The sequence below is a fragment of the Pan troglodytes genome, chromosome 14 (assembly GCF_028858775.2).
Source record: "Pan troglodytes isolate AG18354 chromosome 14, NHGRI_mPanTro3-v2.0_pri, whole genome shotgun sequence".
Classification (NCBI taxonomy): Eukaryota; Metazoa; Chordata; class Mammalia; order Primates; family Hominidae; genus Pan; species Pan troglodytes.
Genome location: NC_072412.2, coordinates 59,304,109 through 59,376,197, shown reverse-complemented (window position 1 = coordinate 59,376,197; position 72,089 = coordinate 59,304,109). Strand labels below are relative to the sequence as shown.

The window sequence follows — 72,089 nt, the reverse complement described above, 5'->3', positions numbered from 1 at the left end:
TTTTCTGAGTATAGATTATTTTTGATATCTTTCAACTTTTGATTGAATATTAACCATTGTAAATAGCATGTTATATCAATGCTGTATTCTGTTGCATACTTCTGAGGGGTTTTAAAAAATTATTATTCTAGTCAACAGTGATTCAAACTGCAAACATTATCTTGTCCACTGTATGCAGCTGCTGATATTTTTACTCCATTTTCATGGTTTTTCACTGCTACTGTATTAACCTGAGCCCCTCTTGGTCTCCCATGTATCTGCAAAACTTGATGTCAACCGAGGATATGAGCAGAGATGGGACACCTTCTCTTTGTGGGTTTCTAACACCTCCCCCAAAAAGTCTAGCTATTTTTCTGGTTTCCATCTCTGGATTTTGACACTTCCGGTTATCAGGCTTCACCTGTCTCCCACTCAGACTGTGCACTGTTGGGGAATATAATCATTTAAGAAAAACACCAAATCCACAGATATGGTTTTGTGTGACTCCGTCTTTCATAAGTCAAATGTTTTCTGGTCCTTCCTGCTTTTTCAGTGTGTCTTTTAGGAGGTCTCCTGCTCACATGTAGTTTAGCTATCAGTCATGGATTTGGGCAATATATGCATTAAATTTGCACCTTATTTTTTTTCAGCTCTCATGCTACCATAATTTCACTTTCAATATCCAGCAGCTTCTCCAGCCCTGATCTCTGAAACTTTAGCTAGTAAGGATGCAGCTTTTGTCAGTGCATGGTAGGTATAGCCATGGAGCTTGGCCAGCATCTTCACCCTCATGTCAGAAAACTGTAATCTTATCCCTTCCTTATTTGAGATTAAACTTTCCTCTGGCTCTGTACGCTTTTTTTTTTTTTAATATTTTCTAGTCTTAAAGCAACATTTTCCCTTAATCCAGTTAATCTAGTTTTTACAAATACTCTCTGCACTGAGTTTCTGTAACTACATCACTCCTCTGCTATTTAAGAAAGTTCCTTTCTAGTCAAGGTTTTCAGGATCATGTATTTTCTAAAATCCTCATAGAGCAAGAGAAGGCTAGGACATATGCAGCTGCAAAGGGCTACATGGCAATTGATGTCAATATGAAAATCACGTAATATTACCAACTTATAATCAGATATCTTATCTCCCAAATTTCTCTTGGAAAAATGGACCTAAACTGCATAATAAACCTAGTCCTGCCTTATAACCAAAGAGGCTTTGTATTTTTTTCACAGAAGATGGTTGGTTGAGGCAGGCATTTCATTGCACAGTGCCATGCGATTCCTCAAATCTTCCTGTTCTTCCAAATACTGCTATTCCAATTATTGAATGCCTCATTTTTTTCTAAAAGAGAAACATTTCAAATTAGATTAGACATAGAAGCTGACCGTGAGAATAAAAGGGCTACCCTGTGGAATTTATATATAAATACTGTTGCCTATATTTGCTTCCAGCCTGGTAACATGAAAGTGAAGTTGAAAAGGAAGGAGTAGGGCAAAAGGCAGGACAGATTTACTCTCCAGAAATTGAATCAAGAAACCAGAAAGTGAAGAACCAAACCCTGTTGTTTCTATCTAATCTCTTTCTCTCTTGCTCATCCTAAGGTATTTCATGTATTTTCTCAATTCTCTTCTTTTCCAAGTCAGATCCACCTTAGGCTCCAAATAAGGCCATCTTAGACTAAATTTTCTATGAAATAGATTCTCTCCGTGATCTCCTCCAAATTAGGGTGAAGTATATGGAAAACAGGGAATTCTCTTCCAGTGCTCTGGAAAGAGAAGATATTTGTTCTACCAGATAAATAGACTGTCTATTCATAGCAAAATACAAAAAATGTCAAAAAGATTGATAAATAGCTAATTGAGTAATGACCTCAAAAATAAGAAATGTATTTTAAAATAAAACATTGATATTTTCTTATTGAGATCACTCTCATTTACAAGAATCTTCTCAACATTGAGAAATTTGAAAGCAGAATTTTTATTCTAATTTAATTGTAAATTTATTCTGAAATATAGGATCATTTCACTTTATTGCTTTCAATTTACTTTAGTAGTCTTTCATTTATAGTTGCATATACCATGCTTTATCTATTGTGTAGGACATTGTAAAACAAAGACATATTATATAAATGTGGGAAGTCATTATCATGCACTTACTATGCAAGACTGTACAATGCCCATAGCAGTAAAGAAAAGGAAATTCTCTGTATAGAGATTTTTTTTTTTTTTTGCGTGTTGCTGATACATTTCTCAAATCACAATTATTTCCATGGTAACAGACTATGATATCAAAAAGACAGCCCGCTGTCAGTTCTAAGATATAGCAGAAAAATAATTTGTCTCTGAATGCAAAACCCTCTTAGTCCATCACAAATATTGTCAATAATTAGCAATAACAGCAAGGGGAATTCAATTACAGGCAAAGCAAATTGCTTTTTATTTAAATGTTCTGTTTTTAATGCATCCCAGTGTGAAAGTCCCTCTTTAAATTAGTGAAAGCATGTGTAATCTCAATACCTCCATTGGGGGTTGTAGGAATATATGTAGTCTCACTGTTTGGTTGAGTGTTTAGAAGCGTAGGATAAAATTATACTGCTGTAGGTACTTTGGAATGACAGATATCAATAGCAATTTAGATAATGAAGTGTATTCCAGCTTTATTTCAATTTTCTCCAGCTGTAAAATTCTTGTATGCTAGCTTAATATATTCATGTTTATGTACATTTAAATACAACCATTACTGTTTTATAGTAATTATAAAACAGGTTGGGTCATCTTTATTTCATTTTTTGATGCTTTTCAATCTTATGGAAAGGTTGAACTAATGTTCTCCTAGAAAAGAGCAAAGAGGGATCATCTCATTTTGGTTCCTGTCAGTTGGGTTTAATTTTTGCAGTAGTTGTCATTTTTGTAGAAATAGTAGATAAGAAATGTGAAAAATTTATGAATAAGAACCATGGCATCTGGAGTAAGAACCCAAGATGTCCACCCTTCAGTGACCTCATTACAGAGATGAGAATAAAATAATTTAATTTGGACATCCTGGGTAAACATGCCTTGAGGTCAAAGTTTATCAACTAGTAAGAACTCCTCATTATATACCCCTTTGCTTCTCTTCTCTAAAGAGAAGTCATATTCCTAAAATCATCTATTCTGCCCACTGATTTGTAACTTGGCAAAGAAACATAGGCCATGCAAATTAGATCACTAGCAGAGCTGAGAAATTCAACATATGGGAAGCTACAAACTATAAGCAACTTTCTCTTCTGAAGTATAAACTCCACTATTTTCATTCCATTCATTTCAGAGTAACATATTTCCAGTTGATTTAGTCTACGTGAATACTAAAAATTGGCTTAGAGCCACAATACAGGCAATTTTCAGTGATGTTATGTAGGGAAAGCATTTAGATGATTTTCATATATTTACCTTTATTTTTGCTTTTTTATATGTTGTGTTTACCTCAAAAATTATAATATGATTTCTTCAAGGCTAGATACTGTTGCTAAAATTAATGTTATCTAATTTAGAGTGTATTACATACAGCAAAAGATGAATATAATAGATTAAAGATGGTTAAAAATACTTTGATACTTCTTCCATTGAGAAGTGGAATCTAATATTCCTTTTTTGCCCCCTTGAATCTGGGCTTGAATTTGTGACTTACTTAATTCATGACATAAGTGATGTTCTGGGACTTGGGAAAGTAACTCATAAGAAATACCATTCAACCCAGCAATTACAATACTGGGTATATACCCAAAGGAATATAAATCATTTTGTTTTAAAGACACATGCATGCGTATGTCCATTGTGGCACAATTCACAATAACAAAGACATGGAATCAATCTAAATGCCCATCAATGATAGACTAGCTAAAGAAAATGTGGTACATGTGCACCATGGAATACTATGCAGCCATAAGAAAGAATGAGATCATGTCCTTTGCAGGGATATGGATGAAGCTGGAGGCCATTGTCCTTAGCAGAGTAACACAGGAACAGAAAACCAAATACCATGTGTTCTCACTTATAAGTGGTAGCTAAGTGATAAGAACACATGGACACATAAAGGGGAACAACACACACTGGGGTCTATCAGAAGGTGGAGGATGGGAGGAGGGAGAGAATCAGGAAAAATAACTAATGGATATTAAGATTAGTACCTGGGTGATGAATTAATCTGTAAAAAAAAAAAAAAAAACCCATTACACAAGTTTACCTATGTAATAAACCTGAACCTGTACTTCTGAACTTAAAATAAAAGTTAAAAAAAAGAAGCCTTGCAGCTTCTGCCTATGTCTCTTAAAACACCATCTCTGGGAACTCTGAACTTCCAGGTTAGAAGTTAGACTTAATCTGAAATTAGTATGAGGATGGCCATTTGTAAGATCAACAGTTGACCATTCCAGCTAAGACCAGCCTTAAAACTATTTCTGCTAGGGTGTCAGATATGTGAGTGAAGCCACATTGGACTCTGCAGAAGGGTCTACACACCAGAGGAATACGATTAAGGAACCCTGGTTGGTGCCACATGGAATAATAAAATCTGCCACTTGACCCCTGACCAAATTACTAAACCACAAAATCTCTATGTATAATGAAATAGTTGATGTTCCAAGGCTCTGAATTTTGGAGTGGCTGGGTTGTACAGCAATAGATAAACTAAGATGAAAAAACAATGTGTGAATATTTTTTGAGACGGCAAAATGTTCTACTGACCAGCTAGAAATCTATATATCTGTTCCTTTTTTGCTATTGTATATAAAGGTAAATTTTATCTTTCTAATAATTTCCCACTTTTTTCCCTTTTCAATACTGTAGCTATCATTGACATTCTATAGTCTTTTTAAAAGTCATATTCAGATAAAGTTAGCAATATTTTTTCTTGAACAAATGAAAGTGTTTTGAAAGCACACAAAGGTACCCTACTTATATCTTTGAAAGTCTTATCAAATACTAGAATTACATATCATATTATAAATTTGTTTAAAGAATTTATGGAAATGAATCTTTTTATAGTTGTATAGCAGGCTCAGTTTTGTTGAGACCACACATTATTATAAATTATCAGAAACATAAAAATGTGCTATAATTTACAATTGAAATCAAGGAAAGAAAAGTTTGAAATCATTAAACAATTATCAATCGAATAAAAACAAAATGTCTAACTGCAAGCTGGCAGCCTCTACTTAAGGAAATGGAAATGCTTGAGGAGTACTTTAGTTACCCCATAGCGTCTGACACATCATATGTATTTGCTGAATTAATGAATTAGAGGATAAAGGATTTCTAGACACAAGGGAAAATACTTTTAATGAACCATAATAAAAAAATTTTAAGAGGCATGGGGATTACATTTGGTATCAAGAGAGTTGGAAAATAAGAGAATATACACAGAAAACAAACACAAGCAGAAGAAATTTAACATACTCTATTGCCTTGCCAATAGATAAACAGCTCTTCCCAGGGAAGAGATGTAGATACTATCTGAAGAAGCAGCATCCTATATACCATGTAATAAAAAATAAGATGAGCATAGGCACAAAGGCACGAGAAATTCTTTTGAGATCCTGATAGAATAAAATTGCAGTGGTGCATGTAGATATGTCTCTAAGGCAGCCAGGGAGCAACAGAAACAACACAAAACTTGAAGTCAAACAGATTCACATTCAAATCCTAGTCTTACCACTTGCTATATGCATGACTTTCACCAAGTTATTTAACTTTTCTGATATTCCATTCTACTAATTTTATATCTCCAAATGAAGATAACATCTCTTTTATTAACTAATTACCTAGTATCTGCCTGAGATAATATTAGATAGGTACCCAAGAAGTGTTAGTTCCTTTCTTTTTCTTTTAAAGGGTATGGAAACCACTTCTAACCATATATCATGTTAATGTAAATGCAAACTTTGTTTTTTTGTTTGTTTGTTTACAGTGGAGAGGTTAAATTGAAAATTGTATCTAACTTTTTAACTGACACCCAATTATCTTTTTATGTTTATTCATGTATAAAAAAAGAAAAATAACAGCCCATCTCTGGTATACATTCCTGTCTTAAGGGTTTAGTGGGAGTACGTTTTATCTCTGTTTTCAATAAAAGACTATGACTTTGGGAAATAATAGAAAATAGGCTAAGTAATTATATCAATCAATCTATCTTTCAAATGAATAAAATATTCCAGGAAAACAGCTTTTATTAAACAATAGAAATAAGAAAGAAGATTTTGAGATAGTGGAATATATAGATACAGTGTAAATTAAGACATAACTGAGATCAACAGATATGATTTAGAAAGAAGGATAATTGAAGTATTGCTCAGTAATTCTTAGGCTGAAAACAATGAAATGCAAATAATATTTATGGCTTTAGATATCTCAGTACCATTGAGTAGAAACAATTGTAGCTAATATTGATTGAACATCTACAAATATGCAGTTACTACTTAAATGTTGTACTTGCTGTTTTTAAATTATCTGATTCTAAAAGCAACAATAGAAAGGAATACTATTGTTATCTCAGTTTTCCATATGAGCAAGCTATATTACTCAGAGTAACAGTGAAATGTTGTAAAACTAATGAAAGGTTTAGATACAAACGAACTTGAAAATTTAACATGAGAAAGTAAAAACGTCCTATGCATGTTATCTGTTTTTCATGAAATAGAATATTATACAAATATGTGCCAGTAGATAATTCAAAACAATCAGATTACAAGGTACCAGTGGAAAAGAAAGCTGTTTTCTGATCAAGCCTATGCTTCAAGTTTTTAATGAACTTATTCGATTGCCCATCCCATTTCAACAATTATACTTTTAAGTACTGTTGGAGTCACACACCAATTATAGACTGCTAGATGCTGGCTATGGTAATTACTAATGTATTCCACCAACCCCGTAGTTGACATTCATGAGTTGTCTGTTTAGAATCAAACTCCCCCAACTTCATCCAGAGCGCTCAGGTTTTCCTTTGCAAAATTACCCACCAACTATTCTCAGTTGTGTAACAGTTAGGTAAGAGTAACCAAATATTTGTCATAGATTAGTTTAGCAACTGATACATGACACAATTCTAGATAACTTGAATGAAGCAGCTATTTGCTGGCAGATTCTGAGAAAGGTAACAATCTGGAAGTATAGTTATTGTTGGTGCTACCATGAAGGAGATAACTTGAGAATCTAGATCACAGAGTAACCAACACAACTGCAAAGAAGTGCAGGAGGAGTATACAAAACGTTGCAACTCTCTTGAATTTTGCAAATCTCTAGATCATGCCTGAAATCAGATTTAACTGTATTTTTCTGTTATGTGAGTCATTAAAGTCACTTTTAAATTTAAGCTAGACTTCATAAGATACAATCACATAGAAGAGGATTTCTTAATGCCAGCACTATTTACATTGGCTCAGGTCAATCTTTGTTGTGGGGATGGGTGCTGTCCTGTGCATTATAGGATGTTTAGCAGAATCCCTAGCCTTTGCCCTCTACATGCTTGTAGATGCCTCCAGTGACTACAATTAAAACTGCTTCCAGACATTGCCAAGTGTTTCCTGTAGTACAACATCACTCTCTATTGAGAACCACTACCACAGAGTGCTAATAGACATCACGTGTGCCTTCTCACCAAACATTCTCTCTTTAACTACAATGATTTTCATTCACGGATCCACATATTCTTTGTTTGATGCCTAAACTAAGCCACATGACTTTACTCTTTGACCATAGATTTGTTAGGAGACTGATAAAGTGATGAAATTTGGGCTGATAAATTTTATGAAAAGTTTGTGTTTACATCTAGAGAAACAACAGTTCCTTTATCTTCTGAAAATGGGTAATTCAATTAGATTTGTGGGATTATGCATTCCAGGGAATCACAGGCAACCACCTTATGACAATGTTGAAAAGACAGCCCTTAGACCAAAGTTTACACAAATCAGAACTGGAAGACAAGCAAATAATATATTCTTAGCAATTCTATTATACAGTTGAATCAAACCAACTCTGAAGCCTTCCAGTTTCACGAGTGAATATATCCCCTTAATTGATAAGCTTGTTTGAATTATGTTATCTGTTACTTACAATATACGCATACTATCTATCTGATTCAAAGAATTTTCTTTGACCTGTAATATGGAAAACCTTCCAGGCAAATGAACAGAGATTAACCTCTGATGTCTGACAGAAGTTTCTGTAAAGATGGTAATGTTCTATATCTCTGTTACCCAACATGGTACTCATAGCCACATGTGACTACTGAGCACTTGAAAGTTGGTTAGGGTTACCGAGTTTAAATTTAAATTAATTCTCTCAAGGGGAAACTAGGTAGGAGAATAGGGAACTGGGGTGAGCAGGGGTTAAAGCATGAGCAGGAGAACAGCAGGTGCAGCCAGTTCGCAGAAGCAAGAGAACAGCAGGTGAAGCCAGTTCGCATAAGCAAAAGAACAGCAGGTGCAGCCAGGTCGTATAGGCAGGAGAGCAGCAAGTGCAGCAAATAGGCCTCGTCCTCGCTCCCAAGATAACAAGCCACTTCAGCCTCTGATTGACTGCGGGCCGGGTCTCCACTTCAGCCTCTGATTGGTCACAGGTCAGTCCTTCATGGGGTGTGGCCAATTGGAGGCCTCGGGGTGGGGGGGCGGGGGGGGCAGGCGGGAACCGAAGGGTGTTGCCGGGTTCTTTATAGCTTAATAAAAACCCTGATTAAGGAGGCTTTTGAGCCGCTTGCTCGAACTCACTCCTGCTCTGTGAATTGTGTTCGGTGGATCTGTGCTTTCTTACTCAGTTCTTCTGTTGCTTTGTCTTTCATTGATTTTTTTTATTGTTACTTTGTGCGTTTTGTTCTTTCTTCAAATTCTAGAACAAATTAGAAAAGATAACCATGCAGTTGGAGCTTTGGTTGGCAGCAATTCTCAGCATCTAGAGATGGTTAGTGGAGATGGGGCTCTTAGCAAAATCAACAAGTAACAACATGAAACCTGATATTGAATTGTGAGATGGATGAGGCAAAGAAACAGCGAAATTAGGTAACTATCAACATTCCAGAGAGGATCAAAGCTGGCAAGTTGCTCTGAAAGCCAACTAAAGTAGATATGAAATTTTAATTTGGACAAATCCATAGCACAGCCTACTCAGTCTTATATTTGGCAGCAAGAGCCGTGAGCATACGGCTGGAAGATCTTACTTAGGTCAGGGGCTTACCACAGGCCCAGTCAACTATGGCCAGGGTGAGGAATCACATAAGTACATGTTCATAACAGCATTTGTCTGCATGTCCTCAGTGGGCGTTCAAGGCACTAATACTATTTTTTTTTTAATTTGTATTTCTCCTCAGCTACACAAGATGTGTGGTGTTACCCTAGCTTTACTAGTGAATAAACTCAGCAACAAAACTCTTAAGTGTCCTTGCTACTGCATCAAGGCAGCCTTTATAGACTACAGATAAGTTTCTAGGAATTATTTCACAACCTCAAAACTCCTCCGCTTTCTCTCTTCCCCTCCTTTGTCTCTTCAGGAAACAATTCTAGAAATGCTTAGCTCAATCTCAAAATGCCATGCTTACTACATTAACTGTGGCCCTCTGTGGGGCAAGTTCCCTGAGAGAAATGCAGCTTGTATCTGTGCAGGTACCCAAGAGCCAAATCACTCTTTTTTTCCAAAATCTGAAGTACTTTCCTGAAATTAAAATGCCAGCTGCCCCTGAAATCCACAAGCAACACCTTGCCTGTGTGTCCTTAGAGTGAAAGTTTGGTTATGTACTTGAATTGCAAAATAGCAAAAAAACTGTGGAATAGAGGCTTTCTTATCTTTCCAAAGTCAAAACTGCTTCAAAAGCTCAAACCAAAGGGATCAGTGGGTGGGTGCTGCTTGGTGTGTTTTCAGCTATCTGCAAGAGCCTCAGTATCATGGCGTTTTACCTGCAAATCTGAACAGTAAACCCAACGGGAAGAAAACCAGGTGGGGGGAATTACCAACAGGTGCACCATGGTATAAACGATAAAACTCAATGCTTTTAGAAAAGAGTTGCAAAACCAAAGAGGTGTCAGAATCCTGTAAGCTCCATATACCAGGCCCTGCAGTGCTTTTCCCTGGTACTTTTCTGCCCCTAGCATAACTCACATAAAATCTGAAAAGTCAAAAATCTGCAGTTTTTAAAACAAACTGCTAACTGAATGAATGGCAGTATTTGTGGGCTCATATTAAGCGTTCCTCCTTCTTCAGAGAAAGAGGAGGAGTTAAAGCAAACGTGAAATGAGGCTTGCCACAAACTGGATTTATAATCTACCATGCCTTTGGTGCCTTACTAAATGGGTGCTACAATAAACTTCAACAAAATGGCCAAAAGAAATATTAATATTGCTGCTGAGAGAAGTATTTTACTTTGCCCACCATTGTTTGAACATTTGGAGAGATCATGAGCAAATATTTAGGTTAGGGAGACATCTGCCAAGGTAAAGGTTTTCCAGTGAAAAGGGCATTTGAAACTTCTGTCTGGAATGTAATACTTCGCCAAATGAAAGCATCAAAAGGGAGAATAAAACATATAAAAAGATATATAATTGGTTTTGGGAGGATGAGGAGTAAAACTGAAGGAGAGGAAAATAAGTGTTTAAGCATGCAGATGTAAATAAAATTTTTAAAAATCAGGCCTTTGTAACATTATTCATCTTACCAAATATAAGTATATAAAATGAATGAATTTAATAGGGAGAGACAAGAGGATATATGAGCTGCCCAGAGAGGTAAATTCCAAGTTTCAGCTAAGTTCTTTCCAGACTATTCTCTTTGGAAGTATTTTCTGCCAAAAGTATGCTTCTAGGCTCACCTCAGGTGATGCACTAACATTCTGAAAGCTTTTACCTAAACCAATAAGTGAAATTCCCTGATTAGCTACAAGCCCTGTAGACTTGGTAACTTTGCCCATTAATTAACAAAGGGACAAGTGAAAGGAAAGAAGACACAGCAGAGAAGTGTAGGGCAGGAAGTCTTGCCATTTCTATTAAGCCCTAGGATAACAACAACAACAATGAAAATGATGTATATTTGCTCTTTTCTTGGCAATTTGTTAAAATAGCTAGGATTTGGTTTTAAATAACATAAACTAGCTGATAAGTGATCTCTGTATGTATGAACTTCCTTGTGTGTGTGTAAATGCACACATGAGCACATATGTAGTTTCACATATATATCCTCAGAATAACAAGTATAAACATGATGCATTTGTAAGTTCTGTTTAAGGAAATTTTATGCGTACTTCACTTCAGAAATTGTGATGCTGGGACTTTTAAAACATTGCAAATATATTTCCAAATAAAAATCAGGTACACATGTGTTACGACAAAGAGGCACTATGACTTTCCCTTCCTCTCAGAAATTAAAGTGGTGACTGCATTTTAAAGATACAGAGGGTATGTGGCAATAAAATGTTTATTAACTCAACTAGAAATATCAGACACAGGTAATTTTTCCTTTATAAACAACTGATCTATTTGGATAGGAAAATGTCACATTGAAACACAAAAGCACCTGGAGTGGGGATAGAGAGAAGATTGGTTGCAGGAATTGCAGATGAATTTCAAAGTAACAAATCAGCCCCTGACAAGAACAGCACTGAAGAGTTTGATAACATAAATATGTAGAGGTTATGCTCCAGCCTGGAGAAGCTGTAGAAACCAACACTATCTAAATCTAATGTGATTTCAATATAAACCATATATTTGCCTTCTGTATATCTCTATGGAATTACGGAATTTAAAACGGCAAATTCCATCTACACTAACCTGATCATTTTTTCCCCAGACACTTGCAAATGATACTTCTTCAGAATTGTTAAACTCACTTCCCTAGGGATAAGAAATTAAAATATGCTTACTTCTGATTCTAATATAAATATCAAAATTTACATAATCTTTAAGGAATGATATCTAGGTAAATATTCAGTGAATATATGCAAATTTAAGAATAATTCATTATATATTTGTTTATTAAAATTGGACTCAAATCAAGATATGTATAATAGTAGCATGAAAAATAACATTTTTTTGATAGAGCATTTTCAATCTATTAATGAATAATCTCCAAGGTGGATTACTCTATAAACTCATGTTAATTATGTAGGTGACTTAGGAGATTTCACAGAATTGTGAAAGGATATCAGTTTTTAAGATGTTTCCTATTAGAAGACCAAGCTATATGATAAACATGTGAAACTTACTATAAAGACAAAGTTGTTAAAGAATAAACCTAAATGGGCTGGGGTAATGACAAGATACTTCATGAAAGTAATAGAATTTGAGCATACCTGAAAACATAGGAGTTCTATATCAAGTACTTAAGTGTTTCAATGGTAGGATATCAAAAATATTGAATACAGAGAGATAATGAACTTCTGAGCATTAATCTTTAAGATACAAATCTAGAAATCACAATAAGATTAAATGATTCTCACTAAACCAAAATGTGTTTGAATTCATCAATATATCTAAAGGTTTCATTTTATTTAGCAGGGGCATATATTTCTAAGGAATTGTGTAACAATATCAGAGGAAAAGGGCTGTTCCCATACCTTTTGCTTCCCAGGGAGAGAAGCGAAGGTGTTCAGAGGCTATTAAACCCATGATACATTCAACCTACCTTAGTCCAATTCCCTCATCTCTATGTAGATTTGCAGCTTCATGTTTCTTTCCTTCCAAGAGAATGGGATGAATACTAAAAATCAGTTTATTACAGAAGTTATGTTGCCTCTGAAGACAGTTATCTGTACTAATAACCTGGCACTACCACTTACTACCTGTGTGACTTGTATAAGTTACTTTTACCTCCTTGTGACTGTTTCCAGTTCTGTAAAATGGGCCTAATACTAATGGCTACCTCATAGAATTTTTGGGGAGAATTAAGCAGATACAACACAATTAGAGAAATGCCAGGCATTTAGATAGTGCTCAAAACTATAAATTACTATAATAAGCAATTTACATGGCCCCTGTGACAGTGGTTCCCATAAAAAAATGAGATTCTTTTATAGCATATGTAGCTTCAAGCCACACACATGGCAGAGAATGACTGCCCTGAAATGCTACATTTTAGCATATGTGACTGAGTTCCTACTGCCAATAAATGGGAATTTTGTTGCCATTTCTGTGCCATATATATTTCATTAATAAGATTTTATTTCCTGAAGACTTCATCCTTGGGCTTGAGTAAAATTTATACATCAAGACCATTATATGAGGACATATTCTGTCAGACTTCCTCTAAACCAACATTTTGCAAAGTTGCAGTTCCATGAAATACTAGTTTTATGACATGGACAAAAACAAAAGATTCCCTTGTCCAAAAAGTTTGGGAAATGCTACATATTACTCCTCTAAACTTTCACAGAAATTCAATTTCTATTCCTAGCCACTAGAATAGGACTAGCTCTTCATTTATTCCTTTCTGCAAGGATGCCACTTCAAAAACTGGACTTACTGCTGGGTCTGGTGGCATCTTTAGTCTCAGCTACTCCTGAGGCTGAGGCAAGAGGATAGCTTGAGCCCAGGAGTTCCCGAGCAACATAAAGGGATCCTGTTTCTAAAAAATTAAACAAATAGAAGTACAAACTAGACATGTTACTTTATGGTTTATTTCCTTCTAAGTATAGTCAGTGATGAATTATAAAATGAATTGGCTGCTGGGTGCGGTGGCTCACGCCTGTAATCCCAGCACTTTGGGAGGCCAAGGTGGGCGGATCACGAGGTCAGGAAATCGAAGCCATCCTGGTTAACACGGTGAAACACCGTCTCTACTGAAAATACAAAAAATTAGCTGGGCGTGGTGGTGGGCACCTGTAGTCCCAGCTACTCGGGAGGCTGAGGCTGAAGAATGGCATGAACCCGGGAGGTGGAGCTTACAGTGAGCCGAGATCGCACGACTGCACTCCAGCCAGGGTGACAGAGCAAGACTCCGTCTCAAAAAAAAAAAAAAAAAGTGGCCGGGTGTGGTGGTTCACATCTGTAATTCCAGCGCTTGGAAGGCTCAGTCAGGAGAATCGCTTGAGCCTTGGAGGTCAAGGCTGCAGTGAGCCATGATCATACCACTGCACTCCAGCCTGGATGACAATGTGAGACCCTGTCTCAACAACAACAACAAAAAAGAATAATAATTTAAAAAAATCAAAGTTTGGGAAAATCAATGTGTTTTCTTCTTTATGATACCTTAATTCAGGACTTTCATAATTGTTGCTGTTGACTATTGCCTTCTAAGTAGTTTGTTTCTATTTTAACCTTTCATCTAATTCATGTTCCACACTATAGTAAGTCACCTCTCAGTTTAAAATTGCCTATTTAAGAAATGGTAAATAATTTCCAACTTACATGTTATGGGCTGAATGTGTCACCCCTAAATTCATATGTTGAAATCTTAAACCCTAGTGTTTCTATACTTGGGGATAGAGCCACTAAGGAAATAATTAAGGTTAAATGAGGTAATAAAGGCAGGACCCTGATTCTACAGGATCAGTGTCTTTAAAAGAGGCAACAGAGTGCTCATTCTCTCTGTTCCCCTTCTCTCACCCAAACCCTGCACAGAAGCACCAAGGAAATGTCATATGAGGCCACAATAAGAAGGCAGCTGTCTGCAAGTCAGGAAGAGAGCCCTCACGGGAAATAAAATCCCCCGGCATCTTAGCCTCCAGACTGTGAGAAAATGTTTCTCTTTAAGTCATCCAACCTATGGGATTTTGCTATTGCAGCATGACCTGGCTAATATATATGCCAATGAAGATTGATTTTGTTTGTGGATGCCTAATACAGAGTAAGATCTCACTTAACATCATTAATTGGCTCTGTGAAATTGTGACTTTAAGCAAAACAGCATATAATGGAATCAGTTTTTTTTTCTTATTCCCATTGTAACCAAACAGTGAACTAAACAATTATTCAAGGACCTGCAGTATACTGTTTCACTTAAAGTTTCAGTTTCCAAGAACCTATTGATGGCATTAAGTAAGGACTTACTGTACTGCATTATAAAAGCCTATTAGGACATAGTGCAATGAACTATGAGCAAAATTTGGGAATGGTCATGTGTGTATCATGTGGCTGGCTTAGGGCTTCCAGTATATATTTAAAATTCCTTAGTATAGTTATTCATGGCCTGGCCCTTCATGGCTTGACCCCAACATACTGTGGACTGAGGAACAGCCCAAAGGAAACAGTCTCAAAGAGTGGATCAGTTTCTTTATTTAAAAAAAAAAAATTATTCCAAGCCTAGAGGTACTGACTACTGGCTGGCAGCCTTCTAGAGTTTTCCCCAATGTCTTTCAACCTGAGCCTTCTCTCCTTTCAAATTTCTGAATGCCCCTCCCCTATCTTCCTCTTTCTCACTTTCAGCTGATGACCTTGCTGCGTGTATGCCATCCTGCAGCTATAGCCGTTTTCTCACCTGACCAAATTGTGACAAAATCCGTATTCCTAAACAAAACCTGTCCTGCAGAAAATTCAAAACTACTCTACTTCAACAGACAGAATTTATTTCTTTTAGTGAATCAGTTACATAGGTGTTGGAGGGACTGAGGAGCCAAAAGTAAATACACAGGTAAAGATGATAGGAGGCAACGTCTCTAGAGTTGAAGAACAAAAGAAAGAGGTTGAGGTTATTAGAACCTGGAAGAAAAGCCTTGGGAAGCTGAAAACTGGCTCACTGAGGAGGGGACACTTCCCAGCTGTTTAGTTCCAAGAAAAGTTTCTACCTCTGAGGGTTGCAGTGGGGCTGGTTCTCAGGGTATGGCAAGAAGCTAGAAATGGGAACCAGGGGATGCTGGAATGACATTGAAGGAAGTAACAAGCAAACACAAAGAAGAAAATTTCTTATTTCTTCTTTTCTACTTCTAGGCTCCCTCTGAAGCCTTCACCTTGTAGAAACTGGCAGGAAACCAGCAGGCAGATGAGAAGTATAGTTTGCTGTGTGCTTATCCTCCATCACAGAGCAGAACAGAGAAGAATAGGTTTGAAATTGAGAGACAAAATATTTATAACTAGAATATTCTGCTACCTTCTTTCTCTCTTGCACTTTAAGTTTCCTTCCCCTATGATATATTTCCATCAGCATTCAAACATTTTCCTGAATCTTCCATGAAACCCTCACTGGACATCACATTCCTCTCTATAGCTACTGTCCTACATCAAAATTCTCGAAAGAGATATTTAGAAAGTCTATTTTCACTCAAGTAACTACCATGATTAACCACTTACAATATTAAACTACTTCCATTTGGCCTTTACCCCCATTTGTTAGCATAATTCCATAAATATTAAATCATACCAGTTTTTGCAATATGAAGGATCCTGCTTTAGGCTCATCTTACTCAACCTTAGAGTGCATTCAACCCAGGTAGCTACTCTGTCCTGGAAATATTCTCCTTTGTGGATTTCCATGAATTTCGGTTCTCTTAACTGGCCACTCTTTCAGGCTCTGATATTTGCAGCTCTTATTCCACTCTTCTTCTAAATGTTAATGTGTCACAGGTTTCAATGCTGGTTCATGACATTTCTGTAGCTTCACTGACTCTGTAAAGAATCTAATGTAGATGTAAGTTTTGAATAGCATGTATTTATATGCTGATAAAGTCCAAATTTACATATCCAAATACTTTTTCGTTTTTAAACTTCAGGTATCCAATATTCAGATATTCCTCTTCATTGTTATAAAAGCATCTCAAACATAATATGGCCAAGATGATACTGTTGATTATTTTTTTAAAACCTCTTTCTACTTTAGTCTCCTCCAAGTCAGGACCTAGAATTGATTCCTACCTTTTGCTTACATTAAAATCTAAGAAATAATCCTTGATAATTCTATGTCTTTCTCATCCACATCTAATTCATCAGCATCTTTTTACTTCCAAATATACCTGAAATTCATGCACTTTTTGCTATATTCACTTTTAGCATTAATGATCCAAGCCACCATCACCATATAGACTACTGTTACAGCTTCTACACTAGTTATCCTGCTTCTAAGTTTTCTCATTCTAATTCAATTTCTCCATAGTTGCCAGAATGATCTTAAAAAAAAAAATCAAATCTTTTGACTTCTCTTTGGAAATGATTTATTTCCTTACTGCACTTAGGATAAGTTCCAAATAATATACTATGATCTAAAGAGCCCTACCTATTTATCTCACATCACCTTGCACAAGTCTCCCATATACAAATCGCTATATCCAACAACACTGATTTTTTTTGTTTCTTAAATTTTTGAGCATTTATTTGCTACAATTAGGCTAAGCAGACTCCAGATCCTCCTGAGTATAGAGTCTAATAGAACATGCAAAAATTATATATATATATATATATATATATATACATATACAATTATAGATTTTAATATTGTGGGAAATAAACATGAGAATTCAGGATAGAAATTAGCATCATGGTTGATAGAGTTAAACTGAAACCCCAAAAATGAGTGTAATTAGCCACATAAAGGATGAGGAGGAAAAAAAATGTCCAAGAACACCGTGTGGATAGCTGGAGTTTAGTAAATGAAAGAGAAATAGGCTAGGGATATGGTTGGAGGAATAGCCTGACCAATTGGGTTATTAGGGGTTTCTTAACCTGGGCTATTGGGTCAGAAAGTCTTTGTTGTGGGTGGCTGACCCTGGGCACTGCAGGGTGCTTAGCAGAATTTCTAGCCACTATATGCAAGCAGCACATGCCCCTAGTTTTGACAACTAAAACTGTCTCCATGTATTGCCAAATTTGCCTTGAGGAACAAAATCACCCTCAGCTGAGAACCACTGGACTGGAGTAAGAAGTTAGAATTATATTTTAAACATGAATCATGGAATCTGTGTTCTATAGTTCATCTAATAATTCATTCACTTATTAGTATATAGTTACTGAGCACCTAATATGGGTCAGACACTATGGCAAGTACTTGGGATTAAAAAAAAATGAACAAGACAAATTCTTCCCATTTTGGACCATGTAATTGAGCGCAGAAGAAAGCTTCTAAATAAATAATATGACTAACTACATTTGTGAAAAGTACTATGAAGAAAAAGTACATTTTTCAGTTGGTACAGTACAATTGAAAATAAAGGCAGGAAGATTTGGTCAATAAGCATCCCTTTACATATCAAAATCTTCATTGTCTAATGTTCAGCTCCATCTTCAGTTGAGTTTGTTGGTATATTGTCCTTAATTTTGAGATGATTTAACATCTTACAAGATGGCATGTGTGTACTTTATGTTAAATTATCCACAGTGACTGTGCACATTTTATGAAAAAAGAATGAGGCATACAGAGTTTGATAGTGATGTCCCAGTGAGATGAACATTCAATTTTCATAAATGAAAGCAGATATTATATATTGATATGTGTGATGTGACAAAGCGATGAAATAAAAAATGATTTTAACCTATAAGCAGAACAGTAAACATATGTGACTTTTAATGGAAACAATATACCCAATGGAGTGAAGGAGACAAAATTTTCTGAGTCATATGGAATTAATGGATATTCACAAAGGCCATTTTAAGGGAGGCTCATAGGTCAGTGGAAATATATAATCATGACAGATCATTATCACCTTCATCATTCTAGACACTTCGCATATGCTTAATTGCACAAGCTGCTAGGCTGAATGTAGTACAAAGCAAGCTAAAAATTGTTGCCTGTCTTCCATATAAGGCAGATTAGAACAAGCAAGTATAGTGTTAGTGCTTTCATAAGCCCAGCTTAACTGAGTTTGATTTTTGTCTTTAAGACAAAACTAATTTTGAACCTTTTCTACAAGACCATCTAAGAGGCCATAATAAAAATAAATGAAAATTTATAAGTTTATTGTGCATACAGGCTGGTCTCTGGGCATGGTTAGCAGGATTTCTCACACTTACTAAGTAAACATGTGTTTGGCTTCAGGGCTAAAAGCAAGCATTTCTAGTTTTAAATATTGTACAGAAAAGCCACCATTTCATTTAGGAAGCTACCTTTTGGCTCTCAGGGTATATCCAAATAAATGGTTGTTTACTGACTACTGACATAGACATATCTCATTAAAAATGTTGCCAAATGAGAATGACTGCCAGAAACAAGGATCACTAGATAGTGTATGTGGTTTTGGTTATTACCACCCATTTCAATCCACGTGCTGCTGTGGATAAATAACTGTTTTAGAATTAATTCAATTTGATTGACAATATCAGAACAACCTAGCTGTGTTAAACAAAAACAAAACTAACAAAATAATTTGCTTTATAATTCACAAAAAAGTTATAAGGTATTAAATTGTCCGTTATGGATTAAATTGTGTTCTACTGAACTTCACATGTTGACTCCTTAATCTGTAATGTGTATTTGAAGATACAGCCTTTAAAAGGGCAATTGAGGTTAAATAAAGCCATAAGGGCACAGCCCTAATTCAACAGGACTGGTGTCAAAAGGAGAGTAGATGACAGGGATATGCAACGTAGGGAAGACCATGTAAAGACACAGCAAGAAGGTGGCCATCTGCAAGCCAAGAAAAGAGGCCTCAGGAGAAATCAACCAGCCAGCATCTTGATCATGGACTTCTAGGCACTGGAATTGTGAAAAAATATATTTCTGTTTAAGTCACCCAGTCTGTGGTATTTTGTTATGGGAGCCCTAGCAAACTAATTATTGTTCCACATTGGCAATATTTCTCTAAGTTTGTTATTGTTATTCTTAGTTAATATATGGAAATAAAGATAATGAAGGTAAATTATTTGCTCTAAATTACAGAACTAGAGGATAAACTAGTACTCATTACAGATCGTCTATGCCATAAACAATAAAACATCCTGACTGACCAAAGACAAGTTGTTCTGTCCATAACCCAAAACATTACAATTCAGTGACAAAAGAATGCTGGCACTTATAGAAAACATAAACTTTAACATATTGTTATTCAAAAAGAGGATAGGAAATACAGGTGAACTAGGAAAAAAAATCCTAAATGAAATTTCTTTAGAGTATTGCTTCTTTTAGATCTCTTCATAGGAATAGTTTTATTTATATTTAGTGGTTATGTTACACAGTTTTAAAATTTCTTAGTTACATCACAAAAATTTATTTCTTATATTTTCAAGTACTTTTAAAATCTGAAACACTGAAGAATTTAGAAGGTCCTTATTTATATATGTCTACATATGTGCATTTTACATGTCTCCTGATAAACCGGCATTTATACAATGTGTTGAGAGGCTGAACTTGTTACAAGGAAATAAAAAATATGACGCTGGAATTTTTATATACACTCGTGATTGGAGATATCTCTATGGTAGTTAATAACTAAGACTATCTCAAGGTGTGTTTTATTTCCTGAGTTCTTTTTCTCAATGAGAATTTTTTTTTCTCTCATAATAGATGGGGTCATTTTTATAACAGAAAAGTACAAGAAAGATCATGCAGGTTTGACCTTGATGTTTCAAATTTGTTAGCATTTGTAGACACCGGTTACTAGGTGTTCAAAGTGATAGAAAAATTGAATGTTGAGATTTAAACACTTTCACGTTCCACATTGTACTTCTTCAAAGCTATAACTTAGCAAAATCTTTGTCACATAGTCAATGATGCTACCATTTTAAAACATTTAATTCAAATTGAATCTATAGTTGTCAACTTTGAGAAAAAGCAAGTTGTAATATGCATTACTCTAGAATTTTTTTTATCTCTTGCCATTGTCTAAGAAAGCAAATTATTCAAAAGATCTTCAGTGTGTATGAAACACCTTTGTTGACTGCAAGGTGTGTTAAACGTTCTTTACCTGGTCCCGTTAACTGTGAGAGATTGTTTTAAGACATAGATCCTGTATAGATAGTGCTAGAGAAATTCAAAACAGTTTCTCTACACTGCAAGATAATCCAAACTTAGTGATGTGGTTGGAATTACAAGATTAAATTCTTTCCCTTTATACCTTACTGGAAGGTGCAAGCTTATCTCTGAGGATAAATGAAAGCAATAGCTATATGTTTGTATATTTGAATACCTTGGTTCTTCTGGATTTTTTCAATGGACTTGGTATAGACAAGTTATATCTTTGAGATTTGAGTTTCTAACAGTCTCTTTATGCTTGAATGAAGGCATACAATCCATCACATGAAATACCTGATCTACACAGTAGCTCCTCCTTTTGATCAGGTCCAGCTTCCTATACTCAGTGATTAATTTTTATTATATTCATCTATACAAGCCAAAAATAGATTTTATGATGAAGGGTGCCAACTATTAACCAGAACTCATTTCGTTTTATTCCTGGGCTCTCGCCTAGGCTATATTCGTTAACTCCTTTGCAATAGTGTGTAGTCACATGAGCCGCATTCTAATCAATGGGATGTGAGTGGACATATGTGCCACTTCAAGGTCTACAGTTTTTCTACATCCACTAATTGAGGCACTTCCTCCTTGCAAGTTTCCATAGGAAGGACTGCAGAAGCAACCTTAGCACCACTGTTGAACAAGACAGAACTTCCTTCAGTGGGGAGTCCTGAATGAATGTATGGAAAAGATGCAGCCTCCTGCCCAGGACAAACACATAAACAAGAAATCAACTTTACTCCATTTCAGCCAATATATATTTTGGGAGTACTTCTGATATTGCACTAACTTAGGGGTTATTTGCAGGAAATTTTATGACTTGGCCAAAAGGAAATTTTTATTTGGTGGTTATGAGATCATTGATTTTGGGTGTATTTCTACTATGAAATCTTCGCTAATAAACATTAACTGGTGGTTTCATGAGTTGGACAAAAACACCAGAACAATAAAAATGAACATTCTACATGCTATTTCGAGTTGTAATTTCCAAAATGTTTGTTCTTTCTTCATTATAAATAATATACAAATTCATAATTACATGCATATACTACTATGATTAGCTAATATCTCAATGTTTAATATGCACATTAGGCAAGGGTCATACAATAGTGCATATAAATTCATGTTTTCAAAAGCATTCTTGATCATTTTAAATTTCAAAATTTAGGCCAGTTATCAGCTCTGAGAAAATTATTTCATTTATCTTGAAATACGACTTACAAAGAAATAATACTAAAACTAAAGTATTTCTGCCATTTTCTCATTGGTTTCTTATGCTTGTATGATTAATATCATTTCAATTGGAAATTTTCTTTGCAGGAACATTTATAACATGAATTTATTAAAATGAAATATAATTTATAAATCCACTCAAATGGTCACATGTAAATTTCAATGGGTAGCAATACAATGAGTGAATAAATAAGTGTAATGATGTCAATCACTCTTCATTGTAAAACCTCTCCACTTCCAACAAGATCCCTCAGGTACTATGTGGGACAGTTGACTGGTTGTCTAAGAACTTTTGAGGATACTAGGATTAACATTAAATAGTGTTAAAGTTTTATTTCATATTTATATGAAAAGTGAATATAAATAGATATTTTAATATTTCCTTTCTGGGAAAGTTTAGATGTCATTAAAAAAATTCAAAGGTTTCAAGACACTTTTAGTCCAGGTTTATAGTTTCTTTAGCAACATGGTACCTCAAAAAACAAACCATGTTAGGCGCAGTTGCTCACGCCTGCAATCTCAGCACTTTGGGAGGCAGAAGTGGGAAGATTTCCTAAGGCCAGGAGTTTGATTGAGACCAGCTTGGACAACATAGTATGAGACCCCATCTCTACAATGTTTTCTTAGTCAGGCATGGTAGCACACACTTGTAAGTCCCAGCTACTCTGGAGACTGAGGCAGAAGGATCACTTGAGCCTAGTAGGTTGAGGCTGCAGTAAGCCTGGATCACACTACTGCACTCCAACCTGGGCAACAGAGTGTGACTCTCTCTAAAAAGAAATAAAAACAAACAAACAAAAAAAGCCCACATTCTTATCTATTTAATTCCTATCAGTTCCACGTACTAGAAACCACCCAAAATTCTTTGCCAGACATAGTTCTAAATTCTATTTTATTTCTTTGTTCTTAACCACTCCCCTCCCCATCATGCCTTCTACTTTCTCAACTCAATGTCAGAGACCTTGAAATCATCTAGAACAATTGGCATTGATAGGATGATAACATCTTTTATCTGATCTTTGCTGCAAGGTTGGATCTTGGTTCAACTGAGAAATCTTAGTGGGTGTTTGTCTCTCAAAGCTGCTTCTAATCTTATCTCTCACTCTTTTAACTTCGGAGCAACAGCTTTGCCACCCCTGTCAGGCCTTTGATATCTGAAATCCCCTGGGTACTCTCACCCCTATTTCTTCCTGAAACTACCCAATTCTTGCTTGCACTTATCTCTTTAAGTGCACTGGCAAAAAGGAGCCAATCATAGCCAACATAACCTAACACTTTGGTTTTTCTAATTATTTCTAATCATTTCCAGGGCTACAGACTTGGAGGTATTTAGTTTACCTTGCAAGTATCTCATGAGAGTTTTACCAAATATTTTATAACTGCATAACATGAACCATAAGCTTCTCAGTCTCTGATATCAGTCTCTGTGCCACCTGTCTCCTAATTGCTAAACCAATTCTATGTATTTAGCAGAACTCCACTTCAATGCATTAGAGTAATACTAACTACTGTAATAGATAAAGCCCAAATCTGAGTGGATAAATTCAATGTTTGTTTTCTACTCATTTTTTTTTCTTACTTATCTTAATTTAAATAGGTAGTAGGGCAAGTTTGAGGAAGTGAAATTATCAGCTCCACACAGTCATCAAGAAATCCATGGCCGGGTGTGGTGGCTCCCACCTGTAATCCCAGCACTTTCGGAGGCCAAGGCGGGCAGATCACGAGGTTAAGAGATAGAGAGAATCCTGGCCAACATGGTGAAACCCTGTTTCTACTAAAAATACAAAAATTAGCCCACGTGCCTGTAGTCCTAGCTACTCCAAGGGTGGGGAGGGGTGGGGGAGGCTGAGGCAGGAGAATCACTTGAACTCGGGAGGCGGAGGTTGCAGTGAGCCAGGATTGCACCACTGCACTCCAGCCTGGTGACGGAGTGAGACTCCATCTCAAAAGAAAAAAAAATCAATAAATGGAAAAAAAATCCACGTTCCTTGTATCTGGCAGTTCTAACTTGGCATCCTCTCCATTCAATTGGCACCTGAAGAAGAAAGTGATTAATTGCATATATATGGACCATACAAAACCTTGGTATGTTACTTTTCTTCCTGTGTCATGGTAACATTTCTCAGTGTCCCTTGCAGTTAATCTGCATGTCCAGAAAAACTGAGGAAAATTTTGGAAAATAATTATTCAGCTTCTTCAATGCATATATGATTGAGATAGCCTCCAAACTTGTTCCCTGCTTTTACTTTTTCCTTCTTGTAATTCTATTCTAAAAACAAGAAGCCAGGCATAATGCCTTGCACTTGCTATCCCAGCAATTCTGGTGGCTGAGGCAGGAGGAATGCTTGAAGTCAAGAGTTTGAGGATTAGGGTGAGTGACAGAGTGAGAACCTGTCTCTTAAAAACAATGCTAACAGTTTTCTTTAAAGATAAGTCAGATTGTCTCATGCTGCTGCTCAAAACCCCAAAATAATACTCCATTTTATTTGGGGCAAAGGCAAGGTCATCACAACGGCCTGCAGTGCCTTACATGTTCTGACCCCATTACATCACTCTGCTCATCTCTACAAAACTCCCGTCTCACCCAATCTGCTCTAGCCACACTGGCTTTGTAAATGTTGCTCAAACAGGACAGCACAGCCTGGCCTTAGGATACTTGTACTGTCTATTCACTCTACCTTGAGCACTCCTCTTCCAAACATCTGCATGGCTAAATTCATTATTTCCTTTAATATGTTGCTCAACTCTCGCCATTCCAATGAGACCTACCTTCTCCAGCTCCCCACAGCTAATAATCGCTGAACTTTGGAATCCTATATGCTTCCTGTGGTCTTCTGAATAGTTCCTGTTCTCCCCACTGCAAGACAATCAATAGGATTGTACTTTCTCATTGGCCCTCTTGTTTGGTTGAAACTACAAGAGGAGTCCTTGCCAATAACCTGTGAATGAAAGTAAAGTGTGGCCCTTCCTGACCAGAATCATTAACTACCTGACTGGGGCCTTCTGCGCTCTTCTTTCACTCTGTCATGGCAAGGCAATGGCATGCTTGAAACCATGGCAGTACTAGAGTTTCTGACTTCTAAATAGCTTATGTGCTAAATTTACTATTTGTTGTCTATTGTTGATGGCAAAAATATAGGTTTACAGGACAGGGATCTTTGTGTTTTACTAATTACTATATTTAAAGCTCTTAAAATAATGTCTGGCATATAATAGATTTCCCTAAACACTTACCAAATTGATAAATGAATAAAGTGAGCCTGCAATTCTACTTGAAGAAATCAGTGAAAAAGGATGCAAGAATGTGTAAAAAAAGGCTTTAAGGAATAGTTGGTGAGTATGGCAAAAGAGAAGCATGGAAATTCAGCATATGGACAAATCCGCCACAATATATGTCATCAGGAAAAGGCAATGAGATACCACTATGTATCTGTTAGAATAGCCAAACTTTGGAACACTGACTACACCAAATGTTGATGAGGATTCATTCATTCATTGTTACAAGTAGTTGCAGAAGTACTCGTGGTTTTTGCCACCACAATCACTTCTGCACCAACCTAATAATAATGCTGAATGGTACAGCCACTATGGAAGACAGTTTGGAAGTTTCTTACAAAACCGAATACTCTTACCATATGATCTAGCAAAAGATCTGAATAGATGTTTCTCGAAAGAAGACATACAAATGGCCAATGGGTATATGAACAAATGCTTAATGTCACGAATCATCAGGGAAATGCAAATCAAAACCACGATGAGATATCTCACCTTTGTGAAAATGTCTATTAAAAAGACAGAAAATAAGAAATGGTGGTGAGGATGTGTAGAAAGGAGAATGCTCATACACTGTTGGTGGAAATGTAAAGTAGTAAATCACTATGGAAAACAGCATGGAGGTTCCTCAAAAAACTAAAAATTACCATATGATCCAGCAATCCCACTATTGAGTATATATCTGAAAGAAAGGAAATCAGTATATCAAAGAGATATCTGCACTGTCATGTTTTTTGCAGCACTGTTCACAATAACCAAGATATGGAATCAATCTGAGTGTTCATCAGAGGATGAATGGATAAAGAAAACGTGGCACATATACACAATGAAATCCTATTTTGCCATAAAAATCATGTTATTTGCAGCAACGTGTGTGGAAATGGAAGTTATTATGTTAAGTGATAAGCCAGGTACAGAAAGACAAATATCACATGTTGTCACTACTATGTGGGAGCCAAAAAATTTGATCTCAAGGAAGCAGTGAATAGAATGGTGGTTACTGAAGCCGGTGGAGGGTAAGGGGGAGGGCAGTATAAAGAGGGTTGGTTAATGGGTATAACAGTACAATTAGATAGAAGGAATAAGATCTAGTGTTTAGTAGCACAATAAGGTGACTATAGTTGAAAATAATTTATTGTATATTTCAAAACAGCTACAACGAAAAATTTGGAATGTTTTCAACATAAAAAAAGACAAATGTTTAAGGTGATGGATATTCCAATTACCCAGATTTGATCATTACACATCATATGCTTTTATCAAAATATCACATGTACCCCATAAATACGTGCAACTAGTATGTATCCATAAAAATTAAAAATTAGAAAAGCTAAATCTAAAACTATTTAAAATGTCAGTCTAAATACTGAATTACCACACACACATAGAATGTATACATACACAAACATATTCTATAAAGAAGACTGAAAATGTATTTATATGCTTAATCAGTTTTATTTTTATGCATGCAATTATTTCTATTTCTTTACTTTTAAAATTTTACCAAATTATACACGATTAATATAAAACACTGTATAAATCTAAGGTTAAGATTTAAGAGTTTGCTGGTATCCAGCTTCCTCTTGTTCTTTTTCATAAAGGGATCCCTCAAATTTTAGTTGGACACATATATACCATGTTCCTCAGTTCCTACTGTAGTTTGATTTACCCATTTGAGCCAATGGGATATAAGCAGAAGCAGTGGCTGGGAGCTCCAGATCATTTTCCTAAAGAAGCTTACCTAAGACTCACTGTATCCTTTCTAACCACTGGGTGAGAAATGGTAATGGTAACCACTGGAGAAACCGGCAGAAGTTGGCAGAGTTTCCCTGCTATCCAGAGCCTGGTTGCTCTGTGATATGAAACAAAAATAAATGTCTAACTTAATGTACTCACTAGATTTTACAGTCTGCTTATTATAGCAACTTAGCTGCTATATTTCAATACCACTAAGTCAAGTATGTGGTGACCACAAAGTTGGTTTATATTATTTTCTCCTTTAGTATAAAGGGGTAAAGGTATTTCCCCATGTTTTCCTTATTGTATAAAGTATTAATGAAGACCTAACCATAAAGCGACTCTCCCTTTACTGAAGAATAGTATTGGCTAAAAACAAAACAAAATTACCATAAAAATTTTAAACATCTCTTTAATAGATACAATATTTTCATATGTATGCATATTTGCACAAATGTATGGGAATCTTAGTTTTCTAATAACAAATCTTCAACGGTTGATACAAGTGTCTAGGAAAAATTGTATACCTAGGAAAACATGATATTATGGAGAAAACTACACTTTACTCATGTTAGTTCTCTTCATCAACACCCAGTACAAAAATAATCATCATCTGAATATGTTCAAAATATGGTACTTCCTTCATTACAAACTAATTTTTCAGGCAATGGTATTAGTTTTACTTAAAATATCTATTTGTTATACTTTAGCCCAACATGGAAAAATGCATATGGGGATGTTATATAAAAGCATAGCCAATCCATATTTTGTATGATTATATTTGTATATCTTTATTTTAGATGAATTTGGTGCAAGTTATTTTTTCTTGAGTACGACAGGGTATGGTTAACTTTTTTTCTAAAAATGTATACCTTCATTTATTTCCTGAACTCTGTCTGTAATGATTTGCATTATATTGTCCCTGCTGTTAGTTGACATCTACCATAATATAATCATATCTCTCTAGTTTTGTTGTATTTCTTTTCTTACCTCCTTTTAATTACCCCTTTTGTACCTCTAGTCTCTAGTCTCTGTCTCTAATACATAGAGGTACCAATTTTACAACCCCCAAGGCTTGTCAGGTTAAAGATTAATGAGCAGACTATGCCCAAAGGCTTTGGAAAGGTTAAGCATAATTACAAATGGGTATTTTATGCAATGCTGGAGATGTGCAAGCTGTTTTTCAAAAAAGGGCAAGAAAAAAGGTAATGAAACTTATGGGATTCATGTCAACTATTGTATTTCAGAAAAAAAGGTTTCTTTAAAATGAGAAATTAACATGCTAACTGGAAGAGGTTGTTAAATCCTGCCCTGTTTTATTCATGATTATAACACATGCACACACACACACATTAACATATAACTGAGGACAATCACAGGTCTGTACTATCATTGACTTTTACTTTTTTTCTTTGTAAGAAAAAGCAACTTTTTCGTATTTAGAGTAAAAAGAAAAGTTATAGTTTGAAATAAATACATTAGCTGAGTATTGCTGTTGGAAATATTAAACAGCATTCAGAGAAGAAATATGTAGTTTCCACTTGAAATTTTATAGCTTACCATGAAAAGAACTACTTTCCATGGAAAAATAACTTAAAGATTCTTTAGAGATTTAGTTACACAATTACTGTGAAATATAAGATGAACATCTGGCCATCCCAGCACCATGAGGATGGTAGTAGGATTATAGTAATTAAAAGAAATCCAGTCAGTGTGCTTTACTAATTATAAAGTGTTACCAGGGTTAAAACAGTCGTGTTTAGAAGTCAGAAAGCAAAGCTTGTTGACCTAATTGGAGGTGGTTTTCTCCAAAATGTTTCAGAACAGGGGACCATGCTTGAATTAACTTTGCTAAAGAAAAAAAAAAGAATATTGATCTGAAAATGCTGAGTTAAAAAGTGAGATTTTTGCTGAAAAAAGATTAAAGATTCAGAGTTAATTCATTTCCTTTAAAGTATTATTTATGCTCTGCCTAAGGGCAGCTCCCTCCCTTTGTCCACTACCTTCCTTCACTTGCTTCATTCAATGTCTTTGCAATTACCTCTCATGCTTACAGCAACATTTTTCTCTCTGTACAGAATCATTTCCATCAACTTAAGAACATGAAAGCTTTTATCTCATTTGAAAAAGTGAGAGCGACAGGAGGCAGCCAAATGCTTAGGCGGATGGGGAAGGGTCCCCAGTGAAACTCCACCTCCAAGCCAAGGACAGTTTAAAGCCTGAAAGGCCAAGCTACAAGTTAAATCCTTAGACTGGATTGAGAACCTGTTTCTCCATTTGACATGTTTGCTCTGATTAGTCCCCACCCTTCCCCTATTTCTCATATACCTACCCTTTCCTAATTGACTTTCTACACTGCTGTGCCCACGTTTTAAGAGTTGTCTTCACTGTAACCTTTTTTGCATACTCAAAAATAAATCAACACACACTCTCCATTCTGAGTCCAAAGGCCCCCACCCAGCAACAAAGAGGGCATTCCTGCCTTCCGGTAGGCGGACCAACCCCACATGCCTCTCTGCTGAAAGCTGTTTCATTGCTCAATAAAGTTATTCTCTGTCCTCTTCACACTTCAATGTCCATCATATCCTCATTCTTCTTGGGCATGGCACAAGAGCTCCAGAACCACTGAACACGGGTACAAGCTATAACAGGCGAGCTGGGGAACACCAGCGTGGCCGACGAGGGCCCAGGTAGGGTGTCGCTGGCTGGGAAGTCCCAGGCTTGCAAAGTGACAGAAGAAAAATCCTACATGTAAAGGAAAAAATAAAGCACCTCAATCATGACTCCGTTATTCCTTTATACATAACCCCATTTTACTCATTTTCTTAATAGTAAAATTTCTTGAAGTACTTGTCAAGTTTTTTCTCTAACTTCTTGCTTCCCAATTTCTTTTAAGCTCACTACAATTAGGCTTTGAAATCACTCCAAATAACTGAAAAAAGCTATGGTCAAGGTAGCCAATGATCTTCTGAAATCCAATATTCCATTCCAGTTCTTATTCTTTGGCCTATCATGAGCATTTGGCATATAATTTCTTCTTTCTAAATACATTTCCTTCCCTTGGCATCCAGGACACCCACAAGTAACTGGTTTTACACATATCTCCCTGGTTGTTCCATTATATTATTCTTGCTAGCTCTTATTCTTTCCGAGCCCTTAACACTGTTTAGGAATGCCCCAAGACAGTCATTGAACCTTTTCTCTCCTCTATCAAAACTCTTCCTTGATAAATTAATCCAGCTTCATGTCCTTAAGTATCACTTATGTGAAGATGACTGATATGGCAATGATTTCTACTGTTGATCAAATACCAATGTTCTCCCTCACATAATCCAGATCCTTTGTGGTGCAGTGAGTCCATTTCATTGGACTGGCTATCACTAATGCGTGATGTCAGTCTCTCCTAGGCCAAAGTGAAAGCTTTATATTGAGATAGTACAGTCCTGAGATGGAATCAACTTAGACATCTGAGTCAAGAGCTTAGAGGTGAGCTGCTTTAGGGAGAATGTTTGGATAGTAGACCTTGGATGAACAAAAAATAAAACTTTTATCATTTAAGTGCAGAGTCAGCAATTTTTTCTTTAAAATGACAGATGATTCATATTTTAAACTTACAGGCTATATGGTCTCTATTGCAACTACTCAGCTCTGCCATTATAGTAAGAAAGTAGCCATAGACAGAGAGTAAATGAACGAGAGCGGCTGTGTGCCGATAAAGTTCTATTTAGTAAAACAAGTGCTGGGCTGGATTTTGCCTATGGACTGTTGTTTGCCAACCCTTACTTTAAGCCACTGAGATATTGGGGTTTCTTTGTTATCACAGCATGTAGCCTAGTCTATACTTATTAATAAAACTTTCAAACTTATGTTTTTATTTCTGGCCTCCAGGGACAGGGAAGTCAGAAAATTTGAGAGGGTACCTAGGATGTGATTTTTTTATGACCCATAATTTTATTGGTCACATCCAGACTTCATGGCCACAATTAATACATGTGTTTATATTGTTCATATAAATCAAATATATATATATATATTGATTTTGTTTTCTTTTTTGGCAGTGTAATGTTTGTATAGATTAGGTACTACATAGACTGAAGGCTCAACGTTGAATAACAAATTATTACAGAAAAGTAATGCTAAAAGTACAGGAAAGAATATTGTGTATTTAGAATCTGACCTGTGGAAAAATCTAACACTTGAAAACTAACCTGTGCCACCTCCTCTACAAAGGCTAAAGGGTGAATTGTGAGGGTGTAATCAGATAGATAATGAATAAAATATTTCTATTACCAGCCACTCAGAGGATAGATAATCATCAATGACAACTATCTGCTCTCCCAGAGAAAGTTGGGATTCTGCCCTTATAGCCACAGTATTGGAAGTAAAGCTGAGCAATGATTAATATTGAATTTTTCAAAGGTGAACATAGTCTAGAACAATAGAACAAGTTCCTTCCTTTACTTTTCTGGAGGGTATGCTATTAAAGCTGCTTTCAAAGATATGTCTGCTCCACTTCGTCCCACAGAATAAAAGTCTGCTTTTGCATTTCAAATTACCATGTAGGGCTACCACTACTAACTCAATTCGGACACAACCCTGGATACAGGACCATGATAGAAATAATCACATTTTGTGATGGCTGAAGATGACAGGTTCCCCTCAAACATGTTAAGTCCAAAGCAGGAGTTCTCCAACTTTCAAAATCCATGCCTATTTAATAAACATTTTAACCTCCTCTACTTCTAAATTAAAAATATACTATTCTAGGGATATGTTAAGGATTTTTCCCCATGTCTTTAAATCATCCTTGGTAATGACCACTCTATTGTTGACACAGAAATTCTAAACTTAAACCTGCAACCTGTTTTACAAGACTAACTAAACTAGACATTCAGTGATATTGGGGATCAAAAGGAGAGCTTTATACAATTTAGCTCTATTTTGAATAGTTTGGCAAGTGCAGTTATTAGATGTTCATGACACTATCTCATAACTTCAATATTATGAAATTGAATTGGGAAATATCATCTATTTTTTGAAGATCAAAACTATTTAGAAACAAAACTAAGAACTTCTACTTTCATCTGTAGTTAATAGTTTCTTTTCATGTGCTTATTAAGAAATGTTGAGACCATAATTCCTTTATTAGTAATTTTATTTGTTTCATTATTCAAGCAATACCATGATAAAGAGAAAACGCTATTAAAATAGATAAGGAGAAATTGTTTGGAAACTTTTTGACCACCTTATATCCAGGTGAGAATGCATTTACTGAGCCTTTCTTACTGAGTAGACTTCAACACAAATTATGTCTACAAAATTACAAATATTGGAGAAGTCAGTTAAGAAACTAATATTTTAACAGCTTGCATAGTTCTTGTCCCTAAACTAAAATTTTTCTTTCCTGCTTGAGTATTTTGCTGGTGTTTTCCTAAGAATATTTCTACTAACTAAAAGATTTTTCAATTTAATAGTCTTTAATGGTACAGCAAGATGTTGTTCATTAAAGGGAGTTTATTTTCCTATTAATATAAGACAGATTAATGACTAAAAATGACAAAATCAAAATAAGAATAGAGAATAGGTGTATACAAAAAAATAAGAAAGCCTGAAGAGGTGGGTTATAACGATTACTACAGCTTGGGTAAATACAATACCTTGGAAGGCCACATTCAAGCTACAGGATAGAAGAAAAGGGCACATGCCAGTATTTATGCAATTCACAATGTTATCTCATGTGGCCTTCCCAACAATCTGATCAGTATTATTTTTTCCTCATACAGAGAAACTAAGGTTCAGAAAGTTTAGGAAATTTTGTCCAAATTCTTTACATCAATAGTTGAACTTGTCAGTGACATAGAATCCCGTATGGCAGTACTACAAATCTAAATGCTGTAATTCATTCTCATAAATTTCAAGTTTAGTGCTTGGTCTGTGATTTTCATAAAGTCTCCACAATTTACCCAAAGTTTGAGAAACACTGTAGACAGCAAGTAGCAATGGCAGAGTTCCAAATAAATTTTTCTGTGTCCATATAAGAACTGTCTAGGTCTCAACCAAAACTAGCATTAGACAGAAAATAAAATTGATGTAATTTATAATCTGCTCATTTGAGCATTAGCATTGGACATGATGTTAATTAACCTTGGACATTAGACCTATCTCCTACCCCCTATTTTTTTTTTTTTTTTTTTTTTGAGACAGGGTCTTGCTCTGTCATGCAGGGTGGAGTTCAGTGGCACCACCACGGCTCACTGCAGTGTTGAACTAACTCCAGGGCTCAAGCCATCCTCCTGCCACAGCCCCCTGAGTAACTGGGTCTACAAACGTGTACCACCACACCCAACTAACTTTTTTTTAAAAAGTTTTTGTAGAGATGGGGGTCTCACTGTATTGCCCAGGCTGGTCTCAATCTCCTGGCCTCAAGCGATCCTTCTGCCTGGGCTTCCCAAATTGTTGATATTACAAGCATGAGTCACTGCACCCAGCCTGTCTTCACTCAAATGAAAGGGAAAGTATTCCCTGAGGTCCAGCACTTATTGTAGGTTTCCATTTTACACAGACACCATCTATACTAATTCATTTCATTACTACTTTGCTATACATTTAAATTTAAGTAGTTCCAAAGTTTTGTTTGGTTGCAATATTGGAGATAAATAGAAAATGTGGCTTCTGTTTTGTCAAGGGAAGCTCGAACTGCCATTGATATGATTGCTTGCACCAAGGAGGCTTACAGAAGCTGAAGCTTTGAGGTTTTATGGTTTTACCTATTCCCCCATTGCACATATTGAATTCATTAGCACATAGATTTAGAACCCCGGCTAATCATCAAAGGTAATGCATTGATGCTCTGTGGTCAAGTAAATTCTGCTAACAGAGGTTTTTATTTTTTCAGTAATTATTTATTGAATTACTGAATTTATTGAATTGTAATACCTTATATTTTTCAAATGAGAAAGTGGGCATGCATTTTTCAAAACAAAACCACTTTATACACTTCATGATTCCAAAATTGTTCAAGCAAAATTTGCAATTTTAAGTATACTAGGTCTGATAAAGATAAACCAATAAATAAAATAAGAATATATTTATATCTATGCTTTCCATACCTTGCAAAAAAATTTTACTTTCTTTTTTTAAAGAAAAGTAATAGTTTGTTTTAGTCTTCCTTTAAATTTATAAATCAAAGCCCTCATGATCATAGAGTTCAGCCTTGGATTTATTTCCCAATTCAACAAGCACTTACTGGACACTACTGTTTGCACATTTCACTATTAGGTATTTTGGGTCTTTCAAAGGTAGACAAGAAGTGTTTCCTGACCTCAGAAAATGTATAATTCACTCTCTTAGGTCAATTTAGTGGAAAAGTAGTAGCCAAATAACTTTTTAAAATTCCAAAAACTGTCTGATAAATATTTATAATATGGATCTAAGGAATATTCATAATATGGATCTAAGACAATTGATACATCCATTTCACCATCAGAGATCAGAGCTGGAACTGTTCACAGTATTAGATCAGGAAAGATCAGAGATGGTGAAGGAGTAGCAGCAGACAAAGGGGCAAGCATGGAGACCAGATCTTAAACAACAGACAGGGAGGGTTGCGGACAGAAGCCAGAGCCAGGGACACAGGAAAATGGTGGGCAAGGAATTAGTATGTGAGTACAAAATGCAGAAAAGAATAACACGCGTAAGGAAAAGGAAACCTAATTTTACATAAGTGATAAAACAGCTTACTTCTAAAAGGCTAACATATGAGAGATTAATGTTCAGAAAAGCTCTACTGACAAATCCTCAAAGAAAAAATTAAAAATCTGCCACATTATTTAGGAAAGTGATCATTCCATGAAGCACTCATTTGCTGTTGCTTGTTGTGAACTGGTCTGTTTTCACAATATAATATGACAACTGGGAAGAGCCGTTTTCAGGAGAGCTGAGTTCCAGTTCCATCTTGTCAGTAGATTTCAGACATATGTGTCATAACTCCTATGAGTTTTAATTTTCTCCCCTGTAAAATAGTTCCAGGCAAAGGACAGTTTGGGTGTAGAGTGAGATGAGAGATTTTAGTTCCAAGATTCCATAACATAGCAACATATAAACAATAGCACAGGATCAGATAGGAGAAGAAAGTGGAAAATAAGATAAGGGCATTGTGCATATGTGCATAGGCCATAGACCAGACAAGGAGAGAAAGTTATTACATGATATGCCATGGAAGAAGCAAGATTTAATCTGGTAACAAGACTTTTAATTGTTTAGGGGGAAATGTAAAGGGAAAGGTATGAGAAGAAACAAAGATACAAAATGTGTTTTGGCAATTGCAGTGGTTCAATGTGGCTTAAGAAAAGAGAACTTACAGGGGAAGAAAAGCTAATCAAAATTCAAAGACTAGGGATGGGATTCATGTGTTATGGTCGAGGACTATTTTTCTTTTCTAACATGACCGTATCTATGATTTGGGGTGGAATCTCATGTACGTGGTGCTAGTGTCACCTCTTCTAGTCCAGACCTGTGGTCTCCAGCCAATCAATCATGGCTCTCTCCCACCCAACCTCTCAAAAGCCATCTCAACACAGGCAGCTGTTACCAATGCAAGAATATGTGCAGAGAAGTCAAAACCTATCTTCTACTTTTACATTTGAGAAACTGAGTGGATAGCTGAGGTAAAATGGAGCCAGAATTTTATCATTGGACTGGGAATCTGAGGAATGGAAGGAAGCAAAAGATGAGACCGCTATAGATGCTTTGCCACCTGCAATATGAGACACATAAGGAAATAGGACTGTAAGGCATCATCCTGGAACATTGGAATACTGGTAGTGCCCATATGAGGAAAGAGAAAGTTCAGGATGCAGATGAGAGGGGGTTTTTTTATTCGGGCTCCTTGAATTCAGGTGCAAGCAGGGCATATTCACTGGGACTGGACCTTATGGCATGAGAAGAATTTGAGTGAACTGGAAAAGGAGTAAAAACATTTTAGTAGGAGTAAAAATATAATCAGAGTGGGAAATCACTGTAGTATCTACAAGAGTAGATAATAAACTCAGAGCACACTCTTCCTGATAGTAATGTGGGAAAAATGAGGCTCCTAACAAGATGGGGTTGATAATGGGATGCCCCCTAGTCTCCTCCTATTCTCCCAGGGCTTGACCATCTTCCCTTTTCATCAACATATTGAGAGTGGCCAGGGAAGCAGGAGTTCTTGTTTAAGCAGCGTGACAAATAAAGACACAAAAGAGTCAGTGTAAGTCAAGAAAAGAAGAATGCATATATGGGAAAGGCCCATGCATAATCTCAGCCTGCCTAATTCCCTAGCCTTAGTCGAGGGGTTAGTTTACGGCATTTGCCTTTGATATGCATAATGCCTGCCAAGTTATACTTCAGTAAAATATTCCACATTGTACAAATAAAACAGGCATTGTGTAGGATCCAAGGGCATTTTTCTGAGCAGTAGTGTTTTGTCCTGGTTTTGTATTTAATCCTCACAATGTGGAATAAACCTGTGGGCCTCTCAGAATCAGGGCCTGTCATTACTGTAATTGGAGACAACTGTTAAACTCAGTGACTCATCTCTTTTCGTCCTCAATTTACAGAAAGGAAAAGATGGCTTTCCCATGTATGTCCGAGGGCTCATTAACCAAAAGTGTTCACGTATTGAAGGTGCAGAAGCAGCCTCGTTCTTCACCTGAATCAAGCCCTCAATCCACAGTGAGGCCACCTCTAGGTAATTTTGCAACATTAAACCCCAGAAAAGGTACATCTGGTGCTATACTTTCTAATTAACTGTAATATCCATATTTGAGGGTTTTTTGTCATTGTTAGGTCATGAAATGAAAGTACAGAAGCAAATAGAAACAATAATTGATGTGCAATCAGTAGCTAAGGTGGCTACATGTGAAGTTAAATGGCACTGTAGTAAACTTATTTTTATCTTATGCCTTTGTTTGGAAAATAGGGTGAGTAAAAACAAAAGCACACGACCTGTGCTGTAGATCGTTATGGTTGTACCTGTGTTTCAAATATGGGTAAGCAGGCGTCAAAAGCCTTATAATAACAGACACGAAGCAAGCTGCCCTGATACTGATCATCCCTATGGGAGATAAACTTATAACTGGTCTCCTCAGGGTAGAAAAAGAATAAATGGGCTTAAATGCTATTTGCTGAGGCAAGGTCACCATGGCTGAATAGTAATTGAAGATGCATAACAGTCAACAGAGACATTTGGTCCTTGGTTGTCTGTAAATTAAGGTATTAAATTTGTAAGATACTGTTCTTAATTCACAGTTTTAATATAATTGTGTTTACTCAATCAGAGTTGTTCGACATTGTAATTTCTAAGTTCTAATCTGTTTTTTTTTTAAAAAGGCAGAGCAAGCATTGATTGTCCTCATTAAAGTTTGAACAGCAGCTATAAAAGCAGCATGATGGAACTGAACATCAGCTTAGTGGGAAAAAAATAGGAAGTGATGGAACCAGGCAATGGAACAGGAAGTTTTTACACCTGTTCTAAGTCACTGTCTTAGTCTGTTTTGTGCTGCTATGAAAGGATACCTGACACTGGGTAATTTATACAAAACAAATTTATTTCTCATAATTCTGGAGGCTGGGAAGTCTGACACCGGCCTTCTTGCTGCATCATCCCATGTTGAAAGGTGGAAGGGCAGGAGAGCATGTGCAAGGAAAGGGGTCCAAACTCATCCTTTTATCAGGAACCCAGTGAAAACTAAGCCTCTTCCATGATAGTGACATTAACTTATTCATGAGGGTAAAGTCCTCATTACCTGATTATTCCTTAAAGGTCCCACTTCTCAACACATTGCACTGGAGATTAGGTTTCTAACACATGAATTTTAGAGACAAATTCAAATCATAATAGTCACCTCTTAGGTTATTTGCATAAAAGGTTCAGCAAAATGTGTGTGTGACCAGGTGGTACATGTCAAAGTTGCTTACAGCTAGAAGGATTTATCATAAATGGCTCAAAGGCAGCAGTAGGGAGAGCAGAAATTCCTAAAAGTCTGCAAGCTGGAGAAGTACTAGGGTAAGCATGTAGGAAAAGTGCCACAAACGTTTAGAAAACTAGAAGAAAAGCAAGAAAGAAAAATAAGTGTGGCAGTTGGCCTGTAAAACCAGTTTTAAGTTAAATGCTTTTTTTTTTTTTTTCTTAAGAGTCTTGCTCTGTCGCACAGGCTGGAGTGCAGTGGCGCAATCTTGGCTCATTGCAGCCTCCGCCTCATGGGCTCCAGCGATTCTCCTGCCTCAGCTCCCGAGTAGCTGGGATTACAGGTGCTCACTACCACACTAGCTAATTGTTTTGTATTTTTAGTAGAGATGAGGTTTCACCACGTTGGCTAAGCTGGTCTTGAACCCCTGACCTCAAGTGATCCACTTGCCTCAGCCTCCCAAAGTACTGGGATTACAGGTGTGAGCCATCATGCCCAGCTGCTTTTCTTTACCTTTCTCTCAAAACATTCTTTTAAAAAAATCATTTTATTATGACCTGGCAATTTGATATTCAACTTAAACCAATCTAATCTCTGAATTAGTAAATAAAATAACTGTTGTGACCTATTGTGTTACTATGAAATTAGACATGTGATCAGTCAACAGTCCAGGATGAATGGAATGTTACAGTTCATAATAACTTTAGGTTATCATGGACAGTTAATGGCCTTTGAAAAGAAACACTACTCAAGCTTCAAATTCCAGCTGAACTCTGCATGGCATAAGGGCAGGAGAACTTCGACCAGATGAGTTCCTTTCACAAGCACATGTCACGCTGTGTGGATCCGGCTGTGGAAACAGTTTGCCAACCTTATCTTCAGAAACACATAGTCAGTGTTCAGACAAAGAATGTCAAAATAATGCTTAGTTTTTCTTTGGGTGATTCAAAGTGCTCTGGCCAGAAAATAGGCATAATAACCTTTCTGGCATGTTTCTCACTAATTGTCCTTCAAACCGAGAGAGGTATTTTCAGAAGATTGTTTGCTTGTGCTGAAAGATCAGGGAGCAGTGAACAGTGTGAAAGGTACAGATTTGGACAAAATCATGAGTGATATACTACATGAATGAAAACAAATCCATGCCTGGCACTGGTATCTGCAAAAAGCTCCGTATATCTATTATGTTATAGTAGAAAACTCTTATGGCATTCTGAGCATCCATGTGCAAAATCAAGATTTACATATAATGAAGTATATCTGTTTCCTATTTCTCCCTCTATCCAGTTAAACTTCCAGCGCTAACTTGAAACCAAGAAGATAAAAGCTTCAAAAATACAGGACCAGAAAAGGGGGGATAGAAAATGTGACAATCCTTGTATGGATATATGGAAGGAATACAAAAAGAAGGGTCGCATATGAAAGAGAGTAAGGTGGCAAATACAGCTCCAATCCCCGTATTGCCTGCATCTCCTACCTCCCTTCTAGACAAAACAAAATTACTGGCAAAGTGATGATTGTAACAAAATATCTCATCAAGGGAAGTAGATGTGGGCTCTAGAGATGAAACACCACTTTGTATCCTGAAAAATGAGAGTGAGTAATGATTGGTAGGCAAACTCGTAGTGAAATAAGCATGGTGGAGAAAGACTAGCCTCTGCAAGCTGGGGTGAGGCAGAACTGAAGCAATAAGAAAATGACTTAGCAAAGTCTATTTTTCCCAAACTTCCTCTGCAGGGTTCATTTATTAAAAGCAAAAAACAAAACTGTCAGTGGAGCAAAAACAAAGGTGTTCTGGAGAAGGATACAGTGATTCCTCTGGTTTCTTTACTTCAAAAGTACTTAAAGATTATTTTTCTATCAATCTTAATATTCTTCTTTCTCCTTTAGTACTGAGATTTTGTTATTTATAGTGATTTTAGTAGGTTTTGGTTTGACTGTAAGTCTTTTTTTTTTTCGGAAATGACTTCAAACCCTCTTTGGGAATTGACAAGCATTTTAAAACAAAGTCCAATCTTGGTACTTTTTAGATTTAAACTAGGAGAATAGAGATGAAAATAAATATACATACTCATTTACTTAATTTATATTATACATCCCTGTGTATAAAAATACATATTTTATATTAAATATTTGCATATATATCTTATGACAGGAAGAGGGTGAATGACTCATCAAAAATAGTACATAAGTCAACTATTTGTTTAAGGTTAGCGACTTCTTTCACAGGAAGCTTAAGGGAGCTTAAGGGAATAAGTATAATGCTTCTAGCAGAAACAAAAATAGAATGGTATTTACAACGATTCAGATTCTCCGAAAGTGTGAAGAACAATAATGCAAAATGTTTAGAACTGAAAGAAAATAGAGATTTTAAGATAAAAGCTGTCTTCATGTCAGTGAAATAAAGCCATGTGTGCTAAATTTTTTTCTGATTATGTACATTCTTCAGAGGCCTCTGGGGCAAAACAGGTGTCTGTAGTATAGAAACTATGTAGAGGAAACTGTGCTTCACTTTGCCAAAGCAGACACATCAATATGGAAAAGACAACTGTGTGAAAAAATAGTGATAGAAAATAGAATAAACCTGCTACAGCACTGCTAACTCTTAGGAATCTTACCATAAGCCAAGCCCTTTTTACGAGCTTCATAGGCGTTTGCTCCTAAAATGTCCTGACTGCCTTGTGACAGGCTCTGAGAGGTGGTGTGGTTTGTCCCAGGGCATGTACCTCATCAGTTGTGGAGCCAGCATTCAAATTGTAGTACCTGATTCTAGAGTTCATCTTCACCACAAAATACCTAAAAGAATGAGCAGAAATAGAAACAGGGTGAAATGGAGAGAGAGAACAGTCTCCCCTTTCCAACAGCATTCATGAATGGAAATGCTTATGAAGGAAACATGTTAAGGAGATTATGAATGAAATACGTAGCTGTACTTCTCGACCCACTAATAATTTAACCAATATTAATTGAATATCTAGTAACTTCAATCAAGACACAATGTTAGCTGTTGAAGATACAAGAAATGTTTCTATTTGTTTGACTTCATATCTTTCCATAAAGATCCTTCAGGGTCTCCCTGGTACTTCGGGGAAAAAAAAAGTGGTTGGGGGAAAGCATTAGGGAAAAGAGCTAATGCATGCTAGGCTTAATACCTAGGTGATGGGTTGATAGGTGCAGCAAACCACCATGGCACACGTTTACCTGTGTAAAAAAAACTATACATCCTGCACATGTACCCCGGAACTTAGAATAAAATTTAAATTAAAAATTTAGAAAAAATAATCCTTAGTTTGACGTTAAGGCCCTTCATCATCTAGCCTTATTTCCCGATAGTGCTCTTGTAGCCTGTTCTCAAGCCATTCTGAAATAGTCAAAGACCACCCCTGATGTTTTGGTAAATTTCTTTCTTTCTTTTTTGTTTTTGAGTCAAGAGTTTCGCTCTTATTGCCCAGGCTGGAGTGCAAGTGCTATCTCGGCTCACCGCAACCTCCGTCTCCCAGGTTCAAATGATTCTCCTGCCTCAGCCTCCTGAGTAGCTTATAGGCATGTGCCACCATGCCCAACTAATTTTGTATTTTTGGTAGAGGCAGGATTTCTCCATGTTTGTCAAGCTGGTCTTGAACTCCCGACCTCAGGTGACCTGCCCGCCTCGACCTCCCAAAGTGTTGGGATTACAGGCGTGAGCCACCGCGCCCTGCCGTTGTGGTAAATTTCTATAGGCTCTTCTCTCTGGCAATATCCCTCCCCTACATACCGCTCCTATTACCTTTTGACCTGGCTAACGCAAACCCTTCAAAATTCAATTGAAACATATCTTGTAAAGTCTTGTCTGACAAATACAAGTCTGAGATAGGCATCCTTCCTTTCTGTTCACACAGCCCCTCACATTATTATTTTCAGTTTATTTTTCTCCACCAGTAACATGAAAAGTCTTTTCAAGCAGGCACTGTATTTTACCTTTTATGCTCAGAACTAAGCCCGGCCATAGGAGCCATACAAATATATTTGTATTAACTTATATTTGTATTAACTTATATATGAAGGACATATTTTAAATAGCTACTACATAAAACACATAATTTATCAACTTTAAATAAAATAGAAAATGAGAATACAAATAAAAGTATTTGACTTGTTCTTCAAGTCCCCTTTTATATTTCACAAAGGATTTGAGGCATTTTACAAAAATACATTAATAAGAAGATATATAGTTAAGAGTATAAAGAGAAAATAGTCAACTCTGGCATTGAATATGTAGGTAAAAATGCACGACATATTGTATTATAGAAGAGTGGTGGGGGATGGCAGTCTATGTATATGGTTCCTGGTGACCAAAGAATGATCTGAATATGAAGTCATATCAGTTCTTCAGAAGAAGCAAAGCTATTCTTGATTGGTTTGTACACTAAAGGGAAATTTCTTATTTGGTTTCTCATAAAGAGGATTCTTTATGTAATAAAGAGCTCAGTGTTTCCCTATGCTTCTTTATACTGCATATAATAACACTTTTCACGTTGCTCTTTCAGATGAAGTCTTTCAATGTGGTTAAATAACCTAGTACTAAATCATAATTCAGTAAAAGTAAGCTTAAGAGGGTGTTGAAATAATCCTGGCCAATACACTATATAGACCCTTGTGATTATACTTGATTCAAAGGTAACACTCAGGACACGTAGAAGAACATATGCTGTGTGGCCTTCAGGAAATAGTTCAAAAATGTGATATCTCAAAATGAGCATTTAATAATCAAACATCAAGAAATTTGAGTTTATATTTGACAAGAACCTGGAAAAAGAAACTTCTGTTCTTCGGATTAAAGCACATTTCTTACATTCATTAACAACCAATCGAGAAGGATAAGCATAAAATAAGTCTAATGAAGATTTTTGCCTGAATGTATGGCTAGTAAACGATATTTTAAAAGTATGCTTGGTGAAGTTTTTAGTTTTTTTTTCCCTTAGAAATTAGTCCTAGGTCTACTCCAGCAAATAGAAAATTGGAAAATTGACAAAAAATGTTTCTAGGACAAAGCATAATCAATGTTACCTCATTATGAATGTTTCTTAATGTTTTAATCTTAAAGAAAAATTATACACATACATGTTCACATGAAATAAAGTTCAGATGGAATTTCTAATGCCGAACAATCTTCCTGTTATATTCTCCAAGATGAATGAGCTGCAAACTAAAATTCCATTAGTCAATATGCTTAAAAAGTGTATCTGTAAAATGACAAAATTTTTATTTTAAAATATCTGAATTTGTGCTCTAGTATTAATAAGGGTATAGAAAGTCCTGAAAGGCTTTCTCTGCAACACTAAGAATATTGTGGGTGTGCAGTTCTCTCATCTTTCAGGAAAACGGTGTTCCAGTAGCCAAGTCCAGACTTCTGGTGCTAGTTATAAGATCAGCTTTTAGAAGCACAGCACACTTACACTAGTGAATGTGCACAATCTGAAAGAATTTCTGCTGAAACCCACATGGTTGGTAACTGGTGCTACTGGGACCAGAACTCAAGTGCAGTGTGTTACCTTCTCAGTGTCTAGTTTCTCTTTCCCCTACCTAAGAGGACTCCCTTTCTGGACTACACAGATGAGATGAGCCATAATTGCTCAAAGTCAATTATTACATCCCATTTCTCTGGCAACAGTGATTGATGCAGTATCGTCACCCCTCAGTATACATAAAGGACTGGTTCCAGGCTTCCTAAGATACCAAAATCTGCAGATACTCTAGTGTCCGTGCAACCCACATATAGAAAAAATGGGCCTCACTATATTCAAGTTTGGCATCCTGTGAATATTGTTGGATGTGGAACCCATGAATACAGAAGGTTGCTGTATACATTAAAAATAACTTGCATATAAGTGGACTTGCACAGTTCCAAGCATGTCATCCAAGGGTCAACTATGATGAAAACAATGAGCTACACGGAAGTAACCTTGCCATGTTTGGCAGAATTACAAAATGGCCCCCATGATTTCTATCTTTTAGTGTTACTCCAGGCTTGTTAAATTACATAGCAGTAGGGATTTTGCCAATGTAATTAAGGCTACTAATCAGATTAAGATATGAAGATTATCTGGATTGACCTAACTTAATCACACAAGCCCTTTATAAGCAAAACATTTTCTCAAGCTGGTAGGAGAGAAAGAAATCAGAGGCATGGAAGGGATTTGTCATGTAACTGGCTTAAAAATGGAGGGGGTTACATGGTAAAGAATGTGGGTAGACTCTAAGGGATGAGAACATCTGACATGTAGCAAGAAAATGGCAGCCTCAGTCCTACATCACAAGGAACTGAATTCTTCAACAATGAGAATTACCTTGGACAATAACTTTTCTTCAGAGTTTACAAATTAGAACTTGGTCTGGCTCACATCTTGAATTCACTCTCCTGAAACCCAGAGCAGAGAACCCAGAAACTCCTTGCTGGATGTCTGACCTACAGAAACTGAAAGAACAAATTTGCATTGTTTAATCTGTAGGTCTGTGGCAACTTGTTACACAGCAATAGAAAACTAATTGAATTTCTAGAGGTAAATGAGAGAACCCCAGATGCTTCTGGCAGTCATCTGTTAACATGAGGGAACAGTCTGCCAAGAATTGCATCAACACCACAGAAGAGGAAGGAAATAGAATGTGAAAGAGTGGAAATTTGGTGCCTATATAATCTGATCAAACTTTTCCTCATACCTGAATACTTTTGGATATTTTTAGTACACGAGTAAATGAGTTCTATTTGTTGTTTATACAGTTGAGGTTTGGTTTTCTGTTACTTTTACTCAAAAATACTCCAACAGATTCAGCAAATTTCTTGATTTCTAGATCACAATTACTTTCTCCACAATGACATTGGCTAGAAAATGGTAGCTCTTTTTCCTGGGTTTCAGCTTCTATAAACCTCTGACTTAATGCAATCACTATTATAAACATGTGAAATTAAGTACAATAAGAATATATCTATACAATTTAGGATATGGAGTACCTCAGAGGAGATACGTAAACTAAAAAAATACAAGTTAAAATTTTAATTTTGATAAATAAAATATCTGAAATGTTGAATATATTGATAGCTTAATAGCATACAGTTTGAAGCAAAAACATAATTTCACCAAAAGGTCAAATAGACATCACCCAAATTGAAAAAGAGAAGAAACCACTAATGTATATTAATAAACAGAACACAGTTTCAGAATGACACTATCAAACAATGTAACAAGTGTACATATATAGTCCCAGAATGAGAGGAGAGAGAAAATTACTAAAAAAAGATTGAAAATATACAACTGAAATTTTCAATTTTTAATAAGTAGCATCAATCCACATATTCAAGAAGTTTAGCAGATCCTAAGTAGGTCCAAATTTTTAAGAAGATTATATTTACACACATTAGAGTAAAATTGTTAAATACTGATAAAACATAGAAAAGCTTAAGACATCCAAAACATGCAGGAAAACAGCAAGAATGACAGTTGACTTGTCAGGAGAAAAATGGAAAGTAGAAAATTATGGAATATGTTTTCTGTGTGGAAAGGGAAAAAGTCTCCTTTTTCATTTGTGATGTATTTGAGGCATAACTATTTTCCTTAGTCTTGTTAAGGGTTTTAAAATTTCATCTTTTAAAAGACCAGTTTTGGTGATTTTTCTATTCTCTATTTGATTCATTCCTGTTCTGATCTTTATTATTTCCTTCTTCTAATTTTGGGCTTAATTTGTTCTTTTACTCATCCATTGAGTTATAATGTTAGACTGTTTGAGATCATTCTTTTTAAATGCAGTTTTTTTATCACCACAAATCCTCCTGATACTAATGCTTTTGCTGATTCCATAAGTTTTAGTAAGCTATGTATTTGTTTCCTTTGTCTAGAGATATTTTTAAATTCTCTTTTGATTCCTCTTTGACCTAATGATTGTTCAGTAATGTGTCATTTAGTTTCCCTGTATTTATGAATTAGTCCATTTTCTTGCTGTTATTGATTTCTAGTTTCATTCAACATGTTACAGTATGATTTCAAATCTTCCTAATTTTGTTAAGCCTTGTAACCTAATGTGATTTATCCTGTAGAACATTTCAGGTACACTTGAAAAGAATGTACACCCTTTTGCCATTGGGTCTAAATTTCTGTATATTTTGTTACATTTACTTGGTCTACAGTATTGTTCAAATCCACTGTTCTTTATTCATTTTCTGTTTGAATATTCTATCCATTATTTAAAGTAGGCTATTGACAACTCGTACTTGCCTCCTGTTATTGTATTGTATTGTATTGTATTGTTTTATATAATGTAAGTAAGTAGAGCCACTCTTGCTTTTTTTGGTTAGTTACCTTTGTGTGGAGTCTCTTTTTTCCATCCTTTTACTTCCAGCCTATGTAAGTCTAAAGTAAAATAAAAATAAATGAAGACATTACAAGGGATGTCTCAGAAATAAAAAAGAACATAAACAACTATATGTAAACAAATTGGATAATGCAGAAGAAATGGATACATTCCTAGAAACATGCAACCTACCAAGACTGAAGTAAGATCCAGTACAATAACTATCAAAATCCCAATAGCATTTTCTCACAGATATTTTAAAAAATCCTAAAACTTGTCTTGAACCACAAAGGTTCTGAATAGCCAAAACATTCTTAAGAAAAAACAACAAAATTGAAGTTATCACACATCTTTATTTCAAATTATACTGCAAAATAATAGTAATTAAAACAGTATGTTACTGGCAGTAAAAACCATGATACATGTAGACCAATAAGACAGAATAGGGAGCCCAGCAATCAACCAGTGCATATTTCATCAACTAATTTTGGCAAGGGCACCAAGAATACATAATAAGGAAAAAGAGAGGCTCTTCAATAATAGATGTTGGGAAAACTGGATATCCACATGCAAAAGAGCAAAATTTGAACTTTATCTTACACCATACACAAAAATCAACTTGAAATGGGTGACCTAAATGTAGGATCTGAAAACATTAAAATTTAGAAAAAAAAAAACAACGTAAGTTACAATCTGGTATTGGGCTTGGTAATGAATTTTTGGATCTGGCACCAAAACTACAGGCAACAAAAGCAAAAGTAAACACATGGGAATGCATTAACCTAAAAAGCTTCTACACAGCACAGGAAACAATCAATAAAATGAAAGCACAGCCTACAGAATGGGAGAAAATATTTTCAAACCGTATATCTGATAATGGGTTAATATCCACAATACATAAATAATACATAATGACAATATATGTCAATAAGAACAACCCAAATAATGTTAACATAAAAATAGGCAAACGACTTGAATAGACACTTTTCCAGATAAGACATACAGATAGCGAATAGGTATATGAAGAAGTGAGTATTATCACTAATCATCAGGAAAATCCTAATCAAAACTACAACAAGATATCACCTCATACCTGCTAGGATGGCTGTTATCAAACAGACAAAATGATAACAAATATTGGTGAGGATATGAAGAAAAGGGAACTTGTATACACTATTGGTGGGACTGTAAATTGCTACAGCTATGATGGAAATCAGTATGAAAGATTCTCAAAAAATTAAAAACTATATAAACCAGGAATCCCTCTTCTGGGTACATATCCAAATGATATAAGATTAGTATTTTGAAGAGATACCTATACTCCCAAGTTCACTGCAGCATTATCCACAGTAGGCAAGATATGGAAACAGTCTCTGTCCATCAGTGGATGAATGGGGTGTGTGTGTGTATGTGTGTTTAAAAACATACATACATGAATATATACATACAATGCCATGTTATTTAGCCTTTAAAAATAGAAAACCTGTCATTTGTGACAACATAGATAAATCTTGAGAAAATATGATAAGTAAAATAAGCCAGACACAAAAAAATTCATAGTATTACTTATATGTGGAATCCTAAAAGTTGAATTTACAAAAACAGATAGTAGAGTGGTGGTTACCAGAGGAAAAGGCAAGGAGAAATGGGGAGATGTCAGTTAAAGAGTACAAAGTTTCAGTTATGTAAAACGAATAACCTCTAGCAATGTGAAGGACAGCATGAAGACTACAATTACTAATATTGTATTGTGTATGTAAAATTTACTGAGAGTAGAGCATAAGTGTTCTCACCACAAACACGCAAAAGTTAACCATGTGAAGACATGGATATTGTTAGTTTGACTATAATAATCTGTTCACTGTGTATATGTATAAGAAAATATCAAACTTTACATATTAAATTGATATATTGGAAAATATTTGGCATTTTACTTAAAATTTAAAAATACATTATGTGACCTACCAGTTCCGTTCTTATGCATATAACTAGGGAAATGAACACATAAGTTTACCCCAACATTTTCACATGAATTTTCATAGCAGCACTATTCAAAATAACCAATAAATAGAAATGACTCAGGTGTCAATCATTAATTAATGATAAATATTTAAGAAACTTGTATACCCGTAGAATAAAATATTATTGAGTAGTAAACAGCAGTTAAATACTGATATGTTACTCATGAAATAAATTTATAAAGATTTATGCTATATGCAGACATAAAATAGTATATTGCTTGATTACATTTGTATGAAGTGTCTAATATAGGCAAACTTATAGAAACAAAATAGATTAGTGGTTGCCTGGAACTGGGTTTGGGAAGAAGGATTAGCTGTAAATTGGCATGAGGGATTTTTATCAAAGTGAAAATAGACTATGAGAATGTTACACAATCCTGCAAATTTATTAAAATTTATTGAAGTGTATAATTAAAATAAGGGAATGTAATGGCATCTATATAAGCCATATCTCAAGAAGTATTTAGAAAATAACAGCCAAATAGAGACATTTTCAGATAAAAGATGAAGAAAACTTATTACCAGCAGATCTGTACTTTAAAAAATGCTAAGGCAAATTTCATGCTATAGAAAAATTATAGAAGACGAAGGCCCAGATATGCCGGAAGAAATAAAAAGTACTTGAAAAGATAAATATAGGAGTAAATACATAATGGTCTTTTGAAAAAAGACTATTGGTTATTTAAAGCAAGCGTAACAACATTTTTGTGGCTTAAAAATACATGTAGAAGTAAAATATATGATAACAATATTACAGAGACTAGAATGACAGGGTAAATGAAATTATACTATTATATAATTCTTTTATAGTTCAGGAATTTTTATATTAATTCAATATAAACTAAACTCTAGTATAACCACTGAATATTAAAAAAGGATTTGCAACTAAAAAGTCAATAAAGATAATGAATTAGAATGCTGAAAAAAATTCACTTGATCAAAGAATATTAGGAAAGAACAAAGGACTAATGAAAAGATGAAGGAAATAAAATCAAAGTACAAGATAATAGACAAAATTATCAGCAATTACATTAAATGCAAATGAATTCACTCAAATTAAAAGATAGAGATTATTAGATTGACATAAAAAATAAGCTAAACAACTATAGTTGACCCTTGAGCAACACACAGTAGTTAGAGAGGTCTTCATCCTCATTGTCTTCATGTTGAGTAGGCCAAGAGAGAGGAGGAAGAGGAGGGGTTGATCTTATTGTCTCAGGGGTAGCAGAGGTGGAGGAGGTGGAAGGGGGTACAGAAAAGGCAGGCACACTCAGTGTAACTTTTATTGAAAAAAGTGTGTGTATCTTTGACCCACAAAGTTCAAACACTTGTTCAATGGTCAAATGTACATGCTTTTCACAAATGGCATCTTAAATATAAAAATATGAATGTGTATACAATAAAAAAGGAAAAGAAAGCAGATGTGGCTATACTAATATCAGAACAAATAGATTTTAAGACAATAAGTATTACTAGAAACAGACGGACATAGCGTAATAACAAAAGTATCATTTCCTGAAGATATTACAATCCTAAATATGTATGTACCTATGTGTAGTCATCTAATGACATAGCTTCAAAGGTATGAAAAAAAGTGAAAGAACTAAAAGTAGAAATAGATACACAGTCATAACTGGAGATTTTTAACACCACTCTCTCAATAGTAAGTAAAATAAGCAAGTGAAAATAAGTTTACAGGAGGTTTAAATAATTCCAATAACTGACTTGAATTAATAGACGTTCATAAAGCATTATGCAAATAACTACCTAATACACATTCTTTTAATGTGCACATGGAATATCCACCCCCCTAAAAAACCATATATTAGCCATTGTTTTAGTCCGTTTTCTGTTGCTATAGCAGGATACCACAGGCTAGCCCATAAACAATAGAAGTTAATCAGGTTCATGGTTCTGGAGTCTGGGAAGTCAAAAACCATGGAACGAGCATCTGTTAAGGGCCTTCCTGCTGCATCATAAATAGCAGAGGTCATCACAGGGTGAGAGGGCAAAAGCTTGCCAGCTCAGAATTCTTTTGCTCTTCTTATAAAGCCACAAGTCTGATCATGGAAGCACCACCCCAATGATTTTATCTCATTCTAATTACCTCTCAAAGGTCTCACCTGTAAATATCATCAACATATGAATTTAATATTTAAGTTTTCAACATATGAAATTTGGTGGATAATAGTCAAACTATAGCAGTCATGAAGCAAGAATAGAATACTTTCAAAGACTTTGAATCATATAGAATGTTTTCTCTCCACAACAGAAAAAATTATAAATCAATAACAAGAATATATCTGGGATATTTTCAGGTATTTGAAAATTAATTAAATTATTGGCATTCAGTGGGTCTAGGAAGACATTACAATAGAAATTTGAAATATTTTGAGTTGAATAAAAATAAAAATGCAACTGGTAAAGAGTTAACAATGGATCTATGACATTTTCCACACTGGGAAATATTCTAGGAAATCATTAACTTTGACCCGACCTATTTGGGATCATGTTAATAATGGTATTTACTAAAAGCAAGATACAGAAAAAAAATTATTTTAGGGGAATAAGAGATTCCTTAGTAGGATATATCTGATCTTTCCAAATCACTTATTGTCAAAAAAAAACATCACCTGGAATTTACAATTCACGGTTTATGGAATGGCTGGGTAGAGAAAGAAAGTCACACAAACATTTTCAGTCTACACAGTAATGAAGAAAACTTAGAAGCACCAAAAGAAAACAGTTTCTTTTAATAACAATGTCCCATCTCATGTACATTATGTTCTACCAAGCTATTCTGAATATAAAATGCCTCCTAGTGGGAAATAAATTGTAAAATTAGAAAGCTATCTACAGGATAAGGTCACTGCAATATTTTATATATGAATGACATATATATACATATATGTATATATACCCGTGTGTGCATATATAAACACTTGTCAAAGCACTTAGACTATATGTAATAAAATTTCTAAAAATCCAACTAATCAATAATGAAAAGGCAAATAGTCCAATAAAACAGCAAATCCTGAACAAACATTTTTATAAAATATCCATATGGCTAATGTGCATATGAAAAGCATTAGTTATCAAATCAATGCAAAATTAAAATTGTGATAAAATATGATATGTACAACAAATGCATAAAGTTTTAAAATTTGACAATATTTAAATGGTAAAGTGTGGAACAACTAAAAATTTTTATATATTGCTGATGGGAGTCCAAAATGGCACTGTTATTACTGTTAGGTTCTTTCTGACAAAGTCTGACACACACCTACCTTATAAGCCACTGCCATATTCAAAAGAAATAAGTGCATATGTCCACATGAAGTATTTTACTAGAATATTTACAGTAGCTTTATTCATAGTGTCCCCAGTGTAAACAATCCAAATGTCCATAAATAGTAGATTAATTAAATCATAGAATTCTTACTCATAAGAAGGAACAAGCCACAAAGTGTGATAATGTGAATAAACTTCAAACCATTATGTTGAGTAAAAGTCAAATAAGAAAGAGTGCATACTGTGTGTTTCCTTTTACATCATGTTTAAGAACAGATAGGATGAAAATCATTGTTATAGCTATCAGAACAGTGAACACCTCAGGGAAAGGGTATTGAAAAGATATCCCCCTGGATAGAAGAGATTTCTTAACAGTTGTAAACATATGTCAAAATCCATTGTGTTTTATATTTAAGATTTGAGTATTTTATTGTGTGTAAATCATAAATTAATTGTACCTCAATAAAGTACTTCTAATATAAAAGGGAAAACAAATTAGCAGACAGACCCAACTATTTGTTGGAAACAGGACAATAAAACAATGTTCACCAGCACAGGAAAGATTACCTGCCTTAATAGTCTCTATATAACCATCTCATTCAACATCAATTTCAAATAACTAAGATGTATGTTGAAGAAAAACTGAGACAGAAAGATGTATTTTTTAAAAAATAGAATAGTGGTCAAACTATGTTCTGTTTTCAAAGATAGACTTTAATATCATAATTCTGAAAGTTCTACTGGATTCAGTTTTCACATAAACTTTAGCTTGTATAGACAGTTTTAATATTTAGAAGTCAATAATGGCTTTTTAAAGACTGGCATACAACTAGTTCTTTTTACTATGTCAAAATCCATACATTTATAAATAAAGGTAGGATATTAAATTTGAAAGTACAGAAATAAATTAATCATATATACTAATATGTTAAGCAATAAACTATAATATGTGTCACCAATGGGAAAAAAGGGAGAAGTAAACATCTACATATTTCTGAATTTCAAAAAGAATCAAAAACATTCGAGATTGTCAGAAGAAGCAAAGTTCATTTTAGCACTGACTCAACAGGAAATTTCTCAAGTGGAATTTTACATCAGGATGCTGTGTGATATAAAATAAACAATGGTGTCAATAATATTCTGCAATAAATGCAGTAAGAATGTATTTTCTGTCATGTTCTCTGATAAAAGCTGAAAATATGCCATTATCAAACACACCCCCAGTAGCAATTCTACAAAATTTAAAATAAATATCATCCAAAAATATATGCTTTCTCACCTCGAGGTAAAACTTAAATTATCTAGAGGGGTGGAAACCAGCATATCAATTTTACCTGCACACAGAAATGCTGGCAAATGGAAAGGAATGATACTCTATTTCTATAGATGTCACTTTAAGATGGCACCATAACTCAGAACTCAGAACTCAGAAGAAATTGTAGGGTAGTTGTTATTTATAATTGGGATGTATTTATATGCAAAGTACCCAGTTCTAGAACTGGACAAAAATTTTAATATGGCTGCTAAAATAAATGGCATAAACTGTGTTCTCATCTCTTCTACAAAAACATACATTTTCCATTTCTGGATCCTGCAGTTCCTTGAACTATCTTCCAACCAGCAGGTAGTTATCCCAGTCTAGAAAATGTAACATTTGCAAATTGCTAAGCCTCTCAAAGTATAAAATAAATTCTAGGCTCAGTTTTTTCATCAGAAATTCTGCCCTTACTATATCTATAGTATTAATTTCAGAAATGAGCAAAATGATCTGTTTATATCAAAAAAAGATTTGATGGTGTCAGGCAGGAGAGATGTTTCCTGTCATGCCTTATTTACATCATAATATGATGTCTTAGAATTGAGCTTATACAATGGAGTCTGTGCTTGTGGACCTGTAGGTTATATATTATCTCTCTAATAGACTGCCTGTAATTTCAGATGACAAATATTTTCTCACATTATCCAAAATAAGGAAATAGATGCTGCTACATATACTGGCAGAAAATCTTGAGAATCTACTTATGTATTACAGCACAGCTAAGAATGAAACTTGTCAGCTCAGTGGCTTTAGGCATCTCTGTGTATCTGTGCCTATGTGAGAATAAGTTGGTATGTTTGGTTTCTTTCTCTGGCAGTTATGAGTGTAAAACCACTATAGAATGTTAGCTGGTATCCATAGCTCATACACCCATTAATAAGTGATGTATTAGTTTGTGAAGGAAATAAAGTTTTATTCTAAATATGTAATCCTTTTATCAATTTTCCTGTTGTAGTGCAAGTGCTAAAGTTGTCTCTCCCCTATGCAGTTTTACTCAGAAGATACGTGTACCTTTGACAATTGTAGCCCTCTCTCAATAAAGGTTGAGAATAATACAGAATATCTATAAAAATATACCAGCATAATTTTCTATCCAAACATAAAATATGTCTAAGTTTGATAATTAGTATGTAACTTTACATATGTTCCTTTTTGAAAGAAGACTCAACATTTCACTAAACTAATAAAATGCCATTAAATTTGCTCGAAATATTAATTAGTCAAATCACAAAAGGAACGTTTATGCCTTCTCCTCTCCAAAGCATGGTTAGCATTTCAGCTGTTACAGTTCCCTCTTCTAATCTCTATCAGAAGACAGTTAAACAGCACAACAGACATTACATGCAGTAGGCTGTAGGAATACAAATATTGGTACCATGGAAGGCATAATTGCATGGTTTTAGTCTATTTTATGAAGCTCCACCAATAGATGTAGATTTTCAACTAGAAAACTCTCTGGAAATAAGGTACTGTTGCTACACTTTATGTTCATGTAAAGTCATGTTAGACATATCATGAGAATAAATTGAAACTAATTATCTTTTAAAATCTATGGTTACCATGAAAAATAATAAAAGCATTCATACTGTGGATATCATTAAATAAAACAATGAAAATTTGTTAAAAATTTTATCAGTGATTATTTTAACCGTAAATACTAAGACAATAGAAACAAACTATTAGGCAATCGTTTATGGTAAGAAGAAAAGTTAAGACTTGTGTCATTAATCATTTACAACAATGCATCAAGGATAAAACAAACCACAAAAACAAATTAATCGAGTGTATATCTCTTCATAAAATATAGTTTCAGTGACTTGTGATTTTTTTAAAAATTTTTATTCTATTTCAAAGTGTTTTAAGAAGCACCTAATTAAAACATAGTTCCAGTGACTTGTAATTTTGTTAAAAAATTATGTTTCAAAATGCTTTAAGAAGCATCTAATTAAAATATGGTAATGGAATATTTTTGTACAGGCAAACAAATTGCTACCCACAGTCATGTAACAAACCTGCACATTCTGCACATGTATCCCATTTTTTAGAAGAAATTAAAATAATTTACAAATTGTAGGACTGCAAACATTTGATATGTTTATAATTACAGCTGCAATAGTGTATGTAATGGCTTTGTTTGATACCAGCCTGGCCAAGGTGGCGAAACCCCGTCTCTACTAAAAATACAAAAATTAGCAGGCTGTGGTGGCAGGTGCCTGTAATCTAGCTACTTAGAAGGCTGAGGCCCTAGAATCCCTTGAAACCCAGGAGGTTGAGGCTGCTGTGAGCCAAGATCATGTCACTGCATAACAGCCTGGGTGACAGAGGGAGACTGTCTCAAAAAAGAGAGTATTAGATATACAATAAAGTGCACATATTTATAGTTTATTATTTGCTAAGATTGATATATTTATACTCTGTGTATACCCTGTGAAACCACCCCTATAGTCAATTATGAACATATCTACTACCCAGAAAAGTTTCCTCATGTCCTTATGTAATAACACCCTCATGCCACTCCCTAGGCAAGCTAATGTGCCACTATAGATTAGTTCGCATATTCTAGCATTTTATGTAAATAAAATAATACACTATTCTTATTTGTGTGGCTTCATTCTAGAAAAACTATTTCAGGATTCATCTTTGTTGTTGCTTCTATAGTTTTTGGTTTGTTTTGGTTTTTGCTATGTAATATTGCATTGTATGGAGGTACCAGAACTTGTTTATCCATTAATCTATTGTGAATATTTGGATTGTTTTCAATTTCTGGTTACTGCAAGTAAAGCTGCTATGAAGTTGTGGACAAATCTTTGTATGGACATAAGTTTTCAATTCTCTTGGATAAACAACAAGGAGAAGAATATTTCAGTTAAATGGAAGGTTATTTTTAACATCTTATGAAACTGTCAAACTGTTTTCCAAAGTGGTTGTACCATTTTGCCTTCTTACCAGCAGTATATGAGAGTTCTGACTCTTCTACACCCTCACCAACAAACCTGTAATTCTTTAAAAAGCCTGGCCTTAGCAAATGTTGCCAAGGATGAAGAAAAGCCATGAGCTTTGATATTGTGTCCATTTCATCTAAGTTGACAAATATTTAGCATAAAATTGTTGTGAAGATACTGATACCCTTATTTCCCCTTTGGTATTTGTAAAATCTGTGATACAATCACTCTTCTCATTTCTTATCCTGATAATTTGTGACATCTACTTTGTTTCACCTTCTTGCTTTTCCAAATCTTTTGCGAGAATTTATCAGTTTTATTGACCTTTTTGATAGTCAGCCTTTGGTTTCATTGATATTTTCTTATTTGTGTTTCTATTTCAATATCTTTATCTTTATTCAATGTTTATATCTTTATATCAATATTTCCTATGAAATCTACATTATTTAATATTAATATAGTTTCTCCAGCCTTATTTTAGTGTGAAAATGGTATATCATTTAAAACTCTTTTTCACTATTTGTATGTATATAGAGAAAGTATGTTGTTGAAGATAGTTTTTTATTCAGTTTGACAACTTCTTTTAACTGGAGTTATTAACTTACAACCTTTTTTTATTACCTTTTCCATTTCTGTCTGCCTTCATTTAAACTGAGCATTTTTTACAACTATTTTCTTTATGTTGGCTTGTTAACTATAATTCTTTGTTTTGTTATTTTATTTATAGCTTTAGTGTTTATAGATTACATTTTTACTTTATCACAATCTATCTTCAAGTATTATACCACTATTTCCAATTTCTCAAAATCCAAATTACAGAACAAAACAAACAAACCCTTTCAAGTTATTTAGTTCTTTATTCTATTTTAGATGCCTGCTATCCTGAAAACTTACTTAAACTGGAGTGGCTATATAATAAATCCAGCTCTATTCTAAGTGTTTCTTTGCCAAACATTCACTTGATATAAGTACAATACAAATTAATATTTCTTTGGTCTTAAAAATATTTTGGATTTTTTTTAAAGAAATCACCAGTCATTCTCATATTTATTGTTTGAGGACACATATTATGAGGAAACAGAGTAAGAATTATTTTAATGCGTATGGAAAAAAAGGTAGGAGTTGAGGGGAAGATGGATAAGCAGACAACATTCCCAAAAAGAGAGTTAACATAGCAAAATCATGACTGACGTCCTGAGATGCAGTGTGTAATTATGAGAAGAGTATGTGGCTTTGCATGAAAATCTATTATTTATTACCCTAATGTTTTATTTCATGCTCTTCAAATTTACTTTCAGCTTGAAGCAGTCACCAACTAAACTTATTGAATGTTTACTCTGTGCCAGGCACAACACTCATCATTTATAAGCTTTACTAACTCAATTAATCCCCACAATCCTATGAGTTAGGAATAATCAAGTCTATTTTTATAGAAGCATGCCAAATTTATGGTTCTCATCCCTCCAGACTGCAATGACAGATTATGGAGACATTAGAAAAGACCTTTATGATGCACAACCTCATCATAAAAAAGTTCCAGATGCCTCCTGACATAATAAAAAAATCAGATAGAACAAGGAAGCAAATTAAATGAATAAACTTTTTTCCCTTATATCTGAAAATTTGTCCTTATCCAGGCCACTGGAAATGCATGTTTTATAATTTAAAGGTAAACGGCAGTGGCTTACTAGCATTATTTACAAGTTTTCTTCATTGTTCCAATAAAAGTCAATGAACCTGAAGACTCTTGTAGTTATTTTTCTTTTTAAAAACCTTTATCTTTTATTCCTTTATGTTTTGTTAAATTATTAAGATTACTATAAAAACTCAAACAGTATAGAGAACTGAAAAGTAAAAATGGGAAAGCCCCCTTCATTTACTTCCCAGAGTTATTCCCTGCTAACAACTTCCAGTTTCTTTGGAAACTTTCAAAATAGAAAACAGCTAATGCCAGAACAACTTAGATATATTTACTGGTATAGATACCTCTTTCTAGGGACTATGGTAAATCCTTTATTAAGAAAAGATATATGTAAGGAGGCAATGATCAAAATGTTTCTTGTTTTTCCAATTTGTTAGTGATGAATAAGAAAAAGATGAGACTATTACTATGTTCTCAAGTCTATCACTTTGTTTTTTTACCACCCAGGATAAGTTACCTTCAAGCCATATTGTTCAGGCAAGAGAAACCGTATTCTCAGTTTGCTGTCAGACATAGTCCATCCCACCACTATGGTGGTTAGTTCATTGTAAATATATGACTCATTTACACCAAAGCGGGTCAGGTCTAGGACTTCTGTCTGACAATTGTCAGGATTACTGAAGCTACCAAATATATTCAGATTTATGACACAATTTGCCACTCTGCCTAGTGTTGATTTAAAATTATTCTCACAGGCTGCCTTTTGGGTAGTTGCCTTTAACTCCACAATTTTGGCTCATGCTTCTGCACCCAAATACCAAACTCCCTGGGCAGTATTTTGGATAAGATATGTTAACAATATTATATTTCTAAGTTAATGTTTTGGGCATGAACCAAAATTGTACTTCATAATTTTCTCCCAGAATCCCATATTAAGACACTGGAAAAATGTTGACACATATGGAAAAACCACAAAATGAATGACAGTAGTTGATATAATAAATAACAATGGGCTGGGCACGGTGGCTCACGCCTGTAACCCCAGCACTTCGGGAGCCAGAGGCGGGAAGATCACCTGAGGTCAGGAGTTCCAAACTAGCCTGGCCAACATGACAAAACCATGTCTGTACTAAAAAATACAAACATTAGCTGGGTGTTGTGGCAAGAACCTGTAATCCCAGCTACTCAGGAGCCTGAGGTAGGGAGAATTGCTTGAACTTGGGAGGTGGAGTTTGCAGTGAGCTGAGATCGCACAACTGCACTCCAGCCTGGGTGACAGAGCGAGACTCGGTCTCAAAACAATAATAACAATAATAATGGATAAAGACTTACATTTTATAACAAACACCAAATATCTAAAGTGAAGTAGGAGTATAACTGAACCATGAAGTTATGTCAGATAAATATATTAAGATTGTGTTTAAATGTATGGTGTCAGAGTAATATTTTATAGATAAATAATAAAAATTTACTGACCATGATGACTAGCAATATATACATGAACCAAACTCAGATATGTAGCCATGTGCATGGACAAAATCAAGATATTATCATTTCCATATAATTTTCTTTTTCATCATCTAATGACTATATGTTACAAGAGAGATTTCTGAATCTTGTGAACCATTTTCAAATTTTAAAACCGTAGTGTTTCCCATCAAGTGACAGAGCCATTTTCATTCATGGCAGCTAAGAGATTTTTTCTGTTTTGCACACATGGTCTTATAGCTGAGCTTCTATTATTTCTCTTCCAGAAGAATGCAATAAATATGTCTAGAGACAAGGGACAAAGTTAATAAAAGGCTGTCCTTTCCTTTGACTAAGACCCTGGTTTAAAATGAGCTATTTTCCCTGAACACCATATATTAATTGGATGGTTTCAGCTTCAGCCACAGACAAAAGCAGTCCAGATCATGATTATTTGCAGTATAATTCTTCTTGATATGGTAAGCAGCCACAGAGCATTGATATTAAAAAGTAGATTTCTTCCCTGATAAGGAAATTATTCTAGAATGTTACCTCTTGGTGGGTCAATTAAAGGGCTGTCACTATTATTCCTTGAATTGTGTGTATTCCTGAGATTCATATGTGTCTTATCATAAAGTTTTGTAACTATTTGATTTGTAATCAGCTCAATTTTTTAAAAACTCGGTTGTTTCAATAATAAATATTCTGTGTTTATTTTTAATATACATTCAGAATCCTCCTATTATGATTTTTGATAGGTGTGGGAACCTTGTAGAGGATAGACAGTATATAATAGAAAGGACACTCTCTGGAGATATTTGTCCATTTAAACTAAAGTCAGGTAAGTTTGCCACGTCTAAAGCACCAACCTACTTTTTCATATCATATGAAGGTGGTATTCTCGGGCCCTTTGCCTCAATTACCAAAATTAGGTTCTGAGTCTAAATTAGACACATCTCAGGTCTTTATTCCTAGATAGGTTCTGAAATCTGGACCTCGTACTGATCCAAAGAAAGATTGAAAATGGCTAAGGTTGCATAGTCCCTTACCAACTCTTGTTCTGGGAGTCATTTTAATCTCCCAAATATTTAGTTGTGAGGTCATCAGTGTGGATAATCATTGATAGATTATCAGATAACCAGATGTAGCAACATAATTCCTCCTCACACTTCCTCTCTTTATTTACTTTTATTTTGGGAGAGCCAAATCCATAGGTCTGTGGTTCTCCACTAGAAGTGTGTTGCTCTCCAGGGAGCATTTGGCAACGTCTAGAGACAGTTTTAATTATAGTAGGAGACTGAGTACTAATGTATATAGGTTAGAGATGCTTTAAACTTCCTACCATGCTCAGAATAGTTCTGGACAACAAAGAATTATCTGGTCCAGAATGTCAGCAGTGCTAAGGTGGAGAAACCCTAACATAGATGAACAAAAGTCAGGGAGATGTTATAGACTTGAGCTATATTACATTGCCAAACTCTACTCAACAAACTTAAAATAGTTGTTTATCTCACTTTCTACTTGTCTTAAATAGCCCTAATTACAAATATTCATACATGCATTCAGACATTCATCCTCTTATTCATTGTCTTATTCAACAACAACAACAATGTATAGGGGCTTATAAAATTCCAATTCAAAAAATTATATTGAAATACTTCACGTATTAAGGACAAATAAGAGCAGTTGTATAAAATCATATCAAAACATTATAAATGCCCAAATAAGGTTGTAGAAGGTAGTTTTCTGATAATTGCATCCCTTATTGAAGTTGAAGAGTTCCTATGAGGTAAGTACAGAGGCAGAGTCCAAATTGGATGTTGTTGTAATGGTCCAGACAAAGGAATTTGATGGCTTGGAATAGAACAGGAGAAAAGGGCTAATTATAGAAGACATTTAGGAGGTAGAATTGGATATAACGACATCATTAAGGAGCTATGAAATCGTGAAGATGAGGAACAGTCAAAGATTATACCTGAATTTCTTTTGGTTTAAACAATGTGAAAACATTGGTATCATAGAGGTAGAACATAGCAGAAGGATGAGTGGGAGCTACAACATGAAGATAATAATCTCTGTTTTTAACATCTTAAACTCAAACTATGTAATGTCTTTGAAAATGTCCTCGGCCAGTTGGTTAGGTGAGATAAAAAATTCTAGTCTGAAATATGTGCTAGAAACAGAATCATTCAAGAAGTTATCAAGGTGGTAGGAATTTGTTTTGGCTAGGCTTCATGGGTATCCAGAAGTCACCAAAGAGGAAGGCCTGGGTGTCAGAGAAATTTGTTCAATTAAATTCAATTAATTCCTCAGGTAAAATTAGGGTAGAGTTCACTTCCTTGGTCAAGAAAATATAATGAAAAAACCAGTGTTTCAAAGAGATTTCTGTCTATAATACAAACCCCTTCTGATAAGATTTTTTTTTAACTATACAAATTTTGGCTCCTGAAATTGTGAATTATAGTGTAGTTAATATTAAAACAAACTTGCATAATTTTTTAAAATTTATAAAATGTTTCCATGGAAATCATATTACTTAATTTAAACAACCTGAGTTTGGAAGGACAGGTATTGTAATTGTTTCGATTCTGTAGATATAGTTTCTGAGGCAATAAGAGGTTAAAGGGTATTTCTCACTATCATGCAAGAATATAAATTCCATCATTGAGCTGTAAGTCAAGTTTTCTCATTCTAAACTTCCTGTATTTTTCAGCATTTTTCAAAATGCACACATGTACACAAGTCTTTATGCATAAATAAAAATTAAAAATGAATGTTGTTTAGGAAATAGTTTTTCTTCTCTGTAAAGGTGACTTATATGGACTAAAAATAAATCAAGCCAATTTAAGAGACTGTAGCATAATACTAAATTTATTTCTGTATAATTTATATTACCTAAGAAGTTAAATATTTTAAAGTTTTGTAATGAACATATAATGTTACTAAAGTAGATTGTTGCTCTCAATAGTAATTGGTCACACGTAGCCTCCATCGAATTTTAGTATGTTTCCATGACAGATAATTTTACAGGTTATTGCTAAATGTGTATTTCAAGTGACCTTGGATGTCAAATTTGAATGGCCAAGGTTTCTTGGAGCAGGAAATTCAGAGGTAAAGGAATTTTAACACGTGCTCTGGTTTCAATGGTGCACTATCTCGAATAAAAATTGATAATGACTCCAGGACTGCAAATGCTTTATCGGTCCCAGAGGCTTAGTCGCCTCACACCAGATGCGGGAAGTTGACTGTATTCATTAATATCCTTCAGTGAGGTCACAGGTAGGGAAAGAAGGAGCTCCAGGGAGGAGAGCTAGTGAAATAAAAGCCTAAGTATATTGAGTTTGTGCAGTAAAGGAAGGATGTGGGTTTGTAAAGTTCTCATTGTCTTAAGCATGTAAGGAAATTGAAAGTCAAGTCTGCTAACAGGAACACTTTGTTGCTTGTGACTTCCACTCTCCTATTCCACTAAGGGTAGATAGCACCTGTTCAGAGTAACTGTTGCTTTTTATTTCTTTCTCCCTAGTCTATCTTCTTAAATTACAAAAATAAATTATTTTTTCTTGCTTTGTCAATTTGTTATTTAGTTTTCATTTGGTGAAAATCAGAATTGAAATGTGGTATTCTTTTATGACACTTTCGCAGTCAGTATGTTTCTGAGTTGAGCTTAACTGATTCAAGTGAATCTGTGTGCTGAAGTGACTCCTGAGGGAAAATACAAATCCTTTCAAAGGCTGGCTACACAGCTTCAGCAGCGAGCACTGAGACCTCCTTATTCAGCCTAACCCTGCTTACATATTTCGGAACTGAACCCCAATCTTCATCTCCGCACAGCATTCCCCTGGTGATTTGAGCAAGCCTTGTTAACAGTTTCATCTAACAGGCTCAGCAGGTTCAACATTTGATTATCTTTCCCTCAGGTTCACGATCAAGTCTTTTTCCTTCGTTATGCGCTGACAGGACCACTGTGCTTGGGTTCTGTGTGCGGGTAGATTCACATACTGAACGTGCAAAAAATGCAGATGACAATCTGGATAAATCTCACATTCAAGGAATTTAATTGTATTGAAATTCAAGGCTGTGCCCCTGAGACATTGATCCGGTATTGTCAGTTTCAAATCCTGGATGCACTAGCAGCATGATGATGTGTTCATGGAATTTGCAATTGAGATAATGAGGAATCAAAGCTTACGTCTGGATCACTAACTGACAGAAAACAGGGGAACCAACGCGAATCAATATGGCCCGGCCCAACGGAGTCCGCCTGGCAGCACGAAATCTTGGCAAAGCTTCTCAGGTTCCAATTTAAGAACAGGGCTCAGGACTTCGGAGACGGGCACAGTTGGATGTGCAGACTGGGGTGATGCTTTTGCTTTCCAAGGCACAGAGAATGTTTGCTCATAAGCTTTTATTGCCAAAGGCAAGAAGCTCTGGCTTCAGCAGCCAAATAAAACAAAGGAAGATTGGAACAAAACAGTGGAATACAAAATATGTATAAAAAAAAAAGAAGACTTGTGACAAAGGGTTGCTTTTTGCTCTGCAAGAAGTTGGATGTGATCTGCTCTGTTGGGGGATTCTTAAACAATTTAAACGGAAGTGAAGGCCCCAACTGTTAGAAGGAGGATACATTTTAATCATCGAGTTGGCTTTTTCCAAACTTTTGTTTACTTCAGAGCTAAATAGGAAAAGCCGATTTTCATTTCAGAGTGATAAGAGCAAGTTTGAGGTATTTCTTAGGCTAAAGCAAACTGGACTATTAGCTCATATACTCCCTTTTAATTGGGTAACTCATTCTCCTCTCACTCTCAGCTTGCAGGTGCCCTGGGAAGTCTGAGCTATAATAGCAAAATCAGAGGAAAGGGATTAAATGGGATAAATATTTCAAGCCAAGTTTTATATCTCATTCTTGCACATTTGCTCAAATGGGTAATTATTAGATTACATGGAAGTTCCTTGCCCCAACAAAACAGAGGGTTGGGGCACATGTCTAATTGTGAAACAGCCTTGATTTAGGCTTGTTTGGGCACAGCTATGAAAAGCACTCTTTTAATCTCAGGATATATTCAGTTGGATGATAAATTATATGGTAAAATATGGTCACTCTGAAAACCTTAAAAGACTCCTCAATTCAAAATGAAGAATTTTCATTTTACCAGATACCATTTAATGTACCATACAATGCCACTTAAATGTAGCTTGATGACTAATTTGGAAAACAATATGTGTTACTCCCTCAGTTTTCTCTGAAGTTAAAGAACAAATGTCATCTAAATGACTTTAAGATTTAATAAAACAAAACATTTTAGTTTAGCTGGATTTTACTGGTACCCACCTAAATTACTTTGTAGAGGCCTTAAGTGTTTTATGAGGTATAAGCACACACTTTCAAAAGACCAGTAAACTTCATCACTGCCTGAGAACTGCTGGGCTGCTCTGTAGCTCTAGGAGTAAACTTTCCTTAATTACATGCTCACAACATTCAAAATGCAGTAGTTTACGATTAAACAGCAAGAACACTAGTTAAATAGAGAGATTGCCTTAAATTATCCAGAACTAGGCTTTTAGATCAATCATCCTGAAGTATATTCAAACTCTTTTTGATAAAAATAAAATATTTCTGAAATATATGGAAACTCCCAGACGTGGTGATCAGAGTATCCTTGAATAAAGTTACAGTTATGTAAATATTAGAAAGGAATTGGCACTGATACCAAGAAATATTTTGGCACTCAAATTCATAATTTGATCTCACATTCGTTTGACATGGTCACTAGCATGTTTTGTGGTGGTGGTGGTGGTGGTGGTGGTGATAGTTTTCATTAAGAAGAGTAAAAACTATGGCAAAGGCTGATTGTACTGGTACATAACACAAGGGCAATTGTATAAAAGTGACCATTCGATGAAGACTAAAGCAAGTTTATTTCTATTGTTTCTTGCCCATATATAATTATTTATGGAGTTCTAACAAAAGCTCTTGGGGCTTCTTTTTTAAGGCAATATTCTTTCTTTTCAGCCTTTTAAACTCCATCAACCAGAAACATATTTGATTCACTTTCAAAAGCATTTCTACTAACTTCAATAAAGAAAGCAATACATTTTATAACACTTCAGAATACTGGTACCAGAGATCATTATAACCAATTTCCCTTTAAAACTTACCAAAGTAAAGATTCACCTTATCTTCGTTTCTATCTATAACAGCCAAATTCCATTCCTCTGGAGCAGGAAAATTGAGATATTTTAAAATTTGGTAACTTTCTTTAACACACTTATGAATCTGATAATTGGACATGCAAGGAACTTTAATTGTACCTTACATTGGGAGGAAAAAATACACTAAATTTTAATCCAATGTAGGATTTAATTGACTCATCTATTTACTCATAAATAATTGCTCATTGCTTACTGCTTGCTAGATACTTAGGAACACGTGGGGGAGCACAGGAGGAATATAATAGAGATATTCCTCCTCTTATTTTCATTAGATTTATCTTATTTGTGAGGCTAAATATGCAGGCAAAGGAAAGGCAAAATGGTTCTAATTCCTTTCTTCTACCCCCGACAGCACCTCTGCTCTGCCATCCTGAATATAAGTCTTTAAAACTTTAAGAAATTTGTATTCTTTATATATATACTCCTGGAGTTTTCTACTGAATATTATTCCAAAAAAATCAGCACAGATGCAATGCACAGTTTCCAGGCAGTCGATAAAACCAAAAAAACAAAACCTCATCAGCCCCCTTGTTTTGCTTTTAAGTCTATTTTTTAAATTCTCGACCAATCGTTGTTCAATATTCATTCTGCTATGAAGAAATGATTATCCCGTTGCACAAATTACCCTCACTCCAAAATGACATGATTAGAAATTTTCAGCTAATCAGTAAGTGGCCTGTAGTTTGATTCCCATTTCATCAGTGCTGTAAAAGGGGAGGATGTCATGGAAAAAGGCACAGTGCTTTATTACGCATTCTTTATTAGGAAATGGATACTGAAACTGATTAATAATTGAGAACAGGATTAAAATTCTTTTCTTTCAGCCTTATTATAGAGAAGAGATTGTTATAGTTAATGGCAATTATGTGAAATATTCTGGGTAATGAAGCAACTTAAATAAACTTTGCAGTCCCCACTCATATCACAAACAGAAAAAAAAGCCAATTTAAATTTAATATCACAATTTGCATTTGAGATCATGAGGAAATTCATTGCTTGAATTAACTCAGCCTATTAGGTAATAATAATTTCAATAATTCTAAGTGTTACTATGATTGGTAATAATCATAATAATGCGCTCTGCTTAATTTCCTTTAGTTAGACTAGCATAGTTTACAAATATTTTCCGATAGGCTAAAAGTGTACCCCAAACCCTTTTTTGAGTTTAAGAGGGTGCAGATATCATGGTGGTAGGGGTTAAGCCATTAATGCTACAGAATGTTTTAACTATATTATCTTATTTGTTCGATTTATCAATTTGTTTACCAATTTGTATTATATGACATGAATTTTGTATAGTAATTAATTTGCTGGATTTCTACTATTGAGCATATAGTCTCTGGTGCTTTATTCATACAATATAGTTCTCATGATCATGGCACATTTAACTCTTTTCTCCAAGTATGTATTTCCTAAATTATCATCTATCTAATCAAAAGCCTGCACTGTAGCTTCTGGTTTTCTCTGGAAGAAGTGGGCCAGGTGGGAATAAGGAGCTCATGCTCATGTGAGGCTTCCCAAAGACCACTGATGGCATCTTTTGTTCAGACAATATTGGAAAATTTTGATAAAACTTTAAAATTTCAAATAATTGGATGCCCATAAAGTAGATATTGGTGTACCAGTTGTCAATTATTTCAGAGGTAGTAGGTCCCCACTTAACTAAAATAACCAGACTTGCAAAAAAAAGTTTTACTCAATATATGCAATCCCAGGATAAATGATTAGCACTGTGAGCAAATATACACATAGAGGAAAAACAAATATACCTGAAACTCTAAAGGATATTTTTTCTCTAAGTGACCCAACTGTGTATTTCCAAATTTCTCTATAATTAGTAAAAATTTTTATCACAGCAAAGTAATATTTGTAGAAATGATTTATTACAATTGTGTTTTTAAAATTTAGTAGTCCATTTTTAGAAGTTTGAAACAATCTTTAGGAACATTTCCTAAGCAGTCAAGTACTGAATTGTTCCAGCAGTCAAGGTCTTGTGCATTTTCTATCTCAAACAGATATTTATTTCAACTACAAAATGGGAAGGAGAGAGAGAATCTCTAACACTTTCTGTGAGTCATTAAAATCTTTTTGGATATTGGCCCAAGGTGTATATCAACAGTTTTATAAAAAAATTTGATTCTTTCCCCTACAACTCATTAAACTATGACAAGGCAAAGTTGACATTCTGTGAAAAATTCCCAAACATGACTTTCTTTTTTTTAAAAAGAATCATTGCCAGTTCAGGACAGACTTCAGTCTTCCCAGTGTTTTTCAAAGTATTTCATTATTTTTGTACTTGTTTTTAGTTTTTAGAATCCCTGATTTCTTCACATCTAGCTTCCCTAGGGTTAATCTGAGGGGAGAAAAACAGCAGCCTGCACTTGTTTTGTCATTTGGGTAGTCAAGTAAAACAGATTTTGCATGTAACACTAAGCTATTAAGTTCCAGTTAAAACCTTTGCATCTATTTCTAATACTGTTCTCTTACATTAGCAAAATGAGAATTGTTATGGGTTGTTGCCTAAAGGAATGAGAATAAAAAACACACAAGAATATATTTCATGTAGTTATATAACAGGTTAATTGACAAGATATTATACTATATATAAGTAGTTTGATTAGTTATATATGGTATATTAATGGGTACTTTATTAGAGAAGATCAGAATATATCTACAGAAATGTCCAAAAAATTAAGGGCATATAAACACAAATATAAAACTTCCAAGAACTCTTACCTATAGATAATTCCAGCTTGTAAAAATAAGAAGATTAAATATAATTCTGACTTTTTAAAATGTTTGAAATTCCTGTCCAGGTAAATTAACAATCTTTAAAGGCGTTGATTCTACAGTAATTTTGAAGCAATATGCAGAAATTATGAAGTAATCATTATTCTGCTTTATAATTCTACTTCAAAAACAACTTGATTTGGTCCATTTCCCTTCATTTCTCTTACCTCCAGCCTAGTCCAAGTGACTATCCTTTCTCACCTGGCTCCCTGCAGTGGGTTCCTCACTAAGCTCTACTCACCTATTGTATTTGAACTTTCATCTTAACTGGCTCTTTCCCTTTAGTATATAAGAATGTCAAAGTCCTTTCCAACAGATTATTTGTGACCCTCTATCCAGCTCTCTATGTTCCCAGTCAGGCTTCCCCAAACACTACTTTGTACCTTTTGTCTGCCCTTCTTCAATTCTTTCCTATTCTTAATTCACAATAATATGACTTCTCTAACACTCAGTTGAAAACTTTCTGAGGTTATCAAGAACCTCCTAATTGTCAGATCTAAATTGATTTTTCTGCAACATTTGGCATTATTGAACATTCCTATGGAGTTCCTACGGAAACTCTTTTACCTTTGTCTTTTATGACACATTTCTCCTTTACTAGAATTTTCATAGCTGCTTGTGTGTCAGGCAGTGAGTGTCATGGCAGGAAGCAGATCATGCCCTCAAATTGGATAATTGGAGGAGATTTTAATATAGTGACTATTTACAAAAGTGTGAGCAGGGAAGGTGAAGAAGGATAGCGCAGTTGCCTAGGTTTAATAGCTGTGAGCTTCACCAATTTTAGGCAAACAGAGGAAGGGGTTACCAGAATTTGGTTGAGCCCTGTGGGAAAAGTGGCCTTCACTCATGGGACATAGATAATACTTAGAGAACTCACAAGAATGAATGGGGAGGAAAAAAAGCCTTCTTCCTTCTGTGTCTGTTTTGTTTGTTTTGTCTTGTTTTCACAAGTTCTCCCCTCACCAATCAGGTTAACAGTACATAAAGCTAGAGGGCAAGTAAATCATTTTATGTGATCCAAACACGTTGGCCTCCCCAGACACAGAGCAGGGTGCAAAAGAATAGATGGGAGATCTGAAAGGGCTGGCAGAAGACATCTTGCCCAGCCTCTATTTCTAAGCAGTGGTTTTCTCCAGGGTTCCTCTTGCCTTCACACTCTTTAGACATCCTTTTGATTTGGTGCATTTTTATCTTCAATCTTGGCTTATATTATTATTTACATTTGGTGACTTTCTAATCTCTAATTCCATCATAAATGTCTTATTTTCTTAGGTGAGTATGATGCATCCAACTACTTCAAGGGTGCCTCTTTTTTGAACTCTGCATCACAAAATCTGAACTCATTTTCTTCACATCAAATTTACTTTCTCCATATTCTCTCAAGCTGAATGGCACTCTACCCACCAATCAACAAAGCAGAAAACTCATAATGATCCTCGACTCACTTTTACTATCTAGGTATAGTCAATTAATAACAATGATGTATAGATAATCTCCTAGTGAATTTTTAATTCATCCTCTCCTGTGCATTGTCACCATCACTAATATAACGAGTGTGACGAAAAATTCATCCTAGGAATTATGGAAACTGATTACATGAAGAGCTTACCTAGAATGGGGGACAGAGTAAGTTCTTCCAGATGAAAGTGTGTGTTAGTGGAGTACTGAAGGATGAGTAACACGTACTTGGGCAAATGGTGGGAAAGTGTTAGACTCAAAAGAAACACCATGTGCAAAGTGTCCTAGGGGAAAGAATAAATTTTATATTTGAAACATTAAAACCAAACAAGTATAACTGAGATGTAAGGAGTGGAGACAGGATGCTATCTTAAAATATTTTCGGTTGAAGCTGGAGAAGTAGGAAGCCAGAAGACTGCAAAGGGCTTTAGATGTCATAATGTGAATTTGTGACATAATGCTTATAGTACTCAAGTTGATGGCATCAATAAAGAAGGAATGGATCCCAATAGCATTATCTGTATTTAAGCCTGAAAAGTTCTCATAGTCTTAATCTGTAAAGTAGGAGAGCATATCATCCAGATGAGAAGACATGTGACCAAAGGGAACTAATAAAGCAATCATTCAGGAAGAACACGCTTTGTTTACTCTCAATTGAATCTCCAAACACAACTCATCTTTGTGCCCCACACACCTGTGTATATCCAAGAATTTTCAGACTGCATTATGAGGCAGGACTTCTCTTTGTAAAGGACTCCTTGTATTTATTTGCACCAAATTTGCACCAAAACTCTTGGAAGTTATTGTATGATGGTTGTCCCATCATAATTTCCTTCCAAAATGCGAGATGGGAAGTTTATTTATCTAAGAGATGTAAGTCTTAAATAGCATGTTATTATTATCTTTTTAATTAATCATGACCTTTCATAGTGCTAATAACTAGGGTAGGTCACCTAAACCCCATGTTTTAATTTAGTCTCTTCTAAAATAAGAGTTGAAGGAGATACACATGAAGAGCCTTTCAAGGTCTGAAATTCTGCAAACAGAATGAGAATGAGCATGAGCTCAAGCATTCTCATCATCTCAAGCATGAGAATGGATGGAAGGATCCCTTTAAGATTACTTCCAGCTCTCTAAGTTTTATAATATCTTAAATAAAATGGACAATCATGAAAAATCATGACTACATTTTCCCAAGTGAATCAATATTTGTTCACACAGAATAACAGCATGTAATCCACAATGTTTGGCATCAGATCCAGATAGGCCATCTACCATGGTACTTATTTGACTGCTGAAATTTCATCTCTAGAAAAGTGTTAGTAATTAGATAGTAGGTATGTTCCAAGATAATGCACTGAGGCAATTCATCTGGCTCCTGTAAAAATCTACATAAAACACTTGCAAGCACATGTGTATATACATACACACAAGCAAAAAACACTTGTTAGAAGCTAGACTATAGGTGTTTTCATAGACGAATGAGAATAGAAACATCAACTATGATGGGGAAAATGAATAATGGAAAAAGAAGTGCATTGTCCTTTCTCATTTTTATGTCTTAAACTATTTTAAATAATAATTTCTGACTTTACTCTTAATTTTATTTTATCACCTCTTAACTTAAACTTAACACTGTCCAGTGGAGAATTACTCATCTCCTAAAGGATCCTAAGGCTTAATTAATAGAGGAGCCAGCCAAAGAAATAAAGCTAGAGATATCAGAAGTAATTACAATTTAATGAAACAAGGATGAACAAATTACCACAAAGCCCAGTAGCCTAGTAAGTGACCTGAAATGAAAATTTGGTCATCAAACTGATAACCTCTCTTTTTACTCACCTCTCACTCTAAAATACCATTTCCTTATACTCTTTCTTATTCTATTCTTTTCTCATTTTGGAGAATGTGTGAGGTGATCATAACTTTGATTACAAGTATAAATAATAAAAATGTCCTTGTGCCCCTCATCCTCAACAAAAGTGCACATATTCAACAGGTAACTGTGGGACATAGTCTGCAGGATGAAATTAAAATTCAACTTTAGGCCAGGTGCAGTGGCTCACGCCTGTAATCCCAGCACTTTGGGAGGCTGAGGCGGGCAGATCATGAGGTCAGGAGCTTGAGACCAGCCTGACCAACATGGCAAAACGCTGTCTCTACTAAAAATACCAAAATTAGCAGGGCATGGTGGTGCATGCCTGTAATCCCAGCTACTTGGGAGGCTGAGGCGGGAGAATCGCTCGAACCCGGGAGGCAGAGGTTGCAGTGAGCCAAGATCTCCCCACTGCACTCCAGCCTGGGTGACAGAGTGAGACTCTGTCTCAAAAAAAAAAAAAAAAAAAATCAACTTTAATAAAGTAGTTTACCAGCAAAACTAACTAAAGGACCATTCACGTGGAAGTTAACTTTTATTGCAGATACACTATGAGCTTTTTTGAATATTTACCATATTTTGAGGCCACATGGAACACACTACTGTTTCCCAAACAGTTTCTAGGGTGGTCTTCAGCTCACAAATTCACTGCAGCAGATCTTAGCTACAGAAATTTAGCCTCAGAAAATGTCTGAAATAGAGGGAATGTTTAGAGTCCTGTGCTGTTTTGACAAACACAATCTCTTTTTACACTGTAGGAGGGAAAGAAGA

The 72,089-nt window shown here is 35.1% G+C and overlaps 1 long non-coding RNA gene across 2 annotated transcripts; it reads right to left on the bottom strand.

Moving 5' to 3' along the window:
• Positions 1-27,433: 27,433 nt before the first annotated feature.
• On the bottom strand, positions 27,434-68,496 carry LOC104001851 (uncharacterized). 2 transcript variants are annotated; one of them, XR_008538700.2, is made up of 5 exons: positions 67,931-68,496; positions 46,312-46,362; positions 44,308-44,435; positions 40,600-40,777; positions 27,434-29,783 (listed from the first exon to the last, which is right to left on the bottom strand). It is a non-coding gene; the product is annotated as an uncharacterized LOC104001851 (long non-coding RNA). The 2 variants fall into 2 exon arrangements; XR_008538701.1 differs by having other exon boundaries at positions 28,425-29,783; positions 68,152-68,487.
• Positions 68,497-72,089: the final 3,593 nt, after the last annotated feature.